This window comes from Tarenaya hassleriana, unplaced genomic scaffold (assembly GCF_000463585.1).
Source record: "Tarenaya hassleriana unplaced genomic scaffold, ASM46358v1 Cleome34, whole genome shotgun sequence".
NCBI classification, from domain to species: Eukaryota; Viridiplantae; Streptophyta; class Magnoliopsida; order Brassicales; family Cleomaceae; genus Tarenaya; species Tarenaya hassleriana.
The window spans coordinates 1,362,196-1,415,719 of NW_010966542.1; the positions used below are offsets into that span (position 1 = coordinate 1,362,196).

The following is a 53,524-nucleotide window of genomic DNA, read 5'->3' on the forward strand; positions in this document are numbered from 1 at the left end:
AGTGATGGAATATTCTCTTTCTCTGTATCTAAGGAAATCGAAAATGATAGTGAAGATCCAGAACCGATGTCGGTATCTGAATGTCAAAGGAGACATGATTGGATAAAATGGAAAGAAGCTATGGAAGTAGAATTAGACTCATTAAATAAAAGAAAAGTATTTGGATCCATTATCCAAACCCCTGACGGTGTAAAACCAGTTGGATGCAGATGGGTGTTTGTGCGAAAGAGAAATGAAAATAATGAAATTATGAGATATAAAGCACGTCTTGTCGCACAAGGTTTCTCTCAAAGACTTGTGATAGATTATGAGGAAACGTATTCTCCAGTCATGGATGCGGTTACGTTCAGATATTTGATAAGTTTGATAACTTCCAAGAATTTGGAAATGTATCTCATGGATGTTGTCACAGCATATTTATATGGGTCATTGGAAAATGACATATACATGAAAATTCCTGAAGGATTGAGAATGCAAGGGGCATTAAACTCAAAATCCAAGGAAACGTATGCGATCAAATTACAACGATCCTTATACGGATTAAAACAATCTGTACGTATGTGGTATAATCGCTTAAGTGAATGTCTGCTGAAAAAGGGATACGTTAATAACCCCATTTGCTCATGCGTCTTCATCCAGAAAACAGCTAGCGACTTTTTGATTATAGCGGTTTATGTGGATGATCTAAACATAATCGGGACTCCAAAGGAAATTGAAAACGCTCGAAATTATCTCAAAGGAGAATTTGAGATGAAAGATTTGGGACGAACGAAGTTTTGTCTTGGACTATAGATAGAACATCTTCCTAGCGGAATACTTGTTCATCAGTCCAACTATACCAAGAAAATTCTGAGTCGTTTTAACATGGATAAATCAAATCCGTTGAGCACCCCAATGGTTTGTAGGTCTCTAAATGTTGAAAAAGATCCATTTCAACCTTACGAAGGACTCGGTCCTGAAGTACCTTATATGAGCGCGATAGGGGCATTGTTATATCTTGCTAATTGTACTCGACCATATATAACGTTTGCTACTAATCTTTTAGCGAGATATAGTTCGTCTCCAACAAGACGACATTGGACAGGGATCAAACATATCTTTCGTTATTTACAAGGAACGATTGATTTGGGATTATTTTATCCTAAGGATTCGAAACTTGAGCTAATCGGTTTTGCAGACGCAGGTTATTTATCCGACCCTCATAAAGCCCGATCACAGACTGGATATGTTTTCACAATTGGAGGTATTGCAATATCCTGGCGTTCTCAGAAACAAACATTGGTTGCAACATCTTCGAATCACGCTGAAGTCATTGCACTTCATGAAGCAAGTAGAGAATGTGTGTGGCTCAGGGCTGTACCCCGCCATATACTAGAAGCGTGTGGATTACCGATTAATATCGATCCAACGATATTATTCGAAGATAATGCCGCATGTGTTGCTCAAACCAAAGAAGGATACATAAAGAATGATCGAACGAAGCATATTCCTCCGAAGTACTTCTCTTACACTCAAGAGCTTGAAAAGAAGAAGGAAGTTGATATCCGTTATATCCGATCAAGTGACAACGTAGTTGATTTATTCATAAAGGCACTCCCTACTTCAACATTCAAGAAACATATTCAGAATATCCGAATGCGTCGTCTTCGAAGTTTATGAAGAAACGTATGCATGTTGGTTCAAGGGGGAGATTGTAAGACTGTACTCTTTTTTCCTCGTCATGGTTTTTATCCCACAGGGTTTTTCCATGATAAAGTTTTTAACGAGGCAATCCATACTAGATGTCTAAGGGGAAGTGTTGTAAATATACAAGTAGACATCTAGTGGGATCCATATTATCTAGTAGAACCCATATTATGCTCTTCTTCACTATGAAGAAGCTGACTCTTCTTCACTATGAAGAAACTGACCTTTCTTCGCTATGAATAAGTTCCTTATATTTCTCTATAAACAGTAATTTAGTTCATTTGTAACATACGAAATACGAAGAATTTTCTCTCTATTCTCTCTATCATACTCTTTCTCTCTCTAAAACATTTCTCCCTTGTTTTTCGTCTTTCGTTTTCAAACAGACCTGTCGTATACCGAAACATCTTGTTGAATGATATCAACAATCATGTAAAGATAAAAGGGAGAAATACCCAGACAAATTTTTGTATCTGGTATCCCTGATGATTTCATCAATAAAGAAAGAGATGGAACATATTTGGATATCGCGGATTTCCTTGATCAGCTTGAAGATGGAAAAATGACCAACTAGAGAAAATCAACATAAAGTTTATTATGAATGTTGCATTGTGTATTTTATTTCCAAGTATGTTTTATACTCTAACGTTCAGTTTCTATGTTATGTACTATTTCATCTTTATCTTGTTTTTCAAGAATATTTCGTATCTTTCACATTGATCAATTCGACTTGAGATATGTCGAAATTCAAGATCAATGATGGGGATATATGTCTAGCCGATAGTGCTACGACTCATACGATACTTAAAGATGAGAAATACTTCTCTGGGTTGAATATTTCTGAATCCAGTGTTAACACAATATCTGGAAATGCGAGAATGATCATGGGCTCAGGAATAGCAAGTTTTATGATGCCTAGAAGCACAAAGATTATGATCAATAGCGCATTATTCGCTCCAAAGTCTCAAAGAAACTTATTGAGTTTCAAAGATATTCGTCAAAATAATTTTCATATCGAGACTATAAGCGAAGAAAATCGTGAATACCTTTGTATCACGTCAATAATTGCTGGAAAGAAGTATATGATGGAAAAGTTACCATCATTATCCTCTGGATTATACTTCACAAAGATATATATGATTGAATCATATTCTACGATGAATCCACGGTTTGGAGATGTGTTCAAGATTTGACATGATCGACTGGGTCACCCTAGTTCAATAATGATGCGGAGAATTGTGGAAAGTTCTAATGGTCATCCATTGAAAAATGGAAAGATTTTCCAATCTCATGAACTCACATGTACCGCATGTTCTCAAGGAAAATTGATAATAAGACCGTCATCGGTCAAGATCGAAAATGAATTGCCATCATTTTTAGAACGAATACATGGGGATATTTGTGGACCAATACATCCATCGAGTGGACCATTTCGATACTTTATGGTATTGATAGATGCATCAAGTAGATGGTCACATGTTTGTCTATTATCAACCCGCAATGTTGCATTCGCGAGGTTTTTTGCTTAAATTACCAAACTACGAGCTCAATTCCCTGATTATCCTATTAAGAAAGTGAGGCTTGATAACGCCGGTGAATTCACTTCTCAAGCTTTCAATGACTATTGTATGTCACTTGGAATTGAGATTGAGCATCCTGTTCCCCATGTCCATACACAAAATGGTATGGCCGAGTCATTAATTAAGCGACTCCAACTTATTGCTCGACCATTGATGATGAAAACAAAACTTCCGATTTCTGTTTGGGGGCATGCTATTTTACATGCTGGAGCACTGATTCAAATTCGACCGAGTGCATATCATAAATATTCTCCAGTGCAATTGGCAACTGGAAATGAACCAAATATATCTCATCTTAGAGTATTTGGTTGTGCGGTATATGTACCAATAGCTCCACCACAACGTATAAAACTAGGCCCACAACGACGATTGGGTATTTACGTTGGATATAATTCACCCTCAATCATTCGATATCTTGAACCACAAACGGGTGATATGTTTACAGCTCGTTTTGCTGATTGTCATTTTCGTGAGGATGAATTCCCGACGTTAGGGGGAGGAATGATACAAGCCTCACAAGATTTGAGGTGGAAAATAGAATAATTATTATATCTTGATCCTCCTACAAAACAATGTGATCTTGAAGTACAAAAAATCATACATTTACAAAATGTAGCAAATCGATTGCCAGATGGATTCACAGATACAATACGAGTGACAAAATCATATATACCATCCATGAATGTACCCGCTCGGATAGAAATACCAAAGGATCAGGGGGAGAAAAGAATTTCAAATGAGTCTATGGCACAGTTGAAACGTGGAAGACCACCCGGTTCTAAAGATAGAAATCCACGAAAAAGAAAGAAAATTGAGACTGATGATAGTCCTCAGATTGATCCAAAAGAACTGAATGAGGAAAAAGATACTGAATATCAAAATGATGAAAATGGTCTTCAGAACGCAGAAGACAATGAGATTTCCATCAACTACATCCATAATGGAAAGATGTTGGTAAGAAATGAGATAGACGACAGTGATGAAATATTCTCTTTCTCTATATCTAAGGAAATCGAAAATGATAGTGAAGATCCAGAACCGATGTCGGTATCTGAATGTCAAAGGAGACATGATTGGATAAAATGGAAAGAATGTATGGAAGTAGAATTAGACTCATTAAATAAAAGAAAAGTATTTGGATCCATTATCCAAACCCCTGACGGTGTAAAACCAGTTGGATGCAGATGGGTGTTTGTGCGAAAGAGAAATGAAAATAATGAAATTATGAGATATAAAGCACGTCTTGTCGCACAAGGTTTCTCTCAAAGACCTGGGATAGATTATGAGAAAACGTATTCTCCAGTCATGGATGCGATTACGTTTAGATATTTGATAAGTTTGACAACTTCCAAGAATTGAAAATGTATCTCATGGATGTTGTCACAACATATTTAGATGGGTCATTAGAAAATGACATATACATGAAAATTCCTGAAGGATTGAGAATATCGGGGGCATTAAACTCAAAATCCAAGGAAACGTATGCGATCAAATTACAACGATCCTTATACGGATTAAAACAATCTGGACGTATGTGGTATAATCGCTTAAGTGAATGTCTGCTGAAAAAGGGATACGTTAATAACCCTATTTGCCTATGCGTATTCATCCAGAAAACAGCTAGCGGCTTTGCGATTATAGCGGTGTATGTGGATGATCTAAACATAATTAAGACTCCAACGGAAATTGAAAACGCTCGAAGTTATCTCAAAGGAGAATTTGAGATGAAAGATTTGAGACAAACAAAGTTTTGTCTTGGACTACAAATAGAACATCTTCCTAGCGGAATACTTGTTCATCAGTCCAACTATACCAAGAAAATTCTGAGGCGTTTTAACATGGATAAATCAAATCCGTTGAGCACCCCAATGGTTTGTAGATCCCTAAATGTTGAAAAAGATCTATTTCGCCCTTGCGAAGATAACGAGGAGGTACTCGGTTCTGAAGTACCTTATATGAGCGCGATAGGGGCATTGTTATATCTTGCTAACTGTACTCGACCAGATATAGCGTTTGCTACTAATCTTTTAGCGAGATATAGTTCGTCTCCAACAAGACGACATTGGACAGGGATCAAACATATCTTTCGTTATTTACAAAGAACGATTGATTTGGGATTATTTTATCCTAAGGATTCGAAACTTGAGCTAATCGGTTTTGCAGACGCAGGTTATTTATCCGACCCTCATAAAGTCCGATCACAGACTGGATATGTTTTCACAATTGGAGGTACTGCAATCTCCTGGCGTTCTCAGAAACAAACATTGGTTGCAACATCTTCGAATCACGCTGAAGTCATTGCACTTCATGAAGCAAGTAGAGAATGTGTGTGGCTCAGGGCTGTAACCCGCCATATACTAGAAGCGTGTGGATTACCGATTAATATCGATCCAACGATATTATTCGAAGATAATGCTGCATGTGTTGCTCAAACCAAAGAAGGATACATAAAGAATGATCGAACGAAGCATATTCCTCCGAAGTACTTCTCTTACACTCAAGAGCTCGAAAAGAAGAAGGAAGTTGATATCCGTTATATCCGATCAAGTGATAACGTAGCTGATTTATTCACAAAGGCACTCCCTACTTCAACATTCAAGAAGCATATTCAGAATATCGGAATGCGTCGTCTTCGAAGTTTATGAAGAAACGTATGCATATTGGTTCAAGGGGGAGATTGTAAGACTGTACTCTTTTTTCCTCGTCATGGTTTTTATCCCACAGGGTTTTTCCATGATAAGGTTTTTAACGAGGCAGTCCATACTAGATGTCTAAGGGGGAGTGTTGTAAATATACAAGTAGACATCTAGTGGGATCCATATTATCTAGTGGAACCCATATTATGTTCTTCTTAGAAGTTGACCCTTCTTCACTATGAAGAAGCTGACCCTTCTTCACTGACCTTTCTTCACTATGAAGAAGTTCCTTACATTTTCTCTATAAATAGGTCAGTGATATAGTTCATTTGTATACATACGAAATCTGAAGAACTTTCTCTCTCTTCTCTCTATCATACTCTTTCTCTCTCTAGAGCATATCTCTCTCTTGTTTTTCGTCTTTCGTTTTCAACATTTTCCTATTTTTTTCTAAATTTTAATCATTTTTACTAATATATTTAGGGTTTCGATGCGAATTCTAATAATAATAAACTAATATTTATTATTATTATTATTATTATTATTATTATTATTATTATTGTTATACCTAATAATATGCATCAGTGTCTTGTTGTATTATATTATTATAATTTGTAATTATTTTGTTGATTTAGATTCTTTGCTATCAAAACCTTAAGAACTATTCATTGGAGAGAAATCATTTCAGTTAACATGGTCACACTAAATTACCTCACTTGAAATTAGAGATTAATTTTTTTATATCAGAATTTATATATTATTATATTATTCATTAGATTTGAAATTTATTATATTAAAATTTTCATTTTCTGAACTTTTCAATTTTTTTCAAATTAATACCTATATTATTTTTTTCTAAAAAACTTTAAACTCCTACAATATCTCACAAAAGACATATAATTTTAATATCAAATCAAATTAACTTCTAATCATTGGTGTGATAAATCAACACTTAATCTGTAAATCTAGAATTATGTTGAAAGAGTGAAGTGATCGTCAATACTACAGATCGTCAATACTACAGATATGAATAAAGGGCGCTTTCTCAAAAACTACTAAAGTGGAAGAATATAAGATGAATCGAATGCATATTAGAATGAGCGAGAGATCTAATGATTTTATAGGTATGAAACTATATAATCAATCATAATTTTTAAAAAATTGTATTTAATAGTAAACATAATAGTCTAGCTTTTTTATTTTGATTTTTCTTTCAAAATATATTTTATATTTAATAGTAAATATAATAGCAAAAAAATATTTTATAATTTGACATCTTAAACTAGCTAGTGTTAGTTCTATATTTTTTTAGTAGAAATTATGTTGAATCATCTGACTTTAAATAATATATGGTATTATACCTTCATATCATTGCAATAATTATGTCAAAATCCTATAAACATACGTGGGAAAAATAATAAGCATTGCATGCTTTTACCATCGTTGTGGCTTGTTAACTTCGGGTTGCGGATTTTTCTTACCTTATAATTTATAAAAAAAAATAGTTTGATTGAAAAATGATATCAGTCTTTTAAAATTAAAAAAAAAATATATGCACAAACATGTCATCCGAATGTGGCAAGTTCAGCAATGAATCAAAAATTTCCAGGGTTTAAGGCAAAAAGATTTGTTCACAATATTTTAATTTTTTTAAAAAAAAAAACACAAGCCGAAAGATCTGCCTAATTTTCTGTTGAGGTTGTAATGTCTGTATTCTTCCACATAGGCCCAGTTATTTGTTTCTTTTTCTAAAGCTTTTGATTTAAGAATTGGTAACTATATAATATTAATAGCCATCTATTTAAATTATATTTGGATTCTTTTTGTAACTAAATGTAAGAACCATTTATTTGGTTGACCCCCCGTTGCCTCAATTTTCCATATTTCATAAAGCATGGAATTCTTAAGCTATGTGTTATGGATAATATAAATTAAAGCTACAACATTATCCATAATTGAATTGAATTCTATTTTTAAAGTAAATAATAAATATTCAGTTCAGGCTAACTAACTATTGTATCCTGGCAAAATTTATTTGGCTAATTTTATATGGCTTGTGAATGTGATTATTTTCAGAGTAACTATTTTGATTTGAATATATAAAAATGAATCAACAAAATATTATAATATGTTATTTGGATCTAATTCTCAATCTGAAAACAATTAGATATAATTTAAATTAAATTAATACGGGTTAAAGTTGAATTCAATATTAAATAATTGAAAGAATTAAATAAAAAGGAAAACGTTTTAGACAAGTCAATGAGACCTTCCTTTGATTTGTCATTTCCTAACTATGAAAAGGATATAGTTTTCTATATTAGCCGTGGAAAATTGGTTTCGTTATTTACATTTCTGAGAATCATATTTATATAATTTAAAAGTTTTTAATAATTATGAAGAATGATGGTTCATTTAATTTAATTGGCATAAAAGATGGCAAACATGCCATAATTCTATAAGGTATGATAATTATACCCCATTTATGAATCCGATAATCCCGCTATCCATCGTAAAATTACAAACACTTGCTCTATTATTATTATTATTATTATTATTATTATTATTATTATTATTATTATTACTTGATAAAATGCATTTAATATCAAGAGAATCAAATAATTTGAACAATTTACGTTCATATACACAAAAGCTTCTATTAACCATTCTAAATACTTGAAATCTCTAAATCTGAATTAGCAAATTTGTATTTTCAATTTGAGATGACTTCAATCAAGGGAAGGGAAGAGAAGAGAAGAGAAGCTCGCACGCTGTTTCAGAATTTCTTGTCTTCAGCTCAAATCCTTTCTGCAACATGGCTTCACACTGCAGCACTCTTTTCCCTTCACATAAAAGTGGACAGTCCCATCTTTCACATGCCTCTGAGCTAAGCCGGTTCTCGCTCCCGACGACCACGATGATGCATACAGCGATTCCGAGGCTTCGACCGAGAACCCGTTTTCGCTAAGGTCCAAAACTTGCAAATGGTTCGCCATGGCGAGAGCAGTGGAGAGTTCTTTGATGAAGTGATCCTTTGATGAAACTTGTATTCCAGCTTGCTCGTCTTCGCTATCCGCAACTTCGAGATCCTCGCATTGGATTCCGGTTTTACATAGATCTTGCTCGTTGTTGAGGTATGGATTTAGGGTTTCGTTTTCAACTCTCTCGGCTTCCCCCCTCTTGGATGCAGGTTCACAAGTTCCGTGTTTTGTCTGAGCCTTTTCCGAGCTTTCTTTCACTAATTGGTCATATGGGAACGTGCGAGTCTCGTCCATTTCACCATTCTCGGCGAGGTTAAGCTCTTCCAGAGTTTTATTATCTGCTGAACAAGTAAAAAATGGCTTAGCAGGACAGAGATATTAGAGTATATATATCAATATTATTAGTATCATTATAACCTCTCCATACCTCTATAATCTCTCTAGTCTCTCACTATCCTGTAATATCTCTCTTTTCTTAGTTTCAAGATCTCCTTTCGTGTGTGTGTATGCATATATATACTAGTATCTTATATAAGTTTCAACTACAATTTTCCACAACTTTTTGAATTCTATTAAGAGATTGGTTTCATAGCAAGTGTAATAAACGACCTGCAAAAGATTTAAAAAGGACGTAATTTCAGACCTGAGAGCGCTTGAATTATTCGCAGAATTCCAGGGAGCCGAAGTCGACACTTGTTAAGGATCAAAGATTTTAAGCTGCATTGAGGATTTTTAAGCAGCATTGCCAGTGCACCGACCCCCTGTTTTCATAGCAAGAAAAATCATGTTCGAGAAAAAAACACGGATTTGATGAAGATATCCATGCCAAGTATAAACCGAATAAACGTGAAATTAACTCGTAAGACACTAATCATTTCGGGATCTCTGATATGAATGATATAATGACATGGTAATTTGATTTCAAGATTCTTAATAGTGGTATTATTGCTTGAAGATACCTCTTCAGTAACAGAATTTCCTCCAACGTTAAGCTCGAGAATGCTAGAAGCTAGAGTACTATCGCTGCAGAGTTTATGATAGAAAGCAGAAGCTATTCCACAGCCTGAGAGGTCAAGCTTTACAGTTTCTTCCTTCTGATAACATAATGATTCAGTGACTTTTATAGCTCCTTCCTGTAATAACGAAAACTATATCAAGTGAGAACCAATGCCGAGAATTTTTAGCAAGATAACAAAATCTATCAACAAACTGTTCTGCATATAATAAGAAATTCCTCTCACTGTTCCTATTCCGCTGCCTCCTAGCAAAAGCTGTGACAAAGATGGGGTCTTAGCCACTCTGGAGAGGATATCGACAACTTGGTTGCTCAGCTTCACACCATTCAAACTTAACTCTGTGAAGCTACATTAAAGAAAACATTTGACAGCATTACAGTATATCTATAGGCTATAGCTGGACCCCTTCACAAAATTGGAACAGGTGAAACGAAACTGCTTGATGTTTTAGCTCGAACCTGCTCAGAGTAGCCAGTTTGGCCAAGAGGCTGTGGATGGCATTCCCTGATATCGGATTATTGTATCCTGCCATACAAACCCGATACAGCATCTTTAGCATAGAGCAAAGAAACAAGTTAAACCTTAAAAACAACAATCTATATTGGAAAAATTTGTAATGCATACCAATGTAGAGCTGTGATAGTCCTGATTCAGAATCCAATGCATTGGCAATCTTTATGATCGTTCTAGATGTGAGTGAACAATATTCTACATTCAAGCTGTAAAGTGCTAAAAAGGAGAAAACAAGAAAGGAAATTAAAACAAGAGCAAGAAGAAGTAATGACTATCAATCTATCCTAGGGCATCTCATACATCTTTTAGGTTCGTACTTTATCAGTGAAAACACAGAAACAATATATATCACCAGATGAATTAGGCCACAACAGATGACAGTCAAATGAAGAAAGAACAATTTTACCCTTGCAACTTTTCAAGATGGTTGAAAGGTATGAACCACATGCATCAGTAAGTCGATTTCTGGATATATTGAGGACTTCCAACCGAGTGAATAGGACAGGACATTCACAGATCTGGTTAACAATAGTAAGATTAAACAACAAGAAAACGTGAAAAATGTGAAACTTTCTAGTTGTAGAGCTAATAGCCCACCTGAAACAAAGCTGTTGGACCGAACCGATTGCTGTGCAAATCCAAAGCCAAAGCACCATATCTCTGGGTTGATGAGGAAAAATGTTGCTTCAGTTTCTCCATTGATCCATTCCCTAAAATCAAAGACAGAATGGAAAATAAGCATTCCAGATTTTAAAGCAATTCTCCATCATATTATCACCTGACTTAAGTTAGCAGAAGAAACAAACTAATAAAAGTTTTTTTTTTTTATATCTTATTAACATGTACTTTATACAAAAGTAGAGACAAACCTAACATATTGTGAGAAAGATCCAGCATAGCAACTGAGTTGTGGACATGGAGGGAACGCAATAACGGAGCAGCTGATATATCTTGCAGCTCGCATTCAGACACATTGACTTCATCTTCAACCTAACAATCGTACAGGCAGAAGATAAACATAGCTCAGATTCCAAACTGTTATAGTAGCGAGATTCCAACCGTTTATGAGGCAGATGAAGAGAGACAAGTTTCATTCACTAACTGGTGAACTCAGATGGTCTGGTACATGTTCTCACCTCCGAGATATATAGTTTCTTAAGCAATTTCATATTGGGTGTCTCTGACAACTCTTGGCAACAATCCATGTATAGTTTCATGAGGCGCTTGTGAACCCAGCCTGCAACGTATAAATTAGTAAACTTATAAGACATCAACAACGCTGCAAGGATGATTAAAGGACCATTCTGGAGGACAGTAAGAATTTGATGCCTACCGCCAATAAAAGCTTCAATCACAACACTTCCAGCCGAACCGGTAAGAGTCTCACATAACTCAAAAGATCCTACAGTTCTTCCACCACATTCAATGTCTTGAATGATTGGCAACAGACCTGATGATATCCGAATTGCATGTTGAAGATTCACACCAATTACCAGGGCCATATAAATCTCTCTCACAAGATACCTATGCAGCTGTTCAATTTTGGTTTCTAAAAAAGTAAAGATTTTTAAGCAGGAAACTGAGATTTGTAGAGATGGATGGCGTTAAATCATGAGCCAAAATGATTCATCAATTCCTTCATTTGGTGTTATTGACTGAGAAAAGAAAAGAGTTTATACCTTTGGTTTTCTCTTCTTCAGAAAGCTGTAGATAGTACAAGCAAGCAAGTTCCACCTTCAAAGACTCTGTGTATAACTTGTCATTGACAAAACATGAACCTAATATCTGTTGGCAGCCATTCTCGAATCTGAATATTATTTTTTGCTGCAACCAACAAAAATTTGGTTATATCATGGAGCATGCAAGTAGTAGAAAAAAAGAGATATAGCTAAATGGATCACATGGTCATGATGATGAAGAAACCAGGATGCTTACATCATCTGCTTTGCAATAACAATGGAAGTTCAACAGAGAAGCTCCATATTTATGTTGCATTCCCTTAGAATCCCCATTATCATATTGAGATCCTCTAGTGACACGGTCAGGTGTACTGACAACTTTACTGTTATTCAAAGATTTATAACTGTTTCCACTTGAAGCAACCTCAGCGGGATTCAGAGGCTTATACGAGCATGAACTTTCTTCAACATTATTTTGAGGATCTGCACACTTATCCTTACAGTTAACTGCATCATTTAAAGCATCGTCTAAGCTATAAAGACTTGACAGAATATACTGTCAGGGAAATCCGTATTTGCAAAAATACACACACCTCTTCCAGAAGCCTCAGCATTCTGCCTAGGAAATTTGAGACAACTGTTTTTTGGTGTTCCCAGCTCAAACTCAGTTTCACTTTCATCATCTGAGATGATTAATCGGATGCGCTTCCGTCCAACGACTGTCTGTTGACTGCCTCTCTTTTCAGAGAACTCCTTTGGAGAAGCAGCCTTGGTCTGCTCAATATCATGCTTTACTGTGTTATCAGTTTTCCGTTTGGACAAACGTCTCCTAGGCTGGATAAATGAAATCAGTGGTGCATCATCGTTTTCGTCATCAAAATCTGCTAATGGTTTTGATCTTTGTGAATTTGATGTTTGGACTTCTGGCGAGTTATTTGCATTATGCCTGTCATTTGACAAGTTCTCTTTAGCTATTTGCACTTGTAGATTTCACAATATGGTAGCTTCTAAACTACAAAATGGTAATGGAGTGTATGTTTTGAAATGCATGGAGTGTTTAAGCAATGAAACTCACCTTCAACCACGCTGATATCATGCGAGATTTCTCAATAAGACAATCAAGACAAGCATTAACCTGGAGCATACGATTCCGTTCTTCTGAGGTACCTTTAGCATCATTCATTTCTAGTGACAACTTCTTAAACTTAAGCTCCCCTTCTCCCAATTCTTCCATTACCTTCTTGGCTTGTTTGACTGTATTAATATTTTGCTCAATCTGTTCAACCAATGCACTCTCGTCCTCCATGGATTTGGCTAGACTAAGAGCTTTACCATAACACGACAGTGCATCTTCATACTTCTGAACCCTGTTGTGCAGTTCCCCAAGATTGATATACCCCTTGGCTTCACCTTGGCGGTGACAAATTTTACAGCAAATTTTGATATCCATCTCGATGTGCTCCTTTGCTTTATCCCACTTTCTCAACTCCATGTAAACATTTCCAAGGTTATGGTGAAGCCTACTGCGCCCCGCATGATCCTCGCTCACCTCCTCCTCATCGCAAATCTTCAGCCCTTTTGTGAGTATTTTCCCTTCTGACTCGGTCTCGGGGCATCCATCTTCTGCCCCATGTTCCATCATCTCTATTGACTGCTTAAGATTTTCAATTTCGACCTTCAACTTCCTATATAATAAATTATATATATCTATGAGAAACAAAATATTTGTATATGAAAGCCAGTAGTAAAATAGGATGTTAATCAAGTTTGTTGTTAATCATATATGAAAGTGAGTAGAAAAATATTTGTATATGATACCTCGCTTGCTCAGCATTTTCAAGTCTGATCAAATGGCTGTAATGCATATTTTCCAGAGCAGAAAGCTGTACTCTAGGAAGATTGGCTTCTAAAGCAATTCTGCAAGATTACACAAGAATACCACATCAAATAAGATGTATCAATCAAAGACCACCAGTTCAATCCACTACAAGTAGAGATATTACGTATTTAAGTATCTATAAAACCAACATCACAACAAAATTTTGAAAATCAAAAACAAGTTCTGGTGATACGAATTCTACCCTTAGCAAGATGTTTAAAAAATCAAGGACTTCGGATGCTAATAGCCACAATGCCACATAAAGCTTCAACTAAGAACTCCACTTCCCCAGAATTTAGAGGTAGAAATTTGGTTCGTCCAAGTTAGACAAATCAACTAAAATTTAAAAATTGGACACGATTTCCCAATGACAAGTCCTCGTCTAAATGCAGGCTTTATTTGTACATTAGCCCTAGAGCAATAATTGTTTAACTGACTGCAGAAAGCGTCAAAAATAAGCAGCCCGTAGCACCACGTGTAATGCAATAGAGAACAATAAACTATTGGACAACGTCGGTTTGATATCTGAATTGGAATTTCACATAGTGTCATGTTATGGTACCACATTGAACTGATGTACTCATCAAACCTTTCAAGGATGATTAGTATTTTATATATGTTCTGTTTGGAATAAAATCCCAGACAAAAATACAGTTCTTGAGCATAATTGAATAAAAGACTCTCATGCACTGATCACAAGTGAAATATATCTACCTGTACCCCTCTTCAACTGCTTGGAGCGCTCCATTATATTCGCCAATACAGTCTAAAGTGTCACCGATACTAATTTTCGCTAGTGCCTGACCCTGCAAACCAATCAGCACAAGTGAAAAGCTAGAATGAAGGAAAGGTAAACACCACATAGATAATCCTCGCATCATAAAAGAATTCTCTTGCCCCATAAAAACCCGTTTAATAATGGGAGTCACTACAGATTTCTGGTTTTATGAAACTTCTAACGAAAATTGCGAAACATAGGTTGTAATAATAAGAAGCGCAAGCAAACCGATCTTACCTCCAGATTACCAATTGACTTGTGGCCCTCCCAACCCTTGGTGTACCATTTGAGCGCCTTTCTGAAATTTCTGAGCTTTTCGTATGACTCTCCGACATCCAAGAAAGCATCACTCAATTTTTCCTTGTCACAGAGTTCATTTGATATTCTCTTCTTTTTTTTTGAAAATTCAAGATGCTAAACATTCAAAGAAGAAACAAAACCTCCTGAGTTGCATATAAGCATTAATAGCACTTTCTTGCATAGCTTCTAAAATAACATGATGGACAATTTAAATGCAGAAAGGATAAACTAGAAACTGCAACGCACACAGGGTACCAATTTGATCAGTCTATCTCTTGCAAATATTAGAACTCAGCTAGTCAGCTTTTACATCAACTGTACAAGTTTCAAATGTTTGTTATTCAGAGAGCTTAAATACGGAAAAATCTCTTGATTGCTTTAATCCGTCTCCTAACCAATATCAAATGACAGAGCACAAAACTTGGATCAACAGAAAGTAATACATTGATGGCTACCAATTCTATACTAATGAGTAATGACCGTTGGAAATAGAGAGCATAAAACTGGTTACACAGCTATTTGCACTTGTAGATTTCACAATATGGTAGCTTCTAAACTACAAAATGGTAATGGAGTGTATGTTTTGAAATGCATGGAGTGTTTAAGCAATGAAACTCACCTTCAACCACGCTGATATCATGCGAGATTTCTCAATAAGACAATCAAGACAAGCATTAACCTGGAGCATACGATTCCGTTCTTCTGAGGTACCTTTAGCATCATTCATTTCTAGTGACAACTTCTTAAACTTAAGCTCCCCTTCTCCCAATTCTTCCATTACCTTCTTGGCTTGTTTGACTGTATTAATATTTTGCTCAATCTGTTCAACCAATGCACTCTCGTCCTCCATGGATTTGGCTAGACTAAGAGCTTTACCATAACACGACAGTGCATCTTCATACTTCTGAACCCTGTTGTGCAGTTCCCCAAGATTGATATACCCCTTGGCTTCACCTTGGCGGTGACAAATTTTACAGCAAATTTTGATATCCATCTCGATGTGCTCCTTTGCTTTATCCCACTTTCTCAACTCCATGTAAACATTTCCAAGGTTATGGTGAAGCCTACTGCGCCCCGCATGATCCTCGCTCACCTCCTCCTCATCGCAAATCTTCAGCCCTTTTGTGAGTATTGCATGTGCCGCTTCCAAATTTTCAAGATCCAACTCCATCATTCCTATGTTATTGTGTGCGTCGATGAATTCTTCGAGAAAAGATGATCCACCAGCAGGCGGATTCTCCTTGAGGATCTGTGCAAGTCTCATGGCCGTCTTAAAATACTTTTTTGCATTTTGAATGGCATCATCATCGTCATCGGATTTTATAAATATTCCGTGGTACGTACGTCCAAGCTGGGTACATGCTCGTTGCTCCTCTGCAGTATCATTAGCATCCTCAGCGAGCTGTAGATGCTTTTTCTGCAACAACCCAAAAAGGAAAACGAAATGAACATTCGCTCGAGTAAGAAATCATTGTCATTGTGACATAATGTCAATACCCAGCCAATTCCGTAACATTCGAACCTAACCTAGCTTCCCCGTAACTCAAACTTCATTTCCACAGACACTGTTATCTCGTGGCATTACCAAATCCCATAATCTCAAATCATCCGGTGGGACAATAAAGCCAATAACAAGTTGAGGAATCTACAATCTCTGAGAAGAAATAGAGAATCGGAGAAGTTGATTTACCTGATAAACCAATGCTTGCTTGAAATCGCCGAGAAGGAAATAGACCTCGCCGAGAGACTGACAAGTCGGAAGCACATCTTTCTCAGGCAAGTGCTTCACAGAGACCTCGTAATCAATCCGAAGCCATTTGAGAGCCTCGACGTACTCGCCGCGGTTCTTCAGGATATCTCCGATCACATTTGCCCACCGCGCTTCTTCCCGCCGGTTCCCGATCTCCTTAGCACTCCGGTATGCCCGCTTCGCCGCACTTAGCTGTATCTCCGGCCGAGCCATCGATGGCAATCGGATTTGGGGGAAATCAGAGGTGGTGTTTCGGACACGATCCGATTTTGATCCGCGAGTTGAAAGGGTTTTGGTCTCCGTCGACTACAGAATCAGAAGGGTTTCTAGATTTTGATTTTTGTCCTATTTGTTTTTCCCCTTCAAATACCAAATTTTCGTGCCACGAAATTAATCCCGCCAAAACTCCAAAAGGCGAACTAAAAACCTGAAATTACAAAGAAGCCCCATAGTTTTTCACTTCTTCGGTTTTGGCCCACATATATTGGGTTGTGTTTGTATCTGTTTTGGACCAATTACGAAATGATTTCGTGTATTTCTTCACCATCGTTGTTTTGTTATCCGTTTTTTTTTTTTTGAATAAATATTTTGTATCAATTATGACTATTTTTTGCTATAATAACGTTTTTTTTCTCGTCCAATAATTGTTTTTTTTGGGGTGAGATCCTCTATTTTCTCTTATTTTTGCTTAATCCGGAACCCTAGAGGTTTTTTCCTTGTCAGTTAGAAATTTTAATTTATATACAACCAAAGATCCTATCAATTTTTTATGCTTTGGTTTTTTTCAAGTCGTTTTTGTCTCATCCATCCAGTTTGAATGGAAGAGGTTTTTACTTTTTAGGCTTTTAAAATCTAAAAACCAAAAACAAAATTGATAATTAAAATTTGGCCAAATTGAAAAATCATTTTAATAAAAATAATTAACTAAAAACTAAAAACTCTACAAATAACACAAAAACCAAAAACCAAAAAATAAAAACTCACTGAAAATTTGTCTTTGTCTTCATCTAATTAATTCAATCCATTTGTAGTAATTAAGGAGCCAACAATGTCTTTCACCTCGTTATCTGAGTTGCCGAGATTTTTAATATGGTTCTCAACAATATTTCATACAACTCCTGTCTGAAGGTGGGTTATGAGCCTAGAAGAGCCTTCTTCTTCTTCTTCTTAAAGGGACTCTCACTTTAGCTACTCAACCTGTTGTTGCATCTTCTTCTTCTGAAGCAGCCTTCTCTTAGTCTCCGACATCGCCTCTTCTCTTCTCCTCGTTACCTCCTCCATCTCCTCCCTGTACCGTATCTCGATCTTCTCCATTTCCTGCCTGAACTCCTCTTCTTCCTCTAAGCTCCTCGATTCCGAACATGAATCACGGGACGATCTCTTCGATCCTTTCCCTTCGTCGGATGACGCAGGTGCGTCTAGTCCATGTTCCTCTATCATGTCCGAGGATCGGCAAACGTTCTCGTCCGGTTTCTGGGTCTGAGAACCGTTCTGATGGGCTCTCGAGTCGTGATTCGGGTTCGAAGGAACCAGATGGTCGATCGGGACATCGGTTTTCCAACCGGATATTAAGTTGACGAGCAATATATCAATCAGCTCGGCTATGAACGTCACGTTCTGGTCGGTGAGTTCGAGCTGCTCGACCATCTCGCTCGACACTTTCGAGGCGGTGTCACCGTCCCGGTAGAACATGAAATGTATGTTCCTCACCCGTCCTGCGTAACAAATAATACCTCAAATCGACACGTAAATACAGCAAATCAAATGTATGTGCATATTTCATCCTCACCGGTCTCGTCCACTATACGAAGAATCAGCGATACGGAGTGCTCGTCGTTTTCTTCGCCCTTAAGGACGAAAAAATTTCCGCGCTTCGCCCGTCTAACTTCAACACACCTGGATCCTGAATTGTCACTTGAATTAACAATCGGAAGGTTACTGTCATCGTCCAGATCTATAGAAGACGGTCGGTTTCTCGCCGAAGGAGGTCCTTCCGACATAAGACAACGATCTCCAAATGCTCCTTCTTTGGGCATTACGATGTCGGGAAGTGGCAAAGGGCTATTCATTGTTAAACCGCTGACATGAAGAAAGGGATCCATCAGAAGCTCCTTAGCCGATGATCTCTCCGATGCAGGCAGTAAGCATTTCTCGATAAACTTCTTAACTATTGGATCTTTGATCTTAGTGAGGGAAGCCGGTTTTATCCCCTAAAGCCAAAAATTAGAGAGAGAAAAAACAGTCGATTAATATTGACGATTGACGATAACCATCTAGAGATTACGGAAACGTCTTTTTTTTGGCTACGTACCGATGAAACTTTCTTGTAAATCTGAGCAGAGTTTCTGCATTCACAGTAAGGGTACTCGAAGGTCACCATCTCCAACATGCACATCCCAAACGAATAAATATCCGCGAGCTCATTGTAGTTCTCGTCATAAAGCTCGGGAGCCATAAACTCCGGGGTTCCTGTCAGTACCATATTACCACCTCAATATGACTGAAAGAGAAAAGATGGATTACAAAATGAAAAAAACACAGAGCGAGAATCCGAATAAATTTCCTTGGTGAAAACATAAAACCACATTACCAATTACGCTTTTAACAGTAGGTTGCTCCATTACAGTGGCTAAACCGAGATCTCCAATTTTTACTTCACCATGGTTACCGTTGATGAAAATATTATCGCATTTGAGATCCCGGTGTATAATCGGCGGTTCTTGACTATGAAGATATTTCAAACCCATTAACACCTGTCTCGCCCAACACTTCACGGCCTTCATATTCACCTTTTTGTGTTTCTTACGATACCTAAAACCAAAAGACTCATTAAACTCCAGGGCACTAATATACATATCGGGAACATAAGATAGATAAAAGCAGTGAAGAGAGATACATACTGACGGAGGCTACCCGAAGTGAACAACTCGGTTATTATATTAACGGTCTTGTTCTTATCATCGATCCACGAATTATAGAACCTTATAATATTATTGTGCTTCAACGATTTCAAAAGGCGCACTTCGGAGTATAGCCTCTCTAGGTCATCCGGCGACTGCAAAACATCGTCAATACGTACTTGGTTCCACGCTACTTCAATGCCATCCACTTCATCAAATGCCTTATAACTAATAAATCGAGTTTAAGGAATCTGCAGCTTACAAACCGAGAAAGACGCAGCACATAAAACAAACAGATTCATGAGATAGGGAAAGCTACAAATGGGCAGTGATGAAAAGGATACACTGTCTTGAATGCGCCTTTTCCGATTACCTCTTTGTACTGAAAACAATCCAGACATGTCAATGGTGTCAGGGTTTTGTAAAATCTTGTCGGACAGACCACGAACAACTAGAATCCCAGCAAAATCTTAAATCTAGATCATCATATATACTTCATGTTCACATAAACCTCAAGAAAATTACCCCCTCGAACCTATTATTCTACAACGTCCAACGTTAAAGATAAATGTCTGATTGGTATTAGCAAGCCAATGAAAGATATAATCTATTCTCTTGTTGTATTTCCTTATTGCATCAAACTAAAAGACGGTAAAATAACGAGATATCACAAATTACCCGTATATATCGAGAAGTTGGGTCGATTTCAAGAATCTCGGGGTCGGGAGGCTCTTGAAGTGCAGAAGAATCATCTGAACCATCCATATTTTTACTATCTTCGACAAGTAAACACCTTCAACTTCACACAGAAAACAGCAACAAAGAACACAGAATCTTGAAGCCATGAGGGAAAGAAGGAACAGAATCTTACAGTGTACTTGGATACTATTTTGCAGCTGCACCTTGTAATGAAAGAAACTTAGACAGAACAGATCATTCCGACCAAAACCCGGCTTAAAATCGTAATTCAATCCGAAATTTCCAAAACCCTAACCTTGAATTTCATCAATCAGCTTACAGAAGCGGATATCCGATTGAATCTTCTTCACAAAATTATACCAACCCCATTCATATTTCTTGAAATCAATCCAGCAAAAATTGCATTAGCTTGACATGAACAATATCGAATCGCAGGTCCAGATCATCGAACCAATCTCATGAAAATAAATTTGAAGTTAAAAGCAGACACATTCGCATTCCACAGTAGACAGCTCCAAGTAATTCCCATGAACAAATTAGCGAATAAAAGCAGAGAGGATGAAAAAACAGATGTCAAACATGAACACGAATAAAATTTATCAAACATACACGCATATTCACGTACATGCATTACGTACAGATACACGCAGAAACATGCGGAAACATCAAAAAACTGTTTCAGAACGATCAAAAGGGTGAAGAATCGAGCTAATTTGATATGATTGGGAGCTCCAAATTCTACCTGGGCCTTGTTCTGGTTTCTCCGCCTACGTGAGAGCTGGAAAGGTAGAAACAACAATGGGGAAAAAAGATCTGAAACCCTAATTTCTGAAAAATTCGAGCGATCAGAGGGACGGGGGGGAAATCGAACAAGTGTCCTTCGGGCGAATCACGAATCGCCACCTCCAGATTCACTCGAATCGGGAATACATTACATATAAGCGTGTGTATATAACTGATTAAGGAATCCAAACCCATCTAAAAACAGGAAACGAACCCGCCATGTTCATATTCATCGTCACCCGCATCCGCATGCAGTGTTTTTTTTTGTTGTTGTTAAATCAGTGATTTTTTTTTTTATTTTCTCTTTTTTTTTTGCCTCTTTGATCGTTTAATAATTAATATTAATACGTTTTGGTTCGTAGCGTATCTCGTAGAATCATCATACACGTGGTTTTATTTGTGGCTTGACCTGTTTATTGATGACGTGGACATATCTAGTTGTATATTATTCGTGTTATTGTCTCTCATCGTCCTCAACGTTGCTCCCAAAAAAAAAGCTATTTAAATATTCTAACGGATTCCATCGTTTTTTGGTTGACTTTCTGGATTTTTTAAGAAAATTATAGTTACTCAATTATTATATTAGATTTAATTCAAATTGAATTGTTATTGTGGTCATATGATTTTTAAATTATTTCATATTCGACTTTGTGACAGACGTTTCGAAAAATCGAAAAATACGGTATTTTTCGATCCGAACCATTCAAAATTCTCAAATAGTATTATTTTTAAAAAACGAATTTTTTGAAAACGAAACAAATCGATTTTTAAAAAAATCCAAAAAACAAAATTTTGTAAGAAAAACTAATTTTTTTTAATAAAAACCGAAATCGAACAAAAAGAAAACCAAACCGAATATAATATAATAAGCGATTAGTATCTCTATTTTTTGTAAAACCTCCCAAAACGTCGTCCCCCTGACGGCGCTGATCCAAGAAAGAAGACCGTAAGAGAAAGAACCCTTGCAATCGATACAAAGCCAGAATTAGGGATGGTCATTATCTTAAATGGCGCTGATCCAAAACGCGGACCTCTAAACTAGAAATGAAGCCGTGGATGCCACAGCAAAGAGCGTGAGTTTAGGGTCCATCTCGTACTCCCAATGTAATTTTCATACATAAAACTGGTTTCTTTTCAGACAAAACAAAACATTCTCTTTTTGTCACTTCTACGCTGAACAAAGAGAAGAAACATGTTGGTAGGTAATTATCTCTCAACTCCTCAATCTCAAGCCATACAATTAATCACAAACATGATGTACAGAGAGCATCACAGATTCACATATGACCAAAGATGTACTCTCATCTCATATATATATATATGTATATGTATATATGTTCATGAACTGTGATAGGAGAAAGAGGGTACCTCGTTTTAGAGTCCAATACGGTTTAGATGTTTCCTAATTGCAAAAGGGGCAAATCGGCATCACATCTTGCCATGGCGTAGACTGATGAATCTTTGCGTTTTGTTGATTAGGTAGGTTTTGATGCTTTGGATAGAGCTTCGAAAACGCTTTGCAGAGCCATATTCTCGACGATGACAACTTTATCTCGTGATTTAGACCCTGAACCGATCGAGACTTGCCTTCTTTTCACCCCCAAGACCTGTTTCACAAACATCTAAACAATCAGGAAGACATAAACTAGCTTAAGCTCTTACACTGAACAATGAAGGAAAATCTCGCTTAGCAAAGATCGAACGAGAATTTCCTTCTCAATCTAGAATGATAGGACACCAAAAACACTTCAAATTGAAGTCCTGCTCCATCAAATATTCACTCTGGTTTTGTTCTCTACTGCCCCTTTACCCAAACCTCGTATCCTCCTCCACCGTAAATTCAACTGCTTTTAGTAGTGAAAACTAATGTAGGCAAGTGTTATTGTTGGAGATCAATTCTCGTCATCCTTATCGTGGAATTCATAGCCCATAACTTCGCTTCATACGTAGAGCACAGTCACCGTGTCAGATTTGATGTGCATTCTTTCGACCAGATTTAGCAGACTACAAGCTCATATCCTATAGATGGAAAGGTCTCGATCCCGCAGGCAATATCTGGCTCATACCGGGAACCCGTGTTAAGCACCGAAGAATCGAGAACCACATTTCCCAGGTGCAATGATCAAATTATCAGATGAAGCATAACTAAAGCCTTTAAATAGCTCCATACAGATTTTGAATTTTGCACATTCAGATCAAGTATGATCAAATCATGGATTTATCATAAAAAGACCAAAACACCATGACTTCAAAGCACCTGGGTGTTCATAATTAACAAACAGATTACAAAAAGTGAATGAGATCTATGATTCATCCATAAAACTACAGCATACCCAATTCAGCTCAATCTCAGGACTGTAACATGGCAGTAGTGTGAAAAAGATTCCTCAGAAGTCCAGTAATGGAAGAAAACATTTCATGCTTGAGATTGGATAAGCACTTACAGAGCTCATGAAATCAACAAGCGCAGCGTTGGCTTCACCGTCCCTCGCGGGCGCGTCGATTTGGACTCCGACCGCCTCCTCGCTCACATCTCAGATCAAACAGAGAACTGATTCAGTAATCAAAACCCATAAAAAGAAGAAGGAAAAAGCTGCCGAATAGCGATATATACAGAGACGAGCTGTAACTATATGCGCTTAGATACCAGTGATGGAGGCGGATTTCGATCCTGGTTTTGCGTGGATGGTGATGGCGACGGAGGAAGGGGGAAAGTGGCGTATACATGACGGAAAACTTGAGGAATCGGCGGCGGAAGTCGCCGGAGAGGACGCAACGGAGTTGGCCTTTAGTTTTCCCTTCTTCGGCGGAGCCATTTTTCCCGACGACGGACTCTTAACAGATCGGCGATATTCGGGGTTTATATGTAAGGGGATACTTCGGCGGACCCCACACTTGCATTCACCCTTTTATTTCCGTTAATTTACTTACTAAACAATTAATTTTTGTAATTAGAAAATGATTAAATTTTGTATATATTTGAGACCTAAAATTCCGTAATATGATTTATAATGATTTACAGGGGTGGGCATCCTGAATTGAAACGTATTATAGTTAAAAATAATCGATTTGATTAAAATTAAATAATTGTTTGGATATAAATTTTCAAAATTTGAAATAACCGAATTAGAATTCGTAATTATACAACCTAGACATAACCGTTCATCTGCCAATATATAAACGATTAATACACAATATAGGCAGTAGAAAAATTAGTATAATGGTGTTATTAAATTGATTTCTTAAACTATGATATACAACTAAAATGAGACATTTAACATTTTTCTAAAACAATGTTTGGAAATTCGTTTCATTTACTATTATAACCGAATAATCGAACCAAATGTATATATATATTGTGTATATATAAGTATATACATGTGCATAAATATTAATGTATACCTGTCTATTTATGTGAATATGTGTATATGTATATACATATGCCAATAAAAAGAAAAGGTTCAGATGTGCATTTCAAAGACCGAGTACGGCTCAAGTCAAGGCATGTGTGTCCACGAGGAATGTTTCAGTCATTGTTATACATCTCATTTTTTTCCCCACAAGCCAAAAAGTCTGCAACCAAAACCACATCTGCAGCAAAGGAACAGTAACTTCAAGATGTAACCATTGGGTCCGAACCCGAAGAGTCGTTGCCGGATCTGTTGGACTGACGAACCGAGTTAAACAAAATGTCTTTGATGACCTACGGAAAAACAATGTAGCTCGATGAATGGCAACGGAAGAGGAAAGAATAAAATCATCAAGGAAGATAGCATCTTTGTTTTTTTACCTGCGACATTAGCCCATGGACCTGCTCAACGGTTATCTTTGCGCTATCCCGAGTTATCTTAGCGAGCTGAGGTTCATCCTGTAAGTGATCCATGACAACGCCAACACACACAACTAATGAGGCTTTGAAATCCCTTAACATAAGCATAAAAGAACAGAACCCGCCTCACAAGAGAAAAAACAACTTGCAAAAACATAAGAGTGGCTATTGTTTCGTGGGTTGAAAAGACGCTATATGATCAAGTCTTCGACCGACTCGTTGTCGTTTACAAATTACATCAAACAAACACCTGGGTTGTGAAAAGGAACAACCAGAAAAGATGGACTGTGAAAGCTAGGTTTCCCTCTTAGTTTAATGCTCTAGCAATATACTGCATGAGAAGGTAGATAGACATTGATGCCCTAACTTAGGCAGACAGTGTTGAAGTCATAAATAAGAGAAAACTCGAAAAGTGGCATGTGGAAAGGCTGAAAAAATCATGGGGCAGCACCGAAACCAACCGAGAAAAGTTGACAACATGTTAAACTATCTGGAATAAACCACTGTTTGCCGGACAAACCTCTTTTTTCTTCTGAAGCGTTGCTGGAACAATCCCTCCAATGCGGGAGTGAGCCAGCTGGTTCTCAGCCTGCTCAAGCTTCTCAGCTAGATTACATTGATAAAGAAGAACAATTAAATTTTGTAAATAAAAAAAAGGTTAGATGACTAATCATGCACATCGTGAGGCAAAAAACTAATTTAAACACAACTAATCGAAGAATTTCTTTTACCCAAGTCAGATATCTGTCCAGCAACATAGTCTCCATTGCCCAGAAGAGGGGAAGATGAAAGGGTGTTCACCCAGTACTTGTTCCATAAGAGATCCAAAAGATGACTATCCAGAGATGACTTGAAGTAAGTGATATCTAATGCATAGTACTGCCATTTCAAATGGAAACATCAGCCTAAGGACATAGGGTAAAAGCCAAATCAAGAGGTGATGATATAAGTACCTGTTTGCAGTGTACACCAAAGTCCTCAATCTTATTCAGAGGTATTGTCTGATACTCAGAGACCGGTTCATCTGGAGGCTTATACCCCTCCGGATATGTTCTGAACGCCCCGATCTCAACCTTTCCAGCTGAAACAGTCCTTGTTGGATCGATAACAACAGCTAAGAAGGGCTCCTGAAACTGTTGATTCAGCATCTGTGTCGAAACATCAATGCCCGATAGCCAGCATCCATATCCAGGGTGAGAATGATACCATCCAACAACATTCTCCAATCGCCCGGCCTAAACCAAAAGTTAGTGATAGTTACTGTTACTGAAGCTGCTTTATTTGATTGTAGGGAACCTGAAATTGACAACTCTACATGAAAAAGAAACCGAGACTTGAAGCTTCTGCAGGATGCATTCTACGAGAAGGATATGCGAACTACCCTACATGAGAAATCTGCCTGCCCTAAACCCAACAACGAGCTACAATACAATAGTCCAAAACCACAAGGATCCTGCAAAAAATCTCCTAACCCTACATTATAGTTGAGAAACTTGTCATCTGGGTTCATACCACATTTGCAAACTAGAGGAGCTATTGATTATATTCCGAGGAAGGATTTGCATTGAGAGCAAACAATATGCCATTTATTCGCAGCAAACAATCAACTGAGAAGATAGGAGAGGTATAATACGGAAATCTTTACCAGCTTGTTGGTCTGTGAGTACTCAACCATATACTCGTACGCATCAGCCTGAGCATTAACCCTAGTTTCAGTTCCTTCGACAGGCAAAGCGAAGGCATCCATGACAATGATGGAATCTCCATCAGTCTTCCCTTGCATCAGACCCATGACTTCGATGGTTCCACCGGAGCGCGCGTGAACCACCATCTTCAGGAGCGCGAGTGCTGAGATCTTCACGCGCTTGAAATAATGAGGATCATTCGCCCATGGCTTCTCCTGTTGAAATTTGGCCTGAGCAACATCGTCATAGTAAAAGATACCGTCGGAAGCGGGATCCGGTGTCGGCTCCATTGTTAGTATGTTGTTCTCGAGCTCCCACGTCTTCCGGGCGATTTCCGACGAACCCTCCATTCGCGATTCTGATCAAGTTTTACGCAAACAGAGAATTGATTGCAACGAACCTAGGGTTTGCTGAATCTGGCAGAAAATGACCAATCACGACACAATCCGATCAGTCGCGAAGGGTTTTAAAAGCGGAATCGAGCGACGATGGGGGACGAAGTAAGGCACAAAACGACGACGTTGCTTTTCCTTTTTGAGAACGATGCCGTTTCATTATTTCCTTCCGATTGTCCAAAATCCAAATACTATTAAACTTTAATCTATAAATAATTTCAAACTTCACAACAAATATATACAAAAAGTTTAAATATTTTAGCCCATATGTCTATGTGTATATATTTTTATATTAAATACGACCGCCCACGATAAATTAAATGTATTGTGCCAAAATGCTTCAATTTTGAATGAATATATTGGAATTGGTCGAAATGTTATAACAATAACATCATCGTGGGTGTTCTTCAACGCATGAAACTTTATATATATGTATGTTACGTGTATATATATATACACACGTGTATGTACACAGTTTCAACCAAAATATGATCACATGATGAAAAGGAAATATGCACAATCTCTTGGCAAATATAAACATAAATGTGAGCATGGAGGAAAATGTTATCCTCTAAGCTCATAACTATAGCGAATTGGTTCGAAACCAGTTGAGGTTGAGCTTCTCCTTAAACCGGTTAGTTTTGACTGATTTACCTATTGTGCATGGTTTGCCGGTTATTGTGCAAGATCGGAGGATTTACTGTCGGCATACCGACTGTCCGGTCTGATGACTGGGACGATCCGAAGGGCCGTATGGCGGGTTCTCACCGTTATAAAAAAAAACTATAGCGAATTGGTTATTGCCATGTGAGAGCAAAACCTTTCCTCTGACATATTCCAAGCAATAATATATTTCTACAAAAATAAAAATATAAAATAATTTTAAAGCCTGTGAAAACATTAAAAAATCTAAATTAATAAATTCTAACCCATGGATTAGGCCATGAAAACCATGTCTAGAATATTTTATGGGCTTTTAAGTTGGGCCTGTAAAATAAAAGTTGGATATTTTTTATTAATTATTTACATTCAATTAATAAATTAAAGATATAAATTCGAATTTATCCGATTCCTCCTCCTCTGCGTCCGCGGTTTCTTCTCGTCTGAGCTCCTGCAAAAGCTAGGGTTTAAGCAAAATCTGGAGAACAACACTGTTTAAAATTTTGAATCCTGTTCCCGAGGGAGATTTGCCAGCGAAATCGTATTTCCGGAGTTTGAAGATGGCGCGAAATGAGGAGAAGGCGCAGTCGATGCTGAATAGGTTCATCGCCATGAAAGAGTCGGAGAAGAAGAAGCCAAGGAGAGGCGTCCTTACCTGGCATCAGAGTGCCGCGATCTCTCTGAAGCCGACAGGTGTAGGCAACAGATCATGCGAGAGATCGGTCGAAAAGTCGCCGAGATTCAGAACGAAGGGCTAGGCGAGCACCGGCTCCGAGATCTCAACGGGAGATCAACAAACTCATACGCGAAAAAACGCATTGGGAGCGACGGATCTTGGAGCTTGGAGGTCCGAATTATGCGAAACACGCGCCGAAGATGACTGACCTCGAAGGAAACATCGTCGACGTCCCGAACCCTAGCGGTCGTGGACCTGGGTATCGTTATTTCGGCGCGGCGAAGAAGCTTCCCGGAGTGAGGGAGCTCTTTGAGAAGCCACCGGAGCTGCGGAAGCGAAGGACGAGGTATGATATATACAAAAGGATCGATGCGAGCTATTATGGGTATAGAGATGAAGAATATGAGATTCTGGATAAGTTGGAGAAGAAGGCGGAGGAGGAGATGCGGCGGAAAGAGGTAGAGGAATGGCGGAGAGTGGATAAAGTGAGGAGGGAAGCGAGGAAGGGAGCGACAGAGGTGAGCGTTGGTGCGGCGGTGAAGGAGGTGCTGTTTGAGGAGGAGGAGGAAGTGGTGGAGGAGGAGAGAAGGAGAGAGAGGGAGAGAGTGGAGAAGGAGAAGCAGAGCGAGTTCGTGGTGCACGTTCCATTGCCGGACGAGAAGGAGATCGAGAGGATGGTGTTGGAGAAGAAGAAGATGGAGTTGCTGAGTAAGTATGCGAGTGAAGATTTGGTGGAGCAGCAGACTCAAGCCAAATCCATGCTCAATATCCAGAGATAGATAGAGATGATCCATGGGTTCATCGTTGTGGTAACTAAAGTTTCGAGCTTCTTGAAAATCTCTCCGACGAATTGATTGATGATACTGTAATTGGTCTGTGATCAGGTTAATTGAGCTTGTTTGTTTCTCACTGGGAACATGTAATAAGCTTGCTGGTGCTTGGATTTAGGTAGAGAAACTGATTGTGAGCGACCATGAATTTGGATTGTCTGGAATTTTATGTTGGAAAAGGTTTCTTGATAATAGAGAGGGGTTGCTTAGATTTTGATTCATATACACATTGACATTATCACGTGTTTTTTTGTCTCTCAACTGCTTTAAGATATAGGACGATGGGGAATGTTTCAAGTAAAACCATAACACGGGTATTGCAAAGCAGATGATGGGTTTTGATATCCGTATGGCATTGAACAAATGTAGATCTATCTGATTTGGCTTAGCATCTTGCCTTGTCTTACTGAAATCGGATTATCGGTCACGAGGCTGGTTCATTCCTTTCTAGGAAGAACTTCGTTTCTCGGATTCTCGGGTTTTCTCATTACGCTCTTTTGGTTTCATTCCTTTCAGGAAGAACTCGGATTCTCGGGTTTTTCTCATTCTGCTGTTTTGGTCTCATCAAAAGAGAGACGAGAGAGGCAGAGGGAGGAGGTGAAAGAGAAGAGACATGGAAATGTTGCTTTGTGTTCTTCTTTATTTCTTTAGAAGAGGAGCAAAGGTATGTGTTTCGGAGAAAACCCACAAGAGGCCTATGTGTTTTTCCATCTCTGTAGACAAACTGCGAGAAACAGCGATATCCAATGAAGTTTGTGTTTTGTTCGGTAAGGAAATGTAGTTTGTAGAGTTATTTACTCGCTCGGGGCCGGTTCACAAAACTGGTTTGTTTGGGTCATGATCTAAAGTTGTATTGAACCAAATAATTTTTAGTTTACGAAAAAATGGATGGGATTGAGCTAGACTAAAATATTTGAGATCGGGATTGAACTAAACCAATTTTTACATTCTTAAATTATATTGTTTTTTCATAGAACCGAACCAAACGGATTGAACTGAACCGAACCGATTTTTTTAGCGGGTTTGATTTTTCTCCACCGGGAAGAGAAATTCAAACAAAGGCACGAGACTCCAAATAAAGAAACTCAAATTGGATTGAATTGTGGGTTTTATTTGGTCAGTTCGGTTTTCCAAACTGTCTTACTTTAAAATGTTCTCTGTTTTTTCGATTTTGAATAAATTGTATTCATTAATTTTTACTACAATTTAGTTGTTTAAAAATCAGTTAGTTTTATTATTTTTATATTTTATATCGCTCTGTATACTGGAAAACTAAATGTGAAAGACAGATGATGAATCATGATATCACGATCACGTGCAAGGGCGGATCTACGTTCGAAGAAGCGGGGTACTGGCCCCACTGTTTTTTTTTCTTTTAAGAACATTAGTTATATAATTTAATAAAATTTAAAAAAAATATAATAATGCCCCCGTTGAAATTTATTGTGGACCCCATCATTTTTATTTTTTAATGTATTTTATGATGTTAGTTAACAAATCAAATAAAAAAATTGTATTTTATTTTTTTTCTCATTTTCTTCGTTATCTTCTATTTTCAAATTTTTTACTTTAGTTTTTAATCAAATAAAAAAATATTATCAATTCAATTATAATTAAATTAAAACTAAAATTAAAAATAAATATTTATAAAAACTATGAATTTAAATAATCTTTATTATTTTTTATTTATTTGTTTTTTTGTATTTATTATACTTATAAATTTATCTATATATATTTATATATTTATTTAATTTTATTTGATTTGGTAAAGAAAACAATAAATAAACTTTTTTAAAAAATTTTGTAATAATATCTCAATATAGTGGTAAAAGTTCAACCGATAATTTACTCAAAAAAAATTCAATCGATAATACATTAAATTTTTAATTTTTGAGTTATTGTCTAGTTTATTTTATCAAAAAAATATATTTTAAACAATTATAAATAGAACTATATAAATATATTTTAAAAAATAAAAAATCATAGAATTTAATGGTTGAAGCTAAACATTTTGTAGATGATATTTTTTATTAAAATTTTATAATATATACATATATATTTATATTATTATTGTTTCTGGATCCACCACTGATCACGTGCTCTCTTCCATTTAGCTTTCCTTGCAGACGTACAAAAAGAGAATCCAATGTCCCTGCAAAAGTTTCAAAAACTACACATTTTAAAATTACCACATGTGCGTGTACATTTATAGATACACGCATGGACATTATACATGTACGTATACATGTTACTTACGATCCAATCTGTTCCAAGATTTTTGGCTTTCGTTTCACTAAAAAAATGGTGGTAAACTAAAATTTAAATACAATTAGTTCGACAATTCTTTTTTTTTTTTTAAGGAGCATTCACTATGTCAATAGTCAACAGACGGCGAAATAAAACAGTAAAATAAATCAATAAATCTCAAAATATTATTCAGAAAAAAACAAAAGAAAAATATACACTGAAATCTTCCTGACCGTTGAGATGAATACAAGACGTCTGGAGATACGAACCAAACCCACATGAGCGATCCCACACACACCAACACCTCCCCCCCTCTCCCTCTCTCAGCTCTGAGCTCCTCTCCAATGGCGGATTACGACGACGAAGACGAGATCGACCACCAGGACCACCAGCACCACCGTCGGATCATACCCAAAGAGACCGCGCTCCAAGCCCTCAACACCATAATCCAACTCCACTTCGAGAAAACCCTAGAGAAAAAACGAGCCGTGGACCAACAGAAGAAGAAGCTGCACAAGCTGTTCCAGCTCTTCTTCATCTTCCTGGCCATCGTCTTCGCCGCCCTGTCTCAGCCCTCCGGCCGGATCCAGTGCCGCCATTGCTGGGCACCCATCTTCTTCCTCTCCTTCTCCCACCTCGTCTTCTACGTCTCCGTGGCTCAAACCCTCCGATGCGTCAACGGGTTCAAGTACCAGAGACGGTGCCACAAGCTGACCCTCGGCCTCGCCACCGAGAAGCTCCGCCTCTTCAAGGCCAGGATCGCCGCCGGAGACGACGGGGATATCGCGGGAGATCTGGAGGTGCAGTACCAGGAGCCGCCGGAGAACTACTTCGGGAAGTTCAAGAGGAACTGGGCTCTCCACTTCGGCTTCCTCATCCTCCTCTACGCCTTCATGGTCTCCTTCTCCGTCGTCGTCCTCTGCTTCTGAAACCCCATCCCAGGGGTATTTTCGGTGTTTCAGGACAGGCTCGTCCCGTTGTCCCGGGGTAAAATGGTAATTTAAGTCCAACTCAGTAGAGAGGGAGAGATTCGAGGATAGAATGTTACAATTGTTCTACCGTCACCGTGTATGTAACAAAATCGGTCCACGTCTATTTGATGAATATCGTAATGCTTCCATCAGTTATTTTACTTGGGACGTTCCAATTTTCTTTTAAGAAAAAGCGAAACTAAATAAGATATACTGTTTTTTAAAATTTTAATTATGAAAAAAAAATGATCATCTTCCTTAATAATTGAACCAACCCACACACCGAACCTTATACAAAATAATCGAATTTTGAAAAAACATTCTAAATTTTGGCATAAAATAATATGGACTTGCAAATAACTTCTAAACTAATACAAATAGGGTGGATGACTGTACAAAGCTCTTTTATGAAATGTCTCAAAGAGGATTAGTCATTGATACATGTATTTGCAACGCACTTGTCTAAGGTTTTTTCTGTGCGGGCAATGCCAATGTCGCTCGGAAAACTCTTTCGACGTATATGAAGAGTTGTGGTGTGAACTCTGATCTTGTAATTTACAGAGTAATACTTGATATTTTTTTGTAAGAATGGAGAACTGGTCGAGACACTTGAACTATATTACAAGTTGGAAAAGAGTGGGATTGACCTCGATATATTTGTCCATACTATTGCTATTACGATACATGGTTTGCACAAGACTCTGCAAATTTTCCTTTTTTTTTTTGTAACTGTGGGAACTCAACCACAATTCTTCGGACACATTGATAAATAAACCATCCGTTTCTGCGTAATATAACCTACAAACCACGCGTAATAGATGAACCCCCAAAGGATGATATGGATGTTGAAAAATGGAATCGAATATATGGCATCTTAGAGAATGATAGACTCCTTCACCATTACATCAAACCCTTAGCCCCTAGGAGCCTAATAAGATTGATGTGGCATTACAACTGTACGATAGGGGTTGTTTTTTTTTTTTTTAATTGTTCTCACATCGATTGGTCGGTTCTTTACACAAGTTTGATGTGTTGTTGTCTACGGGTGTCCAAATGGATATATCATCTGATAATGGAAGCAAAGCATGGGAATTCCTCATCAACTTGCTGAAAATGCAAAACGGCGTCACAAAACCTTAATTTTGCTTCATGCATTTGGTCATTTCGAAAAGTACAATCTGGCGATGCACTGTTCTGTGTTATTAAATAATTGGCAGAAAATTATATTGAAATATTTTCTTTGGTATAAAATAAAATTCATAAAAACTACTACAGAAAATTATAAAACAAAGCATAAAAACTAAACAGAAAATTACAATAAAAAAATAAATAAATAAAACAGGTCAGCGACAGCTTAGCCACGCAAAGGATTTGATCAAAAAAAAAAAAAAAAAAAAAAAAAAAAAAAAAAAAAAAACAGAAGAACCACACCGCTCACAGGAAGAAAAAAAAACCAGAAATCGCGGAGCTTCTTCAACCTCTCCTTAGATCCTTTCATCGTTCGATCTCTCTCCGATTCGATGCCGTCTCGTAGACGAACCCTCCTAAAAGTCATCATCCTCGGAGATAGCGGGTAATCCTCGGAGATTCTCTTTTTTTCTCTGTGTATCTATTTTGTCTTGTGTATGTATCTGATTGCGATGAGTGGTTTGATGTTGTTGATGAGAACCAGTGTTTTTTTCCTTTCTGATGTTTAGATTCGATCTGTTTGGGTATTTCGTGGGTGGCGAATTTGGCTGATTAATTGTTGCTGGATTTGATTTTTCTTGTTCCGTCGTGATTAATTCGGTTGTTTGAGATCCGTAGTGGATTATAGATGCTGTTTACTTAGGATTATGCGATTTATCCGGATTAAGTGGTAATTAAAGGTTCGTTTAGTTTTTATGGCGATTTGAGAGGATTTTCGTATATTTCTGTGTTATTAGTTTCGATTTTGCAATGGAGAATAGGTAGAACTAAGTTCAGTTGAAGAACTGAAGATGCTGATACTGTTATCTTCTTGAATAAGGGGTTTTACCAAACTTCAGTTAGCTTGACCATAATTTTGGTATAAGGATTGTTCTTAAGTAACTTTTTTTTTTTTAATTCTATGTAGTGATTTCTCAATCAGTGTATAAATTCGACGGCTTAATAGGGGAATTTCGAGTCGCGGTGTGCTTGTTTGTTGAATCTAACATCTATGGGTTTTGGTGGAAATCATCGGTTTGCTGCCACAGTTTTTCTCATTATGTGTTTGCATTTATTTGTCTGCTTTCGGTCACGTCTTGAAAACTTGGGATTAAGACGATGTTGATATTGATGTTGATGTTTCTGTCACGTCTTGGCAATTAAAGGAGTTCTCTTTCTGCCCAGACGTTCTTAGTTTATGTTTTTTCTTCTTAGTGAGAGTGAATATGTCATAATTTACAAGATCTGTCCGATTATGAATACTTGAAACGACTGAGTGAGTTGCTGATATATCCATCCCGACTGTTCTTCTGTTATGGTTATTCAAGTGAGACTCATTTGGGTTGTTCCGACTTGTCTTTTGCAGGGTGGGGAAGACCTCGCTGATGAATCAGTATCCTTTCGATGTAAGAATATTCTAAAATGGTTATAGACATGGTCCTAAATAGTTTTGTTTTTCTATTTGTTAATGCGGTTATCGCTGCCAACTGCCATGTAAGTAACGTGTTTCTTTTGAGCTAGAGGAGTTATCCCTATTGTTTTGCCATAACATCATGCCCTCCTCAGATATGTAAATAAAAAGTTCAGTAACCAGTACAAGGCTACTATCGGGGCTGACTTCTTGACCAAGGAAGTACAATTTGAAGACCGGCTTTTCACATTACAGGTTTGTAGTTGTGTTCTCTCAATATATTTCCTCAGCTTTCTTTAAGAGTAGATTTCACGTGCTTAACAAGTAGAATTTTCTCTGAAATTGGGATGTGGATTCCGTTCCATTGTTGGAGGCAATGAATTAAGAGGAACAAATCATCAAATTTATGAACTTCAGGCTGGCCTTTTTGGTGCCATACCTGCAAATGAATCTTGCTACCTTACTTTTTGAAGGGGACTTAGTTCTTCCACTGTACTGTTCACCCCCACACCAATCGACAACTTTTTTTTTTTGTTTTTATTATTCACGTTGTTGTCCTTGAGTGAGTCGGGTTATTAGGAAACCTATGTGTGGGTCTCACTTGCGATGGGCATTTCGGTTCTCCGTTCAGATTCAATTATTTCGATTTTAGAGAAACATTATCCAATTGGTTTTTATACTAGATCCAGTTTGGGTTCGGTTTATAATATAAAGACGCTTATTTTCCAAAAAAATTTCGATTTTTCCAATTATTTTTATATTTGGTTTGAGTTCGGGTGTTCGGTTTAAGAAAAATCATAGTCATTTCATTTATATATCGAATTCAATCTGTTGTGTCTATAAGTTATTTAGTTAGATTTAGATTTATGCATAACCGAACCGAATGTCCACCCCTAGGTTTCGGCGATTTTATTTTATAAAACTATGATATCTAGAAAGAGCGACTCTCATAAACTGTCTCATGTGCTTTTCAGCCATGTATGGTGTGTACCTTTTTCCTTTTTTTATCTCCTTTAGGAGTAAGTTGTGTGGAGATGGATATTACAGATATGGGACACAGCTGGACAGGAAAGGTTTCAGAGCCTTGGGGTAGCCTTTTACCGTGGTGCTGATTGCTGTGTTCTCGTATACGATGTCAATTCCATGAAATCATTCGAGAATCTCAACAACTGGAGGGATGAATTTCTGATCCAGGTGCTTTCTGGTTTTTCTAGAGAATTTATAAAAACAATTGTTGTCTTCCTGCGTGCTAAACAGGGATGTCTCTTGTTGCAGGCGAGTCCATCAGATCCGGAGAATTTCCCATTTGTTGTTATTGGAAATAAGATCGATGTGGATGGTGGAAACAGTCGTGTGGTAAGTGTATCTTCTACATCTCCCTCCACCGAGCATGTTAAGGGTGGGTACGGACCGGGTATCCAACTCTTTTCGGTGTACTTGTTTCAGCCTCATCCTTTCGGTTTTTTCGGTCAGATTATCCTGATCTTGATCTGGTGAGGGTCGGGTACTTGAGATTCGGGTACCATGGAGTGTGATGAGGGCGAGGTGAGAAAAGAGAGAGGGTGGAGGAGCAAGAGATGTATCTGAGGAGCGAACGATTAAGGATGAGCGCCGAGCGGCAGAGGCGATTCTAAGGTAAGGCGATAAGGCGGAGGCATACCCCTATCTTTTTTTCTATTAATAAATCCAATAAACCTAATCTCAGCCTCCGCCCCTTCACGCTCATCCTCTCCTCGTCCCATATCCTCCTCTCCCTCTCTGGCTCTCGTATCCGCCGGGTACGAGTAATCAGTGGTCGAAATCTGAACTCGAATTTAAAGGTCGGGTTTTCGTCGTCGTCTGGCTCCTACGATAGATGAGTACCCGGAATTTCGGGTATTTCGACTTGTGGAACGGGCAGATACTAGAAATTTTGTGTTCGTGTGTCTAGTGAACGGGCATTATTTTTTTTTGCCACGGTATCATGAACTTCGTATGTTCTCCAATTGCAATAATCACAGGTTTCAGAGAAAAAAGCTCGAGCATGGTGCGCCTCCAAAGGAAACATTCCATACTTTGAGACCTCTGCCAAGGAAGGCACCAATGTAGAAGATGCTTTCCAGTGCATAGCCAAGAACGCGTTGAAGTGAGAGTGAATATGTCATAATTTACAAGATCTGTCCGATTATGAATACTTGAAACGACTGAGTGAGTTGCTGATATATCCATCCCGACTGTTCTTCTGTTATGGTTATTCAAGTGAGACTCATTTGGGTTGTTCCGACTTGTCTTTTGCAGGGTGGGGAAGACCTCGCTGATGAATCAGTATCCTTTCGATGTAAGAATATTCTAAAATGGTTATAGACATGGTCCTAAATAGTTTTGTTTTTGGCGTTTAACATTTTCACGGGCTCGTTGTTTGTTTTACGCATCGGATTTTCGTATGAACTACTCTCTCTCTCTCTCCTCAGATACTTGCCGGACACTATCGATGTCGGGACAACGAGCCAACAGAGGTCGAGTGGGTGTGAGTGCTGAAGAACATCATTTTCGGATATCGGGTTCACATCAGCAGCGGTTTGATCTTCTCATAACCTGTGTTTCTATCAGTTACATGTTGTACATTGGTGTTGTGTGGGTAAAATTAAAAGAGGGATAATATACCTACAAGAACCTTGATATCGTGCCCTTGTCATCTTTGGTCTTTGGTTTGGTCAGTAAACCTATTTTCCAAGTTTGGTAATCCATCGTCTCTCTCGTGGCCGAGAGTATTGTTTAGATGTGTTAGTGGTCGGTATTTCTAGTAAGAAACACAAAGCCAAAGTCGAAACCAAGAGAATTATTATATAATTCAATTTTAAAATTGATTTAATTTTTAGTGATTATTCAATGGAATATAAAAATAAAAATGATAATTTTAACTAAGGTTAAATAGGAATGAAATTCGAATCTTTAAACAGACGTAACTTTTTATAAAATAAAAACTAATAATAAATAGTCAGATTAGTATACAAGTTCAAATGAAAATAATTATTATAAAATCAAACCCTTAAACATTGAAAATATTCGCTTAGAGGTCAGTTAAAAAAAAAAAAAAGCAACGCCGATATAATTACTGTCACCGCATACACAAAATCTCAGAAGGGACACAAAATGGCACACACACAACCATCGATCATTTTTAATCCTAAGAGTTCAACACATACGAGAATTACTTATTCAACATACCCATGTGATCGATGCATACATACATACGTATATGCATATATATATATATATGTATGTATGCATGGACGAGTGTGTGTATGTATATGTAGATTAATCTAATCGTCTGGCTCGTGGTAAATAATGACGACGGATTTAGCGTTGAAGTTGCGAATGAACTTGTCCTGCTTTGTACGGAACGGATTGTTCAAAAGCTCTTCGATGGGTTCAGGCAATGGTTCTTCTTTCCCCATCGCTTCCTTCCAATACTCTCTCGCTTCTTCTTCCTCCTCCCTTCCCCCCGTTCCTTCGCTCAGATCCTGCAACTGCCGTCACCGTAGTAACAGAGAAAATAATAAAAACTATTACGCAAAAAAAAAAAAATAATAATAATAAAACTTGGGTTTCGAAAAAAGAGGGGTTTTTTTTGTAATGGAAAAATTAAAACGGGGATTTTCAAAAATATGTTCCAAAGATCCCATCAGAAAAATCAAAGGAATTAAGGAGATTTAATACTGTTATTACCAGAAGAATGCTGACGAGGAAGAACAAGACCATGAAACGCCTCATGCCTGAATCCGAAACCGAAACTGAAACTGAAACTGAAAATGATAATATTCTTTTAAAAGCTTTATTTATTTATTTATTTTTTTGCTTTGATTTTTGTCTCTGCGGAGTATTTGATTTCTTGACGGTTATTATATAGAGAGGCCTATTTGAAGAAAGTTGGCATCTTCCTCTTACTTTTTTGGGGGGTGGGTTCTTAAAGTTTTGTATATGCATGATTAAAGGTTTCGTTCGTATTTCAATTGTTTCCGTTTTTAAGATTTTATATTTTAAAAAAGTATATTTATTTATTTTTATATATTCTATTAGTTTCGGGTTCCATTTTCTTAAAATTAATTTTTTTTTTTAAATCTATTTTGTTGCTTTCTCTTTTATATTAGTTTTTATTTTTTTAGTTTGATTAAACCATTATATCCTATTAGATTTAAATCTAATTTGATTAGGAGATATTATTCTGTATGTGATTTTATTTATATATCATGAAATATTTACTACCCTCCCGACAAAAAAAAAGGTGGTATCTCCAATTTTTTTTTTTATTTTATTACTTTTATCTCATAAAAAAGTTAGGTGAACATATTTATATAATAGCAATAAAATCAATATAAACTCAAATCTGGATAATTTAACTGATAAAATGGAGATGCAAAGTATTTGTTTCGTTTCGAATTTGAATTCAAGTGTGAAAAACGAACGTATAATCCAAATCATATATAGATGATTTCTGGCTTGTCCAAGATATGCTGTTATAAAAAAATTAATATAAATGTCAAGAAATGTGGCTCAAACGGAGTAAAGTGCGTCCATAGCCATTTCAAAATTAATTAACTAATCATCATTAGTTGTCATCTAAATATTTCTCCATGAGATTCATGATGGTATTGGTGGGGCCATTTGAGAAGGACTCTTATCCGTATTTGCTGGAATCCATCCACCATGGTATTGGTCGGTCATCAAACCTTTCTAAGAGTTTTATTTTTAAAGTGAAATGTGAATTAATTGTTAGAGAATATTGCTTCCATACATCATTTTTTCCCAAGACTTTTGTACTTTGCTTAGTAGTTTTTATATTAATCTCTATATCTAATATTAGTTCGTTCCAACAAATAATTTCAGATGAGTTTCGCCATACTTTGCTTACTAGCGATTCAATGAAAATTTTTAATAAAAATATTAGTTTAATGGAAAAATTTTATATACAATACCCAAATTTTCTCTCAATTCATTCTCTTAGAGACCACCATGACTGACTGGCATTGCAAGAGTTGGTTTTGTCTTCGGTTTCAACGAAAATGAACCAGATTTGAGGCAAATCCATGATAAACTATTCTTTGGCGACATACGAGGTTCCTGACAACGACAAATCTGCATCATAAGAGAAAGAACACCAGACGAAATCTATATCAATAGAGAAAACAGATAAGTCTCCATATCAATCTGCTATATGTGTTCATTTATCATGATAACAACCTGAGAATTACAATAAATCTCATTCATCTCACCATGTAAAATATACAAAGATATAGTTTTTAAATATAAAAAATATTATAAATAAAACATATTTATGGTGAAATCTACCATTAGTGTTCATAAAGACTTACTATTTATATATACGGTATTCATATATACACTTACTGTTCACACCAACCGACCGTATACATAAACAATAATTTCAGAATTTCTATAAATAGATAATTTGGGTTCTTTAATTTATACACTTTCAATAGAGAAAGAAATAAGAGATATATTGTTGTCTATTCTCCTAAACAATCGATTTCGGTTCATAATTAACGATATGATTTTATGATCGTCTATATTCTTTCGTTTTCACAAAAAAAAAGTATAATTGTTTTTAAAATAAATTCCACTCATACATGATAGAAAAATATTGCCTACGTCTAACATGACAAACGAAAAATATTATATATTGTCACGAAATATTACGTTAATTTTCTATATTTTCTAATTTAAGAAAATAAATCTAAGAAATTTTACATAAATAGATGTCACAAAACATGATTTAGTAGATTTTGTTTCTTTCTTTTCATGAAATTTCTATTGGGGATATAGTTTGAAACTTTAATATTTTAATGCTCTATAACAATATAGTTGAGAAATATTGTTTAAATTCGTTTCAAAAACAAACTTACAATGACCTACAATAATTTTGTTAGCTATTTATTCTTCTATAAAATAAAAGAAATTTTAAAATTGGTCCACGAGTTGAAGAAAATAATTTTTAAAATCTAGTATTTTATCATCTATCATGAAGTAATTATTTGTTGAGTTCAAATAAAAAATAAAATTAGTTATGGGCATACGTCGGATAATCGAAAATTTGAGAATATATGAACCAATATCTCAAATATAACAACTCAAAATTCGATTTTGTATTTTATATTTGGGATATCTGAATCTATCGGTTTGAAGTTAAATCTGAATTTCGTAAAAAAAGATATAATTTAATAATTTTCATTAAAGATCTATGATATATGATAATTTTGTAAATTTTATTAAATAACAGAGGTATTTTTTTTTTATATTTTTTGTATATGTGGATGCAAAACTTTTGAAATGAATATCTAAATTCATATATATATTGTAAATATATTTTTCGAATTTAATTCATATAACTTGAACATCTGGTTTCGGATAGAATATCTATTGATCACGTAACTTAGTTTAATACAAGAACTAATTGAGAGTATTATTTGATATACGTAATAATATCATCTTTATGATCCTAACAAAAATGATGTATGGCCAAACCTTCAAGTACTTTGGTAACCTTTTTGTTTTGTGGCATTGAAGCTTTAATCTGTCCAAAGATTCTGTAACAAAATGGTGCTTTGCCAAACTTCAATCTACTTCCCCCTCTCATAATAAAATCGATTCCATCTTATCCTTAGAGATTAAGAGAATGCTAAAAGTGATATGTTATGGTCCTTGTCATAAGTGGGTCTAGATCTTTTTCTGCAAATATATATTCACGGTGGTACTCGATTCATTACATTATCTTTAGGGGAAAAAAGAATATGCCATCTTTTATATATATTATATATATATATATATATATATAATGATGCTCTTAAGTACTAAATCACCAAATAATATCACTCGGGTTTTTTTATATTAGAAATCTAGAGTAGTTAGATGTTATCAAATTAAGAAATAGATAGGGTTGGAGAAATAAATAAGGTTTAAAGGAATTCAATTTTCTTCTTTATTGTAATTTTCTTTGTTATTTATAGTATGAAAAATAAAATTCTAAACAAAAAATAAATTTAAATATGAAACGGTTGGATTTCTCCATTTGTACATCTGACAAAGTCAACTTGAATTTCTCCTTCAATAATGTCCATTAGTAGTGACATTTGACATTTCTTAGCAAATATTATTATCTTCATTCATTTAATTTTTTTAACACGAAATATACGTGAAAGTGCATACCAACAATAAAATTAATCTAAAACCAACGTTTTTTCAAAATAAAAAAAACAAATATTAGATAAAAATATTCAGTTATTTGGACTCATAGATTTTCGTTTAACTTTGAAAATAGTAAAGTTTAATAACAATTTTTAATGATATTTTTTTTCAGTTAATCTATTGACTAGTTTTATAATCTACCAATAAAAAATAAGATTATTTTGTAAATATTATTTTCATTTAATTTAAAATAGGAGAGTGTGTGACAATTTAAAGTCAACGATTTGAGAGAGTGGGATGTGATGAGTTGCCATATGGCATTCATTGGAATAATGAAGTCAACGAAGCTTCACGAAAAAATCAATGGGCAATCATGTTGGTCTTTTTTCTATTTTCTTTTTATTTATTCTTATTTTTTAATTTAATTTTCATATCTGTCACACCAAACTTTTTACGGAAAGAGTACCTTAAGACTTTGTGAAAATGACTATTTTTTCATACATTTTTTTAATGTCACAATAAAGACAAACATTATCAAGATCACAGAATATTATTTTATTTTGTCAATATCATGTTATTATATAGATCATTCTATAGTTAGTGTTGGCCTAACAATTTATATGTACATCAATTTTTATTTATATATGCATCTCATTGGCTCTTAAACAAATTATAATAAACTATCTACTTCACTTTGTTTTGAATTGTTACCTAATTTTCCTTCCATTTTTTTTAATTTTCCATTACAAAAACCTAAATAAAATAAAAACAGAATGCTTATTTTTTTCGGTTAAAGCAAGAAGCTGCTCAACCAAATTATAATGAAGGAAACAACACAGCAACGAAAATAAAATTGATGTATGTAGACATAAAAGATCAAACTCCGGAGTCAATGTTCTCAATGGGCTCCTAAATCTCCTCGGACAGTGATAGGTTCTTCCAACGGATGAGCACTTCCTGTCCACCGCCGCTTGTCCGCTTGCATATCCCGTGGCCCGGCAATAGGGGTGGCCATTTCGGTTATTAACCGAATAATCGAGTCGAACCGAATCAAATAAGATATAACCGTACCTGAACCGAACCCGACATCAAAACCGAATGGTTATGATTTTCTTAAACCCGGAAAACTGAAACCGAACCGAACCGAACAAAATAAAAAAATAATCGAAAAAACCGACAATTTCTTTGAAAAAATGATTTTTTTTACCGAAATCAAACCGAAATTTATATAAAAACCGAATGGTAGTTTTCCTATAACCAAAATAACCGAATTCGAATATAACCGAATCGAACCTGAATCAAAACCCGAAATGGCCATCACTAGCCGACCGCTCTCTGGTTTGTCCTCCCGCTCGAACTCCGGAGTCAATCCCGGCGGCATGATGACCCAAAAACATGAACACAGGGACAGAAGCACAAAGGACTGGCGAAACAAGAGAAGTATAATAGACTTACGACATGGCAAGGGTCGCACCAAAATATTTCGTACAAAGAAGTAAAATGTGAATGAGACCTGTCAAATACCAATCATGACGACACTGTTGTCTCGAAGGTCCTATGTACAATTGTTGTCAAACACTGTGAGACATCAGGGACAAGGTTTGGAGTTTTTAGATACTCAAAGACACAACTGAAGACACTTCTAGAAGCTGACACACTCGAACCGCCATTAAGGATGCTCCCGTTGCCACTAAAGCGAATAGTTTCTTTCCAAAAACGCTACTGCAAGAAGATAGGTGGCCGTCACTCCTGGAAAAAATATATAAAAAAGGGGAAGAAAACCATTTCAGACATGACATCTAACTGTAGGATATTGAAAACAGTACTCTACATTTAAAGCAACCATATCTGAAAAATTCGAGTAATGAAAATTTCTAGATATCTAAAGCGAACAATACCAAAATCCATCTACCATGCATTGGCAAATATGGTCATGTTTGTTTATACTTGAGATATTGTTCATTGCTGCAACGTCAGCTCGACCTCCTAAAGCAGTTGATAGAGCAGTTCTTTGGGTCACAACTGCTTTCTCATTTCCACTCCCTCGACATGCTACCAGGATTGTGAAGTGCATTGGGTTCTAATTCATCTTCAAACCATTTTACAGAACTGATCCTACAAAAAGTATATACTCAATTGATTTCAATGAAAAAGATAGTTCAAGTATCTGTTGGGTTCTTTAAAATTCAAAATGTAGATAGCTGATATACACCCATTGAACTTATTATATCGGTTATCACATTATGATATAGTGACCACAAAACAAATGGTTAAGGTATCCTTGTTGACTGACTTACGAGGGGAGGAGTGCCTTGTGCAATCCGCTGAACTGCAAGTGTCCACTCAGTGTTCCACATGTATTGCCTCCCACTGCTTGTAAAGGACTTGCCATGCTTCCCGAACTATTCTCGAAACTGGACATTGACTTTGCTGCTGGCATTGGAGCTTTCAAACAACTTTACAGCTGAGGGTTCCACACCCAAAGTGGGTTCAAAATCAGTACATGTTGCAGGAAGCAAAGGCCCTAAGATAAAAGAAGTAAAGGAAAGAAAGCACAAGGTAAATAATGTAACAATTATCACGAAAAAAAAAACAAAAGCACCATTTCTGCAATGTAGACAAACATTAACTGGACTTTTTCATACAGACTAAGCTTTTGATTATAATATAATCAGTAAGCCATAGATGCTTAATATATCCTTAAGGTTGACAACATGACCTCACTGTTGACCTAACCACTGACAGGTCCAAGTATTACCCACCAGCATTTGTTCCCAGTTCATTTTTTTTATTGTCTCATGATTGCGGACATCAAGTTCGATGCTGAAAAAAATATTATGCTTCTATTAGTTTAAGCTTCTCAAAAAATAGATAAGTAGAAGATTTATTTCATTAGGTGGTCACAACTCACCTCAAGGATACAGATCGTTGTAACACGGGGTCGAACGCAAGGACCGGTAGCTAAGTCTAAACCCTAATCGAAACCAAATCAAAGCAAGCAAGTGGAAGTGATGGTGGAAATATGTGGAATCAATGATAACTAATATAAGAAAGCAAATAAAAACGAGTAAACTAGCAAGCAACGATGACTACGGGTGTCGAGATCGTATTCGCGTGTATGGGTATTTACTAAGCATGCGAGAATAACGACATCGTACTTGTATTCGGGAATCATCAAGCAACAAGAATAGAGAATTCACTACTAACTCACTACCTACAGAGTAACTCGTCAATCTTCCGATCTATTCAAGTTAACCCTAGATGCATGAATAACGCTATCATCAATCCTCGATCAATCAAACCATATTCCTATGTGAATAATATGATCTATTCTATCGATTTCGATCCGAAACCAAACCCATATTTCTACGTGATTCAGAATCTAAAGCAATTGATCAAGGGGTCAGCAAACACCAATTGTCATAAAGCGCAAATCGATAAAACCGAAACAAGCATAATGTCGAAATCCAAGTTAGAGTTCAAATATAACCAAAACACAAACGAATCCCTAACCCATAGTCATGGATCTACTCACGGTTCATGGAAAACAATAAAAAGCTCAGAGAAAAAGAGATAAAAGAGAGGAGAGAAAAACTCATGTAGATGTGTAGTCTCCACGATCAAATCTTCCTTCTTCCTCCCCGAAATCCCGTGAATTCCTATTCTTCTCTCACCAAAAGCTCTCCAAAAGTATGTATCTCAGTTTTCTCTAAGGCTCTCTTCTATACTAGGACGTGTCTAGGTCTTTTTTATAACCCCAGGGCGGCTCCCATGAGTTCTCCTCCCATTAGGACTCTAAAAATCGCGAATTAGGGTTTTTCCCCCAACAGGTCCGAGTTCACTTGGATCCGGACCGAGTCCAGATTTCTGGGCTCAAATTCGGCCCACTGGACTTTGGAATCGGCCTGCTCAATCCGGACCGGATATAACTGGATCCGGATCAAACCCGGCAGAATTCTGGTCTTCACGATTTCACTCATAACTTTTTGCTCTGGTATCAGATTTACGCGATTTTGGTGTCTACGCGAAACTCTTGAAATGCTCTTTCCAATGGTGTATCACACGATTTGGACTTCTGTGGAGAAAGTTATTGATCTCGCAATATGAGTACCTCATCCAAACTTCATCTATAACGCTCCAAAAAGCTCCTTTTCGAGTCCAATCATTTTCAAAACCTGTAACTCTGCAAAACTAAAGCACAACCGGGTTTTATGTCCTAACAAGCCTAGAATGCCTATAAATGCATGTGATTATCCTGTAAAACCTAGACAAACTCTCATAAAAATATAGAGAAAAATAGGAGTTATCAAATACCCTAAAGCATTAGTGGCTTCTAGTACCGATGTTTGGCTTTCAGCAGAGATCCTACACTCAGTATTTTGCTCAAGTAACTTCTTGTCAACAAAACAACTGTCTCGCTGTAGGACTTCTCAAACCCTAAAGTTGCCATCTGAGACAGCATCAAGAAGCTACAGTTAATTGGCAATAGCGCTTAATAATATATCCAAACAAATTTAAAGAGAAAAAACCATTATGCTAGTTGTTTCAGCCAATAATCAGAAAGTTGTCACCAAAGAAAATGGTACCATACCCGGATTCGAAATAAGCTAGGAGTTGAAGCATCGCCCTTTTCCATGCTTTCAATTAAAGAGTGGCAAAATCATGTCCACTACCTCAGGTTTCTTGACACCAATGTTGAGATCAACAGGCAGCCATATAAATATTAAGTTGTACAGTAGGAATCTGCTTCTCTTAATCAGCCTGGAAACCATATTACAAACCTTATGATAAAGCTACAATTATGAAGCAACAGAAGAAAATCATGTGTGTGTGTTAAAGGCAAGGTAAAACTATCTTGTACGCCGAAAGGGGATTAGAATCACCTGCTCTTCGTAGTCATTTCTTTCACGAATACTTGTAGCTAATTCCATGACGAATGTGTCCACTGGAGTTCGGTCCTTGGCCCAGCCAGATTCAATAATCTTGCAGCCAGTTTTTAAGTGCGCTCTCAAACAAAGCCCCCTGAGTGTTCACCCAAGCATCAACCTGTTCCAGCAGATGATTAAATAAATATAAATGCTGTAGAGTCACTTAAATTTACTACAAAACTAATTTGAAAGATTTGTGAAAATCTGTACTCGACTATACTTCTACAGGCCTACAGACATTATGAAAATTCTCGTTGGTAGCAATAGCATAAACTGTGTTGCTACCATGAGTTTAGACAATATAAATTACCTGCGCACAGACAACCAGTACCAATGGTTTAAGATGAATGAGCAACACTCGCAGTGGTTATCCTCCCCTCTGCAATTTTAGCAATCCCAGAAAGCAGAGAACTGAAAAGCTCTTCACAGGCTCTCATTTGCCACCACACGGACATCAAGCAAACATCTGCAGCATCAACCTTTTAGATGTCTTTGCATCTGTTTCAAGAAACATGAGACTCTTGGTTTTCATTTTGGCTGCAGCCTGAAAAACAGAGTTTGGCATTGACCCTAGTTTTCAAAATTGGACCTTGTTCATTCCAATCTCGCCTTCTTGACTGCGCAATCAGCATCTCTTCCCCAACAAATACATATCTCGAAAATTCTCCAAAGTAAACATCACAACCACCCTCAAAGGTTAGGTATACACCAAAAAATCTTCAACAGTAAAAAGAATTACAGACAAGCCAATATATCGCCAGAATATTTTGCCTCTAAATTCTTGATAAAATCCCTAATTTAGAAACTACACCAATGAAAAGGGATTACCTTTAGAAATGTAGACAGATTGGATCTGCCTCTCTGCCATAAATCTCACCTACTCCAGTAGTTTGGAGTCGATATTCACTTTATCTAAAATGTGGGTTATCAACTTAAACGCCACCTCGCTTGCTTCTCCAAGTTCTCGATTGACTCGTCCTAAAAGGAAGTCAGTTGATGTTTGAACAATGGATTACAGCCTCCACTCTCTTCACTGTATCCAAAACTCAGAAGATCAACTCCACTCTTCCACGTGATACTTTCCCCATTCACCACCACAGATAAGGAACTCTTCGAAGATCCACTGGACGCATGACTAGGAAGCCAGGACTAGACTCCTCGGTTTTGTCAAAGGCGTAAGGGTTCATGCCAACGACAGAGCTATGAGATGATGAAGTTTCAGAGCCCGCCAAATTTTGCAGCTGTTGTTCCTTTGGCGACGCCGGGGAATGGTCCATTGCAAACTGATCGAGCAGCGTTGTTATCGGTTTGTTGCCATCAGACTGCAGAATCGACGAGAACTTCTGAGAAAGAGCGAGCAGGAAAGCCCTTGAAATCGCTGGATCACCATCGCTGTCGACACCGCTCATGGCAGAGAACACGACCTCCCCGAAAAACCCGGCGACCTTGGTAGCGAATTCCGCCGACAGATCCGTCGCGCATGAGACATAGCCTGGGAAATCGCCGTAGAACGAGGAGATCGTTTCGATGCGGAATGACTGCGGCCAAAACGAGTATAGAAAAGTATCAAGTCTAACAATAATCTAAGCAATGAGAAAGAGATTTGATTAGGGGGTGAATTGTTTAGAAAAGAATTCACTTGTATTCTCTATGTCGAATGTATAGAGGAGCTCTCGTATATATGCTTTATACATAAAGAAGAGAAAAGACAACTATATATTTCTAAATACAAAGAAGGAAATATGGTTTATTCTCTTTGTCGATTAGTATCAGATGATTGGGCAGAGTCTTCGATTATACCTTATTAGCTGCTTTGAATCAGAGAGGAGAATCTGAGGTGGCGTGTGTTTGTGCTGAGTTGTAGAGGTCTGATTTATTTCCTGATTCGGTCTCTGTTTCCTGTTTGTCTTCGAATTCATTGTCTTCATGTTCTTCAATGGTGACATGTTTCTCAACATTCCCCCTCAAGATTGGTCGACAAAATTCGTGAAGGCCAATCTTGGAAAGGATATTGTTAAGAACATGTGAACTTGTAGCTTTGGTTAGGATATCTGCAAGTTGATCTTGACTCCGAGTATACCTTGGTGCTAATAGTCCTTGTGTAATTTTTTCTCCAATGAAGTGGCAGTCAACCTTGATATGTTTTGTCCGCTCGTGAAATACTGAGTTGGCCGCAATATGCAAGGCTGCTTGATTGTCGCAATGAAGTGGTGTTGGTTCCTCTGACTTTATTCCAAGATCTTCAAGTAGTTGCCGTATCCACATTACCTCGCTCGTAGTATTTGCCATGGCTCGATATTCTGCTTCTGCACTTGATCGAGCGACTATGGTCTGTTTCTTGTTTTTCCATGTTACTAGATTGCCTCCGACAAATATACAGTATCCAGTGATCGACTTCCGATCCGTCCTGTCTCCAGCCCAATCAGCATCACAATAAGCAACCATCCTTGTATGATTGTTGTTTGTCATCCATACTCCTTTGTTGGGTGTTCCCTTTAAGTATTTGAGAATGCGGTCCACTATTTGCCAAGTCTTGTTCGTAGGAGCGTGCATCCATTGGCTAACCTGATGCACAGCAAAACTAATGTCAGGACGAGTAATGGTAAGATATATAAGCTTACCTACAACGCGACGATATTGTTCTGGGTTCTCTAGCAATTCCCCCTCGCGTTGATCCTTGAAATGTTCTTCAATCGGTGTCCGAACCGGTTTTGCTCCAAGCTTCCCTGTTTCTTGAAGAAGATCCAATGTGTATTTTCTTTGACAGAGAAACAAATCGTTAGAAGTGCGAATAACTTCAATACCAAGAAAATATTTTAATTCACCTAAGTCTTTAATATCAAAGACAGAACTGAGATACTTCTTAGTGTCAACAATTCCATCTATGTCATTTCCTGCTAAAATGATATCATCTACATATACAAGAAGAATGACAATATCGTTAGATGAACGAATAATAAAAAGAGAATGGTCAGAGTCGCTACGAACAAAACCTTTATCCATGAGCGCTACGTAGAGGCGATGATACCAAGCACATGGTGACTGTTTTAAACCATAAATCGCCTTTCGTAGTTTGCAAACCTGTCCATGTCTGATCCGTTTATGATATCCCGGTGGAGGAAGCATAAATATTTCTTCTGTAAGATGACCTTGAAGAAAGGCGTTCTTCACGTCAATCTGCCATAAGTCCCACTTTAGGTTAGTCGCCAAAGATAATATAATACGTACTGTAGATAGTTTAGCGACAGGGGCAAAGGTGTCCGTGTAGTCTTCCCCATAAGTCTGAGTATAGCCTTTGGCTACCATACGGGCTTTGTAGCGTTCGATGTCCCCATTGCTTTGGTATTTTATTTTATACACCCATTTGCATCCTACTGCTTGTTTGTCTTGTGGGAGATCTGTTATTTCCTATTTGTCATTGCGTTCAAGGGCGTCGATTTCTTCTTGCATGGCTTGTTGCCAAACTTCAATGTGTCTGACTTGGTGAAACGTTTGTGGTTCCTGTTCCTGTACAATCTTACTTAGGAAAGCCTGATTAGATGGTAAATATGCATTAATAGACTAAAAATGTTCAATTAGATGGGCGATGGCTATATTTGTACTGGCCGAATTTTCCTGAACTTTCCAGGTTGGTCGGCGATTTCTTGAGCTGCGTCGAAGAGTTGAAACAGCTACAGGGATGCTACTGGACTCAAGCTGATTAGAAGCAGGGGACGGAGCAACCGAAGAACGCTGTTGGTGTTGGTTGATACTTCGGAGCATAGGTGGCAGAGAAACAGTCGATTCTTCTGGGATGGAAGATGTGGGGATGTGATCCAAAGCTTCAGATTCAAAGTGTGGAGAAGAGTGCATTTTCCCCTCACGTGTTAAATCGAGCTAAACTTCGAGTGGAATGACAGTAGGACCTGCAACGTTAGTGGGCATAATAAGACAAAGATCTGTAGAAAAAGAATCAGCAGGGGTACCCTCATTTTCTGGCAGCGAAACTGGAGGACATGAACCTTCTATGCCTAGACGTTGTAAGGTGTTATGCAGCTGATGTAATGCCTCGTTATGATATGTGCCTTGATCACCAAGATTCTCCAGATTTTTCCAATCAATATGTCCAAAATAGTTGAGTTCTTCATAAAACTTAACTTCTCGAGAAGTGTAGATTCGATGCGTCAGAGGATGATAACAAATGTATCCTTTTTTATCGGGCGGATAACCAAGGAAAACACAGCGGATGCTCCGGGGATCAAGTTTGTTTCGTTGACCTTCATCTAAATGGACATAACACACACACCCAAAAATGCGTAAGTGAGTGATATTAGCCATTTTATTATACAATACCTCATACGACGATTTGTCTTGAAGGACTTGTGTCGGTAGACGGTTGATGAGATAACATGCCATTTTCACGGCATCGCTCCAATAAATTTTTGGAATTTGCCGGTGAAACAACAATGTACGAGCAACTTCCATCAAGTGTCTGTTTTTTCTTTCCGCTACGCCATTTTGTTGCGGGGTATGAGGGCATGAACGTTGGTGAAGAATCCCATGTTGGAGAAGATATTCCTGAAATGCGGTGGTCATTGTTGGTTTAGTGCTCTATGATGTACTGTTTATGAGCTTTATTTAGATACATTTTATGTATTGATACTTTCTATGGTTTTATGAGAGTATTTGATTCATTACATGTTCTTGCATACTAGATGTGTTATGAAATCCATGTATTGTTATGAACAATACTAAACTCCCTAGTCTTGTGTTCTTATGGGAATAACGACATAATAAGACTAGTATGATGTGTGATTGATGATCATATAGATGACCATAGGTATTCGTTGGAGAACGGAATACTGGATTGACCCGCATGAGATTGTCACATGGACTAGCGTCATGACTTGAATCTCATATGACGGTTCCATGATTGGATCCTAAGACCTGAGATATCTACGGAATCCAACATGAGGAGTTGCGTACTTTGATTACGTCAAACGTCCTGCGTAACAGGAGGACTATAAAGGCGTGTATCAGGTACGAAACGAATCATGTGCTGGATTGTAGATAGTCAAGACGAGATTTGTACCTCTCGTAAAAGAGAGAGATATCGCTGGGCCCCTCGTGTGAGCGAGACTGTAGAAATTGTGGTCGCACTATAGACGAACGTCGTCTATTTCAGACAGTCGAACTCAGTCCTTATATTCGACATATGATATTGTGATACAAAAAGATCATCAAACGGAATCATCACTGGCGTTCGTAGGATCACGAACAAACTCTATTCGAGATAGGTAGTCATAGTGTCTTGCTAGAGACTGCCTATGACTTGTGTAACCGAAATAAGAGATTTCGTGTTATACTGCTATATCGGATGAGTCTACAGGGTCACACACACAGGAAAGGACGAATGCGCGAAAAGAGACGAGAAAATTCCGGTGGAGCGGAGGCCAGACCGATCGGTCTAGACGTAGACCGGTCGGTCCAGAGGTAACGTATGAGGTTCGGAAATTGTTCCAGGCCGGTCGGTCCAGACATGGACCGATCGGTCCAGACGTTAATAAGCTCCAGACCGATCGGTCCAGGTCTGGACCGATCGGTCCAGACGTCGGGATTTACTAAACTCGCTCTAGGGTTTTAATGTGGGAAAACTTAGGGGAACGCCACCCAACTCTTTTGGCACGAATTTCAGACCCTAGGGAGAGGTTTGGAGAGTGAAAAACCTAAGAGAAATATCCCTGAATCCTTTGCGCAAAGAAGAACATGTTCTTCAGTCCTAGCAGACAAGTTCCAACCGTTGGAATCCTTTCCGCCGTGTGGATACGTGTAGAGGGCAAGGTTCTTCCTGCCTACAGTGATCGGACGAACAGATCAATTGATACAGGCCCTGGATCGATTGAGGTAAGCGTTCTAACATTTCTACAAGATCATGCATGATAGGTTTTAGGGTTTTATCAAATTTTTGTTTTACATCTGCTGCGCAAACCCTAGAACCGATCTCTTAGGAATATGATTCGCTCATGAGATCCCAGGAAATTCCAACAGTGGTATCAGAGCATGGTTGCTCTGCATGATTTTTGTTAGAACCCGATCACGCACGTTATAGGATATGAATTGTTTGAATCCGTGTTTGCTTTGATGCTATGCATGATTTGATTATGGATCTAGAGTAGTTTTTCTGTTCATTGTTGCATAGTGTGCAAGAGCTTCGAATTCTGAGTTCGCAGGCGAAAACAGGGTCGAATTCGGATCTGAAACGGGGCTGAAACGACGAAAACGAGATATGATCACGTTTTCGCTTGGATCGATCGGTCTGGTCCTCTGGACCGATCGGTCTAGGGTTTCGCAAGTCGGTTGGACCGACAGGTCTGGACTGAACGGTCT

At 37.4% G+C, this 53,524-nt stretch overlaps 7 protein-coding genes and 1 pseudogene across 10 annotated transcripts; 3 read left to right on the forward strand and 5 right to left on the reverse strand.

The window, feature by feature from the left end:
• Positions 1–8,507: 8,507 nt before the first annotated feature.
• LOC104821859 (protein TONSOKU) lies at positions 8,508–17,112 on the reverse strand. Of its 3 annotated transcripts, none has more exons than XM_010552876.2 (20): positions 16,739–17,112; positions 15,668–16,465; positions 14,986–15,162; positions 14,685–14,776; positions 13,910–14,008; positions 13,680–13,776; positions 12,685–13,057; positions 12,348–12,574; positions 12,092–12,236; positions 11,746–11,862; positions 11,549–11,649; positions 11,282–11,402; positions 11,010–11,122; positions 10,819–10,930; positions 10,524–10,628; positions 10,358–10,424; positions 10,125–10,245; positions 9,843–10,016; positions 9,527–9,644; positions 8,508–9,224 (listed from the first exon to the last, which is right to left on the reverse strand). In XM_010552876.2, exons 1-20 carry the CDS (start codon positions 17,009–17,011, stop codon positions 8,695–8,697), a joined length of 3,960 nt encoding a protein of 1,319 aa, XP_010551178.1. In that variant the 5' UTR covers positions 17,012–17,112; the 3' UTR covers positions 8,508–8,694. The 3 variants fall into 3 exon arrangements, with proteins under 3 accessions (XP_010551178.1, XP_010551177.1, XP_010551175.1); XM_010552875.2 differs by having other exon boundaries at positions 8,508–9,221; positions 12,348–12,598; XM_010552873.2 differs by having other exon boundaries at positions 12,348–12,598.
• A 646-nt stretch (positions 17,113–17,758) lies between these two features.
• On the reverse strand, positions 17,759–21,466 carry LOC104821860 (probable serine/threonine-protein kinase WNK6). The gene is made up of 8 exons (XM_010552877.2): positions 21,140–21,466; positions 20,377–20,497; positions 20,043–20,080; positions 19,699–19,926; positions 19,389–19,609; positions 19,110–19,267; positions 18,588–19,008; positions 17,759–18,513 (listed from the first exon to the last, which is right to left on the reverse strand). The coding sequence occupies exons 2-8, from the start codon at positions 20,461–20,463 to the stop codon at positions 17,987–17,989; spliced, it is 1,680 nt and encodes a 559-aa protein (XP_010551179.1). The 5' UTR covers positions 20,464–20,497; positions 21,140–21,466; the 3' UTR covers positions 17,759–17,986.
• A 941-nt stretch (positions 21,467–22,407) lies between these two features.
• LOC104821861 (UPF0235 protein C15orf40) lies at positions 22,408–24,029 on the reverse strand. The gene is made up of 3 exons (XM_010552879.2): positions 23,828–24,029; positions 23,625–23,713; positions 22,408–22,787 (listed from the first exon to the last, which is right to left on the reverse strand). The coding sequence occupies exons 1-3, from the start codon at positions 23,994–23,996 to the stop codon at positions 22,656–22,658; spliced, it is 390 nt and encodes a 129-aa protein (XP_010551181.1). The 5' UTR covers positions 23,997–24,029; the 3' UTR covers positions 22,408–22,655.
• A 538-nt stretch (positions 24,030–24,567) lies between these two features.
• Positions 24,568–27,150, reverse strand: LOC104821862 (COP9 signalosome complex subunit 5b). The gene is made up of 6 exons (XM_010552880.2): positions 26,655–27,150; positions 25,963–26,244; positions 25,741–25,888; positions 25,530–25,615; positions 24,971–25,048; positions 24,568–24,883 (listed from the first exon to the last, which is right to left on the reverse strand). The coding sequence occupies exons 1-6, from the start codon at positions 27,042–27,044 to the stop codon at positions 24,794–24,796; spliced, it is 1,074 nt and encodes a 357-aa protein (XP_010551182.1). The 5' UTR covers positions 27,045–27,150; the 3' UTR covers positions 24,568–24,793.
• A 1,017-nt stretch (positions 27,151–28,167) lies between these two features.
• Positions 28,168–30,020, forward strand: LOC104821863 (annotated as a pseudogene).
• A 1,722-nt stretch (positions 30,021–31,742) lies between these two features.
• On the forward strand, positions 31,743–32,634 carry LOC104821864. Its single transcript, XM_010552881.2, has one exon. The coding sequence runs from the start codon at positions 31,781–31,783 to the stop codon at positions 32,429–32,431; it is 651 nt and encodes a 216-aa protein (XP_010551183.1). The 5' UTR covers positions 31,743–31,780; the 3' UTR covers positions 32,432–32,634.
• A 1,240-nt stretch (positions 32,635–33,874) lies between these two features.
• On the forward strand, positions 33,875–37,187 carry LOC104821867 (ras-related protein Rab7). 2 transcript variants are annotated; one of them, XR_002024512.1, is made up of 7 exons: positions 33,899–34,046; positions 35,007–35,033; positions 35,207–35,306; positions 36,099–36,245; positions 36,327–36,407; positions 36,525–36,686; positions 37,052–37,142. XR_002024512.1 is itself a non-coding variant. In XM_019203448.1 (6 exons), exons 1-6 carry the CDS (start codon positions 33,994–33,996, stop codon positions 37,178–37,180), a joined length of 537 nt encoding a protein of 178 aa, XP_019058993.1. In that variant the 5' UTR covers positions 33,875–33,993; the 3' UTR covers positions 37,181–37,187. The 2 variants fall into 2 exon arrangements, 1 of the variants encoding a protein (XP_019058993.1); XM_019203448.1 differs by lacking the exon at positions 36,525–36,686 and having other exon boundaries at positions 33,875–34,046; positions 37,052–37,187.
• Positions 37,188–38,111: 924 nt separating this feature from the next.
• Positions 38,112–38,920, reverse strand: LOC104821866. The gene is made up of 2 exons (XM_010552882.2): positions 38,760–38,920; positions 38,112–38,560 (listed from the first exon to the last, which is right to left on the reverse strand). The coding sequence occupies exons 1-2, from the start codon at positions 38,802–38,804 to the stop codon at positions 38,354–38,356; spliced, it is 252 nt and encodes an 83-aa protein (XP_010551184.1). The 5' UTR covers positions 38,805–38,920; the 3' UTR covers positions 38,112–38,353.
• Between the last annotated feature and the right edge of the window lie 14,604 nt (positions 38,921–53,524).

Bases quoted from the DNA above. Each gene is read 5' to 3' on its own strand.
- LOC104821859 (XM_010552873.2), bottom strand. From the start codon at position 17,011: ATGGCTCGGCCGGAGATACAGCTAAGTGCGGCGAAGCGGGCATACCGG. The intron at 15,163-15,667 runs GTGAGTTTCATT...TTGAATGTTTAG, and splicing joins TGATATCAGCGTGGTTGAAG to CATCTTGAATTTTCAAAAAA. The intron at 10,629-10,818 runs GTAAAATTGTTC...TCTCCTTTTTAG, and splicing joins CATCTTGAAAAGTTGCAAGG to CACTTTACAGCTTGAATGTA.
- LOC104821860 (XM_010552877.2), bottom strand. From the start codon at position 20,463: ATGGATGGTTCAGATGATTCTTCTGCACTTCAAGAGCCTCCCGACCCC. The intron at 19,610-19,698 runs GTATGTATCTCT...TTTTGGTTTTAG, and splicing joins ACTTCGGGTAGCCTCCGTCA to GTATCGTAAGAAACACAAAA. The intron at 19,268-19,388 runs GTAATGTGGTTT...TGGTACTGACAG, and splicing joins TACTGTTAAAAGCGTAATTG to GAACCCCGGAGTTTATGGCT.
- LOC104821861 (XM_010552879.2), bottom strand. From the start codon at position 23,996: ATGGCTCCGCCGAAGAAGGGAAAACTAAAGGCCAACTCCGTTGCGTCC. The intron at 23,714-23,827 runs GTATCTAAGCGC...GTTTGATCTGAG, and splicing joins GAAATCCGCCTCCATCACTG to ATGTGAGCGAGGAGGCGGTC. The intron at 22,788-23,624 runs GTAAGTGCTTAT...TTTGTGAAACAG, and splicing joins TTGTTGATTTCATGAGCTCT to GTCTTGGGGGTGAAAAGAAG.
- LOC104821862 (XM_010552880.2), bottom strand. From the start codon at position 27,044: ATGGAGGGTTCGTCGGAAATCGCCCGGAAGACGTGGGAGCTCGAGAAC. The intron at 26,245-26,654 runs GTAAAGATTTCC...CTTTTGGTTTAG, and splicing joins ACTCACAGACCAACAAGCTG to GCCGGGCGATTGGAGAATGT. The intron at 25,889-25,962 runs GTACTTATATCA...TTGAAATGGCAG, and splicing joins TTGGTGTACACTGCAAACAG to TACTATGCATTAGATATCAC.
- LOC104821864 (XM_010552881.2), top strand. From the start codon at position 31,781: ATGAGCGATCCCACACACACCAACACCTCCCCCCCTCTCCCTCTCTCA.
- LOC104821867 (XM_019203448.1), top strand. From the start codon at position 33,994: ATGCCGTCTCGTAGACGAACCCTCCTAAAAGTCATCATCCTCGGAGAT. The intron at 35,034-35,206 runs GTATCCTTTCGA...TGCCCTCCTCAG, and splicing joins AAGACCTCGCTGATGAATCA to ATATGTAAATAAAAAGTTCA. The intron at 36,246-36,326 runs GTGCTTTCTGGT...CTCTTGTTGCAG, and splicing joins GGGATGAATTTCTGATCCAG to GCGAGTCCATCAGATCCGGA.
- LOC104821866 (XM_010552882.2), bottom strand. From the start codon at position 38,804: ATGAGGCGTTTCATGGTCTTGTTCTTCCTCGTCAGCATTCTTCTG. The intron at 38,561-38,759 runs GTAATAACAGTA...CGGTGACGGCAG, and splicing joins TCCTCGTCAGCATTCTTCTG to TTGCAGGATCTGAGCGAAGG.